Raw genomic sequence first — 72,089 nt, 5'->3', positions numbered from 1 at the left:
TAATATTCATTTTCATGTTTGGTTCATTAAAAAATGAGAAAAATATATATAAATAGAATTATCATTCATCATTATGAGAAAATAATCATTCTGAGAAAATAATCATTCTATGGAAATGACAATATCATATTCAATTTCATTTAAGGAAACCAAACATTACACTATTGTATTAGTAGCTTAAAAATGAAGTAATGAATTTTTTAATAGCACTGGATGGTTGTTTCCTAAATTCATGAATTATTTATGGAATATTGTTGATATCAATTACAATTTCTTCTTGAAAAATTAATTTTTTAAATAAAAATTGTTCAAATTTTACATTAAATCAGCTATGTTAGATTTTTTATGTGGATAAATTAATAATATTACCAATTGAAAACGTCTAAAATCTATCTCATAATTTTAATTTTTGTCTATCTCAATAACTATCATTGATGTCAATTATAAAAAGGGAATATTATTTATGTAAGAATTTTAGGACACAAAAAAATTGGCTTCTAGTTTCAAGTCCTTAGAATTTGAAATTTTATAAAAATAAAGACAAAGTTTAACATAAATGGTCAAGAATACCCTTGTAACCCTAAAATTCTAATCTTCTCTCTGGCCTAATTTATTTGTTTTTTCTTTTTTTAACATTGTCTCTCTCTCTCTCTCCCCCTCTCTCTCATTTTTGGTTTTGTTCTTCTTTATCATGGCAGTTGCAACTCGTAATGCTGCCCAAATTGTATCAACCATCACCGCTACCATTTCTACTCTCGTCATCATATTCACCTGTGTCATCCCACCGCCGTTCACTACGTCCTTTTTCACCATCAATCGCCATTCACTTCTGTTTGCACATCTTCGATCTAGATCTCGTTGATTTCATTGTTTACCTTTTTCTCTCTCTCCAACACCATTTATCTACCATTTTTCGGACATTTTTTGTTTAGATCCGGTTGATCTTGTTGTTCTCTCCAACACTGTCATTCTTGTTGCGCCAATTTATATGTTGATTTTGAAAATAGATCTAGTTGACTTGTATGTTGTTAATTGATATTTTGTTATATTATTTGATTTGTATTTGTATTTTTTTTTTTTTAAGGTTCACTGGTTTCAAAATTTTCACTTGAATTAGTCACTGAAATTTCACTGACATGTGCATTCAAGTCACTGAAATTTCACTAACATGTGCAATTGCACTAGCTCTCCTAAGTAAATTTCAATGATTTTGATTATGACTTTCACTGAGTGAGAGAAATTTCATTGTACTTTTAGTTATTAATTAAGAAACTTATGTTTTGAAAAATATATAAATTTCACTTCACCATAAAGTCTTAAAAAAATTATCACAAAGAAATTTTAATGTGTTAAGTCAGTGAAATTTCACTTCGTTGAAGAGTCGCTGAAAATTTATCACTAGATAAATGGATCGTTGGTGGTCATCGGTGATCGGAGGTGACGACCGAATGCCCGAGGTGGTAGTGGCAATTGGAGTAATGAAACTATAGTAAGGGTAATTTTGTCCCCAAAAAAGTTAATGTCATTAAACCAACACATATATTTTAGTTGTTCTTAAATGAATAAAAAATATTTTGTAGGAAGATGAATAAAAAAATCTCTTATAAGAACATATGAAATTGTTCAGAAAATTTAATATTTAATTATTGTGAAAAAGAAATTATAATCGTGCTACTCACTAATACAGTATTGTCAAACTAGATTTATCACTTAATATTGTAAGTAATTTTCCTGCATAGTACATGCAAAAAAAAAAAAAAATTAAACAAATTATATATTATATTTTTAAACGTGTTTGAAGGTCTTATTTTTTTTAAATTTTCCATGAGCTCCCTAAAAGTCAAGCCAATTCTAGACACTAGGTAAATAATATTGTTGGACTATTATAATATCTTTTATTTATTTATTTTTATTTTTTGTGATTTTTTTGTCTTGTTCATGAATCTTATTTTGTTTTGTTTGTGAATCTCATTTTGTTTGGTGAATGCAGATTCATTGTTTTTTGGTGACCTTTTGTCTTGTTTATGAATGGAGATTAATTGGAAGTTCATGAACATGGTGGTGAGTTAATAGTTAGAGACTCTCCATTTTCTCTAGTTTAATGGTCATTGTTATTTTTTGATATAATTTGTAAGGTCCTAGTGGCCTATGTATTGTTCCTCTCATCTATTCTTTTCTACACCGACTATTTTTTATATTTGAGAGATTATTAACCAAAGAATGGTGTTTTTTCTTGATGGAGCTTTGGGTTCACCATCTTGTGCAGAGTTGGTCTAAACCATACGATAAGTGGTCAGGTCGTTGTATCCTAGAGGGGACAAGTCATAATTTTGTGACTGTTGCATCGGTATTTGGGTTCTTCCTACCATAGTGGGTTTGATCTCCTTAAAATTGTTAGTGAAAATACCAGAAAAATTATATTTTATTGATAAATAATACAAAAAAAATGAGATACAAATAGATCAGGTTGAGGTGGAAAGAAAAAGTTCTTTTTTACCTTAGCCTTTTGAAAGTTGCATATGTTCTTACCGAAAAGAACCCAAATAAAATCCTAACCGAGGAAATGAATGATGAAGACTACGAGGCACATGAAGCAAAAGTGGCTTCCTACAACACAAATGAGTATAAATGTTGCTTTTATCTCTTAAATTTATTTGTTGATTAATTTTATGATTATTAATATGACACCACACACATTTTTGTCTTCTATTAATTTTTGGCATACTCTCTTTTGTCATATTAACAGTAAATATATGAGAATTATGGGTAGTTTAAGATTAATTCCTAAAGTGACAAAAAAAAAATTGAGAAATGTGAAATTTGCAGTAAAGCAAAAATTACCAAGAGGCCTCATAAAAGTGTTGAGAAAAGTATCGAATTGCTAGAATTATTTCATACTGATTTGTGTGAGTTTGAAGAAATTTTAAGTCGTGGTGGTAACCGATATTTTATCACTTTTATTGATAATTTTTCAAAATACACAAACGTATATTAATTAAAAAATAAAAGTGATGTTTTTGAGAAATTTAAAGAATTCCTTCTTGAAGTGGAAAATCAATTTTGTAAAAAGATTAAGAGAATTAAAAGTGATAGACGCTGAGAGTATGAATCTCTTGAATTCAACTCTTTTGTTTAGTCATTGAGAATTATTCATGAGACTACTCCACCATATTCACATTTATCTAATGTCGTAGCTGAAAGAAAAAATAAAACGTTAATTGACTTGATGAATGCTATGCTTATTGATTCAGGTGCTCCCTCAAATCTTTGGGGCGAGGCTATTTTAACAGCTTGCCATGTGATAAATAAAGTGCCATACAAAAAGATTAAAATTGTATCTTATGAGTTGTGGCGGAGGTATAAACCAAATCTAGGTTTTTTGAGAGTTCGGAGTTGTTTAGCTTTTGTGAGACTTGCAGATCCTAAACAACCTAAATTGGGTGAACGAGCTACCACTTGTGCTTTTCTTGGGTATGCGTTGCACAATATAGCTATAGATTTTTTGATATGGAAAATAATATTATTTTTGAATTAAGTGATGCTATTTTTCATGAAAATAAATTTCTTTTTAGATCTAGAAATAGTGGGGGTCAAATAATTTCTGAAAATATTTTATCCATCCCTAGTTCTTCTACTCCATCTCAAGTTTTTCAAGAACAAGAAAATTCTCAAATCCAACTAAGAACGAGTAAACGAGCTAGAGTTGAAAAAGATTTTGGCTGTGATTATTATCTTTACAATGTGGAAGAAATTCCTCTTACGGAGCAAGAAGCTTTATCATCACCTGATGCTATTTTCTGGAGAAGTTGTAAACGATGAGATAGATTCATTACTTTCAAATAAAACATAGAAGCTAGTGGATTTACCTCCAAATTGTAAAATTATTAAGTGTAAATAGGTCCTTCATAAAAAATTTAAACCGGATGGAACTATAGATAAATATAAAGTGAGGCTTGTCGCTATAGGTTTTAAGCAACAAGTTGATCTTGATTTCTTTGATACTTTTTCTCCAATTACTAGAGTTACATCCATCAGACTGTTGATAGCAGTGGCTGTAATTCATGATTTAAAAATTCATCAAATGGATGTGAAAATAGCATTTTTAAATAGAGATCTAGATGAAGAAATTTACATAGACCAACACGAGAGCCTTGTGGAGTCTGGCCAAGAAAGCAAGGTGTGTAAACTAACTAAATCCCTTTATGGTTTAACACAAGCTCTTAAACAGTAGCATAAAAAATTTGATTAATGCATGCTTGAGAATGACTATAAGACTAATGAATGTGATAAGTGCATATATTATAAAACTTGTGAGAATGCGCATGTGATCATTAACCTATATGTGGATGATCTACTTATCTTTGACTCTAATTTGCATATTATAAATGAGACCAAAACAAATGCTTAATAGCCACTTTGATATGAAAAATCTTGGTGATTTTATTTTGGAAATTAAAATTACCAAGACCAATGATAGCATTTTTCTTGATCAATCACATTATGCTAAGAAAATTTTAAAGAAATATAATTTTCTAAATTGTAAACATGTTGCTATTTCTTTTGATGCAAGCATACATTATCCGTTGTAACAAATGAAAAAGGAAATGATTAATCAAAATGAATATGCTAGCATGATTGGTAATTTGAGATATGTTGCTGACTACATTAGACCTGACATTGTATATGCTGTTGGAGTACTTAGCAGATTTACTAGCAAACCAAGTTAAGATCATTGGCTAGCTATGGGAAGAATTATGAAATATTTATCTGGTACCAAAAATTATAATTTTTTTTATAACAAGTATCCTGCGGTACTTGAGGGATATACTGATGTCGATTGGAACACTTTGTCAGGTGATTCTCTCTCTACCTCAGGTTTTATTTTTATCTTGGGTGGTGGTGCTATATGTTGGAAGTTTAAAAAAAAAAAACTACAATTGCTAATTCTACAATGGATTATAGCGTTAGCTTCAACATGTGAGGAAGCAAATTAGTTGAGAGACTTGTTACATGAAATTCCTTTTTCGAAAAAACCAATTCCTCTTGTGTTAATTCATTGTGATAGCACTGCTACTATTGGTGAGTGAACAATCCTTTTTATAATGGTAAATCCAGACCTATTCGAAGGAAACACAGTAATATTAGATCCTATTTGAGTAATGACATCATAATTGTGAATTATGTAAAATCTTGTGATAATTTTGCAAATCCATTAACCAAGGCCTTAGCAAGAGACAGGGTTTGGAATATATCAAGGGGGATGGGTTTAAAGTCTATAAAATCATAAACCATGTATGAGGACACCTAACCTAGGGACTAGAGATCCTGTAACTAGGTTAAATGGGAAGAACGAATCATATGGTGATTGTAAAAAAATGTACTCCTTAATATTTTGTTATTTATCCCTATGATGTAAGTGCATTTGTCCTGTAATGTTAGAGGATTGAGTTTTTATACTCTTAATGAAATTCTGTAACTCTTGTTGAGTGGGATGTGTAAATTACAGGAACATCATTGATAGATTTCACCTATGTGAGCATGAAAGTAGGACCGCTTTTTATGAGAACAAGGCTTATTCTCAAATATGCTCATGAAAATTGGGATTAGCACAAGGCCGTAATGTGCTAGCTATTAAAAGCTTATGTCAACAACTTGTAACGCCCCAACCTTTCACATGTCATCGATATTGTTTGCTTTGGGTCATGCCCGCACGGATTTGTTCTTTCCAATGGGTCACCTATCTCGAAACTACTCGAGCCTTAGCACGCTTAACTAGGGAATTCTGCTAGGGATTTCACCACCCAAGAAAAGGCCTCGATACTATATAAGGGTCCAGGTTTTTACTTTTATAGCCTAGGAACTCTCCCTTCATTTCCGATGTGGGACACCGGGACCTTACAATCCACCTCCCTTAAGTTTGCACGTCCTCGTGCAGTAGCCTACTAGCTCACAAGTCCACCCACATGCCCCGAGAGACGCCAGAGGCCTACACTCGGTACTTCAGAGAGTCGGCTCTAATACCATTTGTAATGCCCCAACATTTCACATGTCATCGATATTGTCCACTTTAGGCCACACCCACACGGATTTATTCTTCCCAGTGGGTTACCCATCCCAGAACTATTCCAGCCTAAGCACGCTTAACTGAAGAGTTTTGCTAGGGATTTCGCCACCTAGGAAAAGGCCTCGATACTATATAAGGGTCCAGGCTTTTACTTTTATAGCCTAGGAACTCACCCTTCATTCCCGATATGGGACACCAGGACCTTACACACTTGGATTATTATGTGTGAGCAGTAATACTTTATTTCCCCTAAGTAATCATAGTTTAAGTTTGAGACCACTACTGACTCTGGAGTAGAGGTCGATATTTCACTAATGGAGGTTTAATGCAGAGCATACCTTCATCATGCATACTAGTCTATCTTTGTTTGATAATCTCTCTTATCTTGTTGATATTAAAATGAGTGAGGGATTGTTGGACCATTTTAATATCTTTTTATTTATTTTCTTATTTTTATTTTTTGTAACTTTTTGGTCTTGTTTATGAATCTTGTTTTGTCTGGAAGTGGGGACGCTATTGTGCAGCCTACGTAGTAGTTGCGGTTTTGAGGCAAAATGAGCTTGTTTTGGGCTTATTTTGATAATCCGAACCGTTCACATTGTAGAATAAATTAAGTAGAACATGTCTGCAAAAAATTAAGTTAATCAGATATCGTTTACTCATTTATCCACACATATTTGTATCTACAAAAATAAATAATAATTGTAATTTAAGGTATTAAAATGAATACAAATGTGAGTGGATGAATGAGTAAACGATATCCGATTAACTTGATTTTTTACAGGCATGTTCTACTTGATGTATTTTAAAATGGGAACGGTTCAAATTATCAAATTGGACCCCGAAATGGGCCCATTTCACCGCACAGTAGCCGCTACTGCGTGGGCTGCGTAGTAGCTTCCCCAATTCCCTTTTGTCTTGTTCATGAATCTCATTGTGGGCTGCGTAGTAGCCTCCCCAATTCCCTTTTGTCTTGTTCATGAATCTCATTTTGCTTGGTGAATGGTGATTCATTGTTTTTTGGTGACCTTTTTGTCTTGTTTATGAATGGAGATTAATTGGAAGTTCATGAACTTGGTGGTGAGTTAATATTTGGAGACTCCCTTTTCTCTAGTTTAATGATCATTATTATTTTTTGGTGTAATTTGTAAGGTCCTAGTAGCCTATATATTGTTCATCTCTTCTACTCTTTTTTACACCAACTATTTTTTATACTTGAGAGATTACTAGCCAAAGAAATGTGTTTTTTTCTTCGTGGAGCTTTGGGTTCACCATCTTGTGCAGAATTGGTCTAAACCATACGACAAGTGGTCGAACTGTTGTATCCTATAGGGGACAAGTCATAGTTTTGTGACTGCTGCATCGGTATTTGGGTTCTTCATACCGTAGTGGGCTTGATCTCCTTAAAGAAAATGATATATTCGTATCTCAGTCTGATTTATTTATATCTCATTTTTTTTGTAGTATTTATCAATAAAATATAATTTTTTTAATATTTTCACTAACAAATATCATATACTATTTCAAAACTATTAAATAATTATCCATAGACTCCACACAGTGGCGGAGGGAGCATGTGACCAGGGGGTCACGTGCCCCCCTGGATTTTGGGTTTTTTTTTTTTTTTTTTGCCAACATAAAAAAAAATTAAAAATTAAAAAAATATTATTAGAGTGAAATGTCAATGACATTTTAAAAATTATTAAAACAATAACGGTTGTTTTGATTGAAAATGAAGAGACTATTATAAATAAACCATATTAGCTATGAAATTTTTTTAATGTAACGACAATGTCATTATTAGTGATATGCGAGTATAAGTAATCTCACTATAAAGATATGAAATTTATTAGATTGTTAGTTACATTTGACATGTGAGGTTCACTCTTTATGTGTTTATTTACCATTAGTGGGTGATGTTATATACCAATGATGACGTGGTATTACCATTATATAAAATTTTTAATCAAATTTTGTATCAAAAAATAATTTATCATTATATAATTTATTTTAAGGCTTATATCCATATTTTTTTTTGTATTATCCATGATACACTAGTTACAAATAATTTTTTTTTTTTTTTATATTTCCTGAAATCAATCGTAAAAAATTTACGTGAAATATTTTTGTAAAAGTTATTATAATTAGTAAGTGTTCCTTCTAAATTAATTTTCTGGCTCCGTCACTGACTCCACAAATGTATGACAGAGAATAGTACACCACTATGACGTTACAGTTGCACAAAATACACTTCTATACTACTGCAACATAAATTTTTTCATTAATTAGTGATATGTTATATTTAATATTTACTCACTTTTTTTTTTCTTTTTTCACTTGCTTGCACAAACTATGAGGGCAAATCATGCAAGAGGAAAAATGAAAACGGGCTATATGTTTTCAATTTTTTTTTGGATCTTTTTATGTCTTAATTATATTTTTATTGTATGATAAATCTCTCTAAATTTAATATAAAATGGTTGAATTTAGACAACGAGATGACAAATTTATTAAAATTAAAAAATAAAATAAATAAAAGAGGATGGGAACATAGGATTCGAAGTGAGAAAGAAGCACAGGCATACACATATTTTGTGCTCCATGATATCAAGGGAAAAATTATGAGAAAATCACTATTTAGTGTAGGTTTTAAAAACAAATTTAGATTAGTGGTAAATTTTAGAAATTTTAATAATTAAAGTATTAAATTTTATTTTTGCATGAATCTGTAATTATTTTAGGAAGGTATCAAGTCTATTATTTTTCTTTTTTATGTCCCAACACGAATTTGTGAGTCTTCTTCCAATCACAACAGTCCTAGACATCACTTAGCCATGTCCCACAAGCACCAAATTACTTCTCCCATCAAGGTATTAAAACTAATGTTATATATATCAGTCTAATCAACCTTAAATGGTTGGTTTTTGCTGGGCCTTTGATGTTGGTTTAGTTAGGTCCTATAATCATCAAGTGGTCCCCTCTAAGATCTTCCTCAACCACTAATGAACCCAGGTAATGAATTGTTGGCTTAAGAAAGACATTTGGGTACACCATATGTGCCCTAGTCTCCATGATTTTGGGAATAAATATTGTATGGAATGTGACTCCATCTTATATAGTCTTATTTATATGACAATTTTGTCACTAACTTAACTAATGAAAGGATTCTTGTCTGACTTTACTTAAAGTTATTCATTAAGTGACAATATTATGTGATATCGTTATAATTGAGTATCGAAATCATCTTGAAATATGAAGAAGATACAATCAATTTCATCAGTATAACTAAATCATGACACGAACACATGTACTGACGAGTCCAATTTGCCCTTGATTGACTTGCAATGAATTCATATACGACCACCCTAGTCTCACTTTCTCTCAATCACCCCAACACCTTGCCCACTACCTACAGCCGCTCTACTCCCACCTTTCCTCAATCACCCTAACACCTACCCCATTGTTTGTGACCACCCTAGCGCCTTCTCCGCCACGACTAACTGACAATGGTTAGGGTTAGAGAGAGATGAGGAACGGCTTGCAACAGAGAGGGTTTCGCAATAGTAGAAATTTTTGAGACAATAGGTGGTTTGCATTGGTGGAAATGGCAACAATGACGATGGTGTGTATGGTACTGAGATTTTTGCAATTTTATGATATTGTCCAAATACACAAAGTATGTTAATTGTATATTTATTAGAACTTTTACTGCATACTTTTTCCTACTCATGAAAAGTCACTATACTTTAGAGGTAATGTATCCAAGGGAAGGGACCACTAGAGATTACTTAAGGATGTATGTATGTATGCATGGAGAACCGACAGATGGAAGATAGGAAGCAGAAGGAAAAGACCATTCACAACCATTTAATTTGTATCCCTTTTCTCACAACACAACACCACACCAAACACAACCCAACACACAACATGGATGAGTTTGTACCTCTAAATTGGGGGTTTCTATTTGCCTATGTATATCTGTCAATTATTTCTATGAAAACCATACCTCCATTGTGAGAAGTTATTAAGTGGTCCAAGATCAGAGCCAGCTGGCACTCTAACAGCTCATTGATTGATTAATGATCTGACGAATAAATAAAAATATCTTGACACAATTCCATCAACAATAGCCTAATTAATAAAAATAGGATAAAAACACCATGCAATGCTGCCTCTAGACCAAATTATAATTTCTCCTTCATTGTCAGGTGCACCACATGGCTCTCTAGCTCCAATAAGTTTTGCCAAACTTGAGAACTTTGTTGTACAACACAAGTTGTAGATAAAAAAGTGTCCTTGTAAAACAAACTTGGACAGCACTTTCAAGGATATAATTATTCTCTCTAGAACAGTTTCACAGCATCCATTCCTTCACCTTTTTCTTTAGAATAGAATGCTGATGAACACTTTCAAGTATTGACTCATTTTTTTCGAATTTTTTTTTTTTAACTTTGACTATGTTTATTTCACCGTAAAAATTTACATATAAATAATTGTCCAAATTTTTTTTTTTTTTTGGTTTGGTTAATACTTAAATATTTTTTACCATAAAAATCTTAATAAAGAACCGATTATAGAGTCAACTTACGAAAAAAATAAAAATAAATCATATTCATACATTTTTTATTTAACATTGAACACATAAATGATGTGCCAATGACACTATTACAAACTATAATAATGAGAATTTTGAATTTCAATTAGTGAATATGAATGTGACACATCATTACATACAAATTTTTTTGTATGCAAGTTATATTTGTATATCATTGCTCAAGAATAAAATAAGACAACAATTGAATGCAACAAAATTAACAATTTCAAAACCCAATTCTAATCATTTGCCCAAGCCAACCACAATGTATGTACATGCTTGCATATATATATAGAGAGAGAGAGAACGACGACGTTCAATGTGTATGAAAATAATAATGATTGATGTGTATGTCAAGTAATATCAATTGCAATGAAATAAAAAAAGAAATAAAAAAAAAAAGAGTAACTTACGATTATTTTTGTATTATTTTATTATTTTTTTGAGAACAACTTTCAAAAATTTTAAACATTAATCATTTTACGCTTTATGATAATGAATATTTTATTTAAAAATTATTTTACTTACTTTTTAACTAGCCAAACAGCGGGAAAAACTCAACTCTGAAATAAACGTAACCTTCCAGTTAATTTTTTTTTACTTATCTGTCAAGACTAGAACATTCAAATAAAATAAATAAAAATTACATATTGAGTCAATTTTAAAACTATTTTACTAAAGACAAATAAATCAAATTATATCTATATACTTGCAAAATTAGTTATTTTTGTCTTTTATGAACTTCTAACAAAAAAAATAAAATAAAAAAATTAATTTTTAAGATCGAGACAAATTTAAAAAGTAGTTATTTGAGTTAATTTTAAAGATGTTCACTAAAGGCGAAAATGAACCGAGCTAAAATAGTTGAAAACACCAACTCTCAGGAGAAGCCAAAATCATCTTGCCCTCTCCACACTCCACTTTAGCAAGAGCCACATGCATTGAGTTTTTTTATTTTTATTTTATTTACATCGACGATGAAGACATTATACATCAACATAAGCCAATAAGTGCAATAAAAAGGGGAATTTATTCCAAGGTTCCAAAGCAAGCAAGAAAAAAAGGGAGGGAAAAAAGAAGAGAATAATTTAGAAAATAATGATACAGAGCAGAGCATCCTCCCCAAAAATCAGCAAAAGCTTTCCAAAGAAACAGAGCATAAAAGAGACATCTATCCATGAAGGTCTCAATCTGCACATTTCACATATAACTGTTGGCCACCAAGCACAATTAAAATACCCAAACACAATTTGTAAACAATCTGCATAAGATTCCACAGCATCAACAACTGAACCATCAATGGGCTATCAGCATTCCTAAAAGAAAGGGACCATACTATTGCACGAGGAACAAATCACGATCAACAGCAACTTATCTTGGTATGGAACGGAATTATAGAGAGCAATCCCACATAAAATCCATGGTTGAGGCTTCATTTTCTTCTAGATGGTGATCAGCCACCATAAAGCAAAAATTCTAGATGGGTTCGTTCTTCATTAAAGAAAATTCTCCACAAAGTACAGATAACTTCTTCCACACAGCATTCACCACAGCAGTTAGATCATCACTTGAAGAGTTGCAATTTTGGGCATAAAAGGTATAAACCTCTCTTTATACCTCAATTGGATACTTCTCTCGGAAAAGTATGCAATGACAAATATTATGAACACATCTAAAATATCCATACATGAGTCATTTGGGTCACACAGATAATTGAACTGTTGTTGCTTTAAAAGTAGTGGAACTCAAAGTTGGTATGTCCACTGTCCAGCAATAGGTGACACAAGTACATACCACACCTATAAATGAGACATTTTTGTTTCACGTAACACAACAGTTTTTATCGTTGTTGTTGCTTTATTTCTGAACTCCAATCTTTATCTGCCACATGGAGTATAGCTTATATTGGATGTAATTTAAATAACTAAACCAGAAAATAGACATTATATCCACTAACTTTAGTAGGTTGAATGACGCAATGCAGACCAAAAAAAAAATGAAGCAAAAAAAAAAAAATTAAAAATGAAGCAATGGAAATCGATATAAATCTACCCAAAGCTATTTACAAAATGCTTGATATATACAATACAACCTATGTTACATGTACTTTTCTAAATGTGTGAAGTAGCCATATTGGACATTTGACACTTACCCGGTATGGGATATCTCTGACGTGTAATTGGACATTCATTCAACAAGCCTGTCCAACCATTCGAGTTTTCCATATAACTTAAAACTCTCACATTATGCAAGAAATGTTTTATGTGACCTTGTAAACACCATTTTATCCTATAAAATAAAAGAAGAATATTAAGAAGCATAAATATGTCATATCCCCGTCTCCTTAGACATGGGAATTGGATAAATCTGCCACTCGGACAATTACTTGCATTTTTTGCCCATAACTGAGTCCATGTAATGTAGGATACAACAGATTACCTCATTACTGGCCCCTGGACTGATCAGGTCCAGCTCGTGGAATAGCCAAGATGGCTATAAGCCCACTAGTAAAGGCTGCAACTGCTGCCACAGCCAAAGATGGTGAGTTACCACCACCAAATAGCTGATCCCATGGTCCACTTCCACGAGACACCACAATCTGTTCTCAAACACCAAACTATCATCACCTAAATAGCTAAAAACAGGAACACTTGAGTTACATGCTATTCAATGTTTTTCCTCCAAGAAATCTTCATTTGCACTTAAACCAATTAGTAGAATCGTTTAACAGGAAGCACCAACAATAAACAAAAGCTGAACATATTAGAAGTATAAAGAAAACCTACTAAGACAAATTAAAAAAGAATGCACTTTACTGTAGCTAGAGTCGATTGAATTGCACATTTATTGTGAATCCACTATTTTAAGAGATAACAAAAACATCCCATTCTACAATTGCCCAAGCATAATGTTAAGGTTGCCTCAATGTACTTTTGGCGGGTTGCTAGAGAAGGCAAAAATTACTATAATTATTGTTGTTGTTGTTGTTATTATTATTATTATTATTATTGTAGTTGTTGTTGTTGTTGTTGTTGATAAAATTAACACATGTTCCACAAACTTTCTTCACAAATATATGGTCCTAGAGAACTACACAGCAATAGCTCTCCGAGAGTGCATTAGTTAGTAACGGAGGTGATCAATGATATGCATTCAAATAATTTTCTTACGGATACAGTTAAAAGTAAAATAATAATAATCTTTTAAAGGCATGGGTTTGCACTTTAAAATTATAATAAATAAATAAATAAGTAATTGAACATTATTCAATTCCACTCAAATTCCAAAAATAAATCAGTGGATGTCCGGAAGTTTAGCTGATTGGTTGTCATGATATTTTTGCCACTGCTTTAAAGAACACCTTATTTCTGGTATAGGTAAACACCCTCTCAAATGAAAGAATAAAAAATTAAGTTCTTCATTATAAAACAAAAAGAAGATTTGCAAGAGAAAGACAGAGAAAAAGTGATCCTTTATTGGATGCATAACACAGAACAAGGCTTCGAAGGACAATACTTGTATTGCATGAGAAGGAGTCTTCCATTTCATACACAGAAAAAAAGGAGGCAGAGATCAGCTGCCCATAATGATGGTTAGATATCTTGAGATATTTGAAAAACTTCATTTTACGTGTAAATTTCATGAGAGCCACAAAAATACCTGCTTAAAGCGTGACAATTTCCACATCTCTACTGGAATTAAGAATAAGTAACTCATGCCTAATGTCACACAAGACGCTTTCACATGCATGCACAATTATTTAAATTTGCAGCACCTCTAGAATTTGTATGATTACTAGATATTTATAACTTGCTGATAAAAAACACAGTAAAGAGGCTCGCAAAACCAACAAAATTTTTAAATAAAATTGTAGTAGAGATGTTCCATTGAAGAAAATCACCATTCTTTTTCTTTTATCTTACTCCACACTATAACATCCAGAATATGAGGATCACACCCTTTCTCATTGTTCAAATACATTCAAGTTAACTGCCCTCAACTGAAAGTAATGGAATTAATTAATCAATGCCTGGCAAAATTAACTACTAAAACCAAAGCAATTAGTATAACTATAAGATTTCAATCAGGATCAGTATGTCAATTCAAAAATCTCCATACCTGTTCCAGACTTCAAGTGCAACGCACTGCCATCAAGTGGGTATTGAAGAGTAAATTACTATATTAAGGGTCACCAATGAGTAACTACATATTATTCTTGGAGTCTCTGACTAATGATCAAATAGTTGAGGGTAATCAAGTAGGCTTCTAAACAACTACCGCTTCCACGCCACTTTAACTTAGTCGTGCATAAAAAGGAAAGAAACAAATCAACATTACTATGAACACAATAAGAAGGTCTAAGTAGTTACTACCCGTGGGATTACAATTGCCACATTCAGAACACCCATTGATAATCCTGCAACATCAAACCATCAGCATAAGCACTCTACTACTAGATATGAGAAGACAAAAGCAAAACATCCAGGAATAGCCCACCTTGGCCGAGTCCTAGAGACTCAACATGTGAAGATATCAAGGCATAAGGAACACTGTAAGTGATCTGTGAAGCATCGTATCAAATAACACAAATCAATATTGTTAAAACAGAATTCTATCATAAAGCCACTGAGAATATTTGGATGAGGATGTCCGCACTGCCAACACCATTCTGATCTCTCTCTTTGGTTCAGACAAAGAAACATTTGGAGAAGGTTCATTTGTCTGAAGCGAATATATCAACATCAAGCTCAAAAACTGTCATTAAAAAATATTTTAAAGCTATAAAAATGCTTTTGCTTGTCTTCTTTAAGTCAAAATCGGAGTCACGTGACCATGTTACTGTTGAAGGTTGGGCCTATTTCCAAACAACTTAAGCATTTGGGACAATCAGTGACTTAACATGGTATCAGAGCATAGGTTAGGGGGGCTATTAGGTTCAAGTTCTCCGTTTGCATTCTTTCTTTTGTTTATGTATGGATGTTTGCATCTCCACATGCAAGACGAGATTGCACGTGAGAGAGGGTGTTAAATAACTTGATATACATTGTTGTGCCCATTTTCTAACAACTTGAGTTCTGGGGACAATTGGTGACCTAACAGTTACTATTGCCTGAATACAGGCACGCCAGACCCCATATCATGGGCTAACCTGACATGGTGTAATCTACCAAGCCAAAATCAAACTGTATGGTTTTCCTCTGTACTACATTAGACTTTTTCTCCTTGAATCTTGCATTTTTCTGACTTGAGAGAGATTTTGAGGATGACCACTAGACATCATTTTTTATATGTAACACTAGGACATATAATGTTATAATCTAAGATAAAATGGGTGAAATCAATGCAAAGTGACCTTGCATGCATGAACTGGTCAGGTGTTAGCAATGCATATTTTCACAAGGGGAGACAGCTCTATTAAAACATCTTGTCCTCTAATTCATTTGAGCAATGACTAGAAGATGACAAAAAACTTCTTAAGGAGAACAGAGCAACTTACTGCCAAAGGAATGCCAAGAATTGCAAAAACTACTAGTACAGCAGCTACAATACCATCTGGAGGTAGATCATCGTGTGCTTTATGCAAATTGTTTGCTATGTGAGAAAGTATAAGCATTGATACAAAGCACAGAGACATAAGGATGTTTGAAATGCCCCATACAACACCAGCCCCCTACTTCCGGCACATCTTCTCCATGAACTCAGAAGTTATTCCCAGAACCACTGAATTCAACATCAGATCAAATGCACCAATTCTGACTCCCCTATTATAATTATGTCCTTCATTTGGCTTGCACCATAAATTTCCCGACCCATCCAATCAGTATCAAAGAGAAGAAATGGAAACTAGCCAAACCAAGTCAAAGCAGTAACAAGAAGGATAACCCAAACAGGACCTGAGAGATATCTAAAAGTTCCAAACATGACTTGAGCATGACTTGATTTGACTGCCAGAAGAAAGCCTCTTGAGCATGACTTGACTGTTCGGGCATTTCTTCACGTAAGTGAGAGGGTCCATGGTTCAGTGGCAGCTCATTGGCAGCTGATATGCTTATATATGTAGTAATTACAATGAAAGCAATGTCAAGAAAGAAAGCAGACTTGAGATTGGCAGTCAGCATTGCAGGCAGAGGTGACAGTGAATGGAAAAATCTTGAACCAGCCACCGTATGATCCAGTGGCAAAGCCAAGCACGTTACCAACAGCCATAGACAGTGAGAAATATGCATTTGACACTCGATTCCGGCGGTGATCCTTACCTAAAATGGGAGAAATTTGCAAAAATACAAACATTTTTTTGTTGCTGCTGCTAGTTTTTTTTATACCAATATTTCTATATGGAACATGTTCGTGTGCTGGTGTGAAGGTGCAGAACTGCTTTTTTCTCAACAGAAGACTACAAAAGCTCCAAAAAACTGGCATTTTGTCCAACAAAGAAATCCATCTTTCTCATCTTTTGGGGAAATATATATTAGTGGAGAACAAAATAAATAGAGCTTACCCATTCTATATGAATTCCTTCCTGGGATTTCCTTTGAAGAGAATAATAAAATGCGGCCTGATAGTATTAGTTGTCTTTTAAATGTTATTGAGTCATTCTTTAGTTTAAATCAACAGGTGACAGTGGTCTGTAGGTTAAGCAGTTAAAGTAGTTTACAATCCCTGAAGAAGAAGCAAATGACAAGCTTTCATTAAAACACTCGTAGAATCAGGACTTCCTGCCTAATTGATAGCCAGATTCAATATGTAGCCTATGTAATCCAGAGCACAACAGTCATTTGGAAGTTCAGCAGGATGTTTGAATCAATTGCAACAGAACATTAATAAGGAAATGAAGTAGAAAAATAAGAACATCCTACAAGGTTGTTTGTGAACTGGGAGATCTCCCAGACAGAAGAAGCCAATTGAAAGATAAAAAGCCTGTAGCTTAGCACTGCATCTCACCATAGTTATTTATAGACAAGACATAGGCTAAAAATTTGTTTATCTCTGAATTCAAAATTTACTAAGGTGGTGTTTGGGAAGTTGGGTTTGGGATTTTTTTTTAATTTTTTCCACTAAAGGACAAACGTTTTGCAAAACAAAAAAAAAAAACACATCCAAACAAAATATCACATCCAACCCCATAATCATTTCACTTTTTCTCTCATAAACATCACATCTAACCACAAAAAAACCCAACTATCTTCCCAAATACTAAAAAAATTTTATCCAATAATATCCTACAACTAAAAAAACCTACATAAAAACCCACTTCCCAAACACCCACTAAATTTTCTTTGTTAAAGACAGGCTTCTTGTGATCATTATCTTGATCTCAAGATGTGAAAGTTATGAAACACCGACACTTCAAAACAAGTGTTGTATCCGTGTCGGACACACGGACACTACGGGGACATGCAGACACTTCAGGGACATATATGGGACACACCATATTGGCACATAAATTTCAACTAAACCTATGTTTAAATTTCAAATACAGTCTATGACACACATAGAGCCTATGATAAGATTGTTGTAAGCAGTCACTTCCCAAAATGATCAACTTGCTCCGTTGAAGTACATAAATAAAACAATGTCGTATCTTAATGACGTTATTCAAGATGCTCAAATGACACGTGGAGCCTACGAAAGATGACATCTGTAGAGCCTACAACAAGGATACCACACAGGATGAAATCCCAAAGATCAATCCGGTTAATCAGATATACGATTAATTATATAGCGCTATTATTCAAAATTCAAATGGCGCTATCGTTCAGTTTGAAATTCAAATTGAGGATGAGGCATTCTTATCATCTGGATGGCCCTCTATAAATACGAGGACCATCACACAAGATCAAGGATCAGAAAATTAGAAGTGAAAAGATCAGAGAGAGAGAGAAAGAAATCAAGAGCTAAAGAGGTCGTTACAAGAAAGAAGAAAAGAAGCCTAGAGAACTCAAGAACCTACGTTATAAACGCAGAATGGCGATGAATAGGTAAAGAGTTCCAAACCCAAGAATTGTACTTTGTATTCAAGAGTTCTAAACCCATAACAATTTCAATAAAATATTTATTTTTTCTTAAATTATCTTTTGTCATTTATTTTGTTCTTCATTAATCGCAGGTTTCATTTATATAAAAAATGTGTAATTAACGATCTGGAATACAGATCGGAAATAGGAACCTGCTATTCAAATAATCAACACTGTTTAGTCCAAAAAACTAAACAGTGGACATTTGTAACATAAAGTTTTGAAATGTGTTGAAACACTTCATGTTTTAAAATTTGTGTCTACAAATTCTGACACGCCCAGTGGGACTTATTTCTCCTCTCATCTTTTGAAGAACAAAATATATATATAGTTGAAACTTACTGACGTATTCTTTTGTTATAGGAATGCTGAAGCAACTGTTAAGAGACAAACCTACACTCCAGTGGTTCTGACATCACCAAGGGTGGAGATAGAACCCATCACCCAAGGGGCTTCGGAGCGAATGCTCTTGGCTGTCCCAAAGGAAGAACCAGTGAAATCCTGGAAAGATGCACTTCTTTCCCCTATCGCCCAAGGGGCTCCGGAGCGAAAGCTCTTGGCTGTCCCGAAGGTAACTAGTGTGACGAAGAAAGTCACACTTCTCCAGAGAGCTAAAAGTTTGAGAAAGATTACTGAAGATTATGTGAAAGCGTCGAAGCAGTATGCAACTGTGAGGGCTACAGCCCGAACGAAGAGCTTTCTAATTCGGGCAAAAGAGGCTAATCAGGTTGCAACCATAGCCTTTGTTGCAACTTTAGCGGGTGCCACAAAATTGTTGTGGCCCAGCTACTCACAAGGGTAGAAGACTTCATTAAAGTGGCGGAGTTTGCCCAGAAGAAAGCCTCTGTTGAAAACATGGCCATCATTAGGGCCATTGGGAGGAGGGTAATGACCCAAACTCCTGTGGATGGAAAAAAGGCCCCTGTTGTTGAAAAAACAGTTGCGGCCTACGAACCGACAGTTCTGTTCAGAGCACAAAATCGGTCAAACCAAATCTCAGTCAACTCTCAGGAGCCAAAGGAACACCCGTTGGCCTGACAGGGTTCGTATAAGGAACACCTGCTGGCCCAACGGAATTTGAATCAACATCAATTGGTCCACTCTAAAAATGTAAGGACTGTTTTGAAAATTCATGAGGAATTTGCAAAAACACAAACGGTTCCTTCTATGCCCCTAGGGGCTCGACTTGATATGTCATCAGGTCCAGTTTCGAAAAGACAAAGGCGAAGAAGGAATAAGGCCTAAAAGAAATTGGAACTAAGAATAGTGGCGACAAATGTTATAGGAGCTATTGAAAAGGCTCTCTCGAAAGATGAACGACAAAAACAAATTGAAAGTCCTGTCTTTGTTGAAAAGTCAAAGGTGGAGGAGGGTAAGTAACCCTTGGGAAATATTTCTACCTTGATCGAATTATCTATGGAGGGAATAAGAAAAGGGCCCATAACAAGGTCTATAACTCGTGAGGCTCAAAACAAAGCATCACAGTCAAATGCTTCAAATATGAGTAATGTTGTGGGGGTTGATAATCCTTTGTGTGAACAAGATGATTTTATCTCGTCTGTTTCAACGAATATTGGTAACAATGAATTGAGAGATGCCAACAAAGTCGCAGTTATGGTGACTGAGGTTGAGAAATAAGGTGAAAATTCGCAGGTCCAACAAGACCGAGGTCTCAAGGAAAAAGTGGTGGCCCTACAAGAACTCGAGAGAAGAGAACGGGAAATGTCTGTTATGTTGGAGCAAATGCAACAGTTGCAGGCCCAAATGACAGGACCAGGAAGTACACCCAAACAAATGGCACAACCTGTTGTGGGGACATCCGTAGGCATACAAAGCACACTAGCCCCAGGGGGCAATGGTCCTTGTTACTCTGATCTAACCAGTGGTGGTATGAATCCAATGCTCATGGCCATAATTGATGATATGGTGAGGAGACAAGTAAAGAAAGTCAACGAAAAAGATGATGAGAACTTTCGAATAATTACAAAACCTTACCCAACATGGGTAGATACTGTTCCATTCCCTTCTGGCCAATAGCCCAGAATGAGGCCCTGTGCCTGCAGCTATTTGTCCAATCACTTGAAAGTTCTGCATTTACTTGGTATGCTAATCTTCCTGAGGGATCAATCCCAAATTGGGATTCCATGGTGAAGCAGTTCCTTAAACAGTTCTGCAACACACAAAGGCGAGTTGGAGTACCAGAACTGATTGAGACCAAGCCACGTGACAATGAGTCTGTTACAGATTTCATTGCAAGATGGCGAGCTTTGACATTTGCCTGTTCTCAAAAGTTTACGCAATTAGAGTTAATTCAGATGTGCCTTAACAACTTCCGACATGAGCTCTCTACGGCTCTTATGGCTCAAACTTTTGAAGGATTCAACGATCTATGCACTAAAGCTCATGATATGGAGCTGCATCTAGCTAAACGAAGTAGGCCTAGGGCCGTTGAAAGGGTTGAGTCCTCGACTACAGCTATAATTGAAACCAGAAAGAAGGGTCCCGTTGTAGTAGGGGCTAAAAAGCCCAAGGAATTTAAAAAGGTGACTATGAAAGAGAGGTTAGAGAAGAAATATTCTTTCACAAATGATCTGGTCGAAGACCTATTTGAAGATCTGTTGGAGCAAAAGTTGATTGCTCTCCCTGAGGTGAAAAGACCACATGAAGTAGGAAAGACCAACGATCCAAAGTATTGCCCCTACCATCATTTGATTAGCCATCCGATAAAAGAGTGCTTTGTTCTGAAAGATAAAATTCAGGAACTTTTGAACTCTAAGATTATCGAGCTCCCTCCTCAAGAGAAAGCATCTGCTAACCCAATCACTATCGACAATGATAACGAAGGTGAATGGGTTGTTTATCAGTCAAAAAGCATGAAGAAAAAACAAAATGCCATAGTGAGCTAGAAATGTGGTTGCTTCAACAACACAAGGGCTAAAAGTTTCCAAAAAGCAAAAACCAAAAGTTTCCAGGAAACAGAAAAAAGCCAAAGTAAGTAAGAGAAAAGGAAAGAACCCAAAGAAGGAAAAAAGGGAAAAATTGGTCCCTGATGAGCAATTAGAGCAATGTCTCCTTGTCCCAATCACATTGGAGGAATTTCTGCCTTCAAAATTTCAATCTGTGGAGTTGCAGACATACTTTGATAAAAGGAGGGAGGAAAAGTTTACTTTGGCCTCTTGCTTAACCATCATTGTTTTGAGTGATGACGAGGAAGATGAGGGTGAAGTTGGTTCAAAAGTTAGGGAAGGAGATTGCATTACATCTCTTATCTGCATACATGACTCACCAGAGTATACACCAGCTTTTCCAGAATACACACCAGCCTCACCAGAGTATACACCAGCTTCTCCGGAGTACACACCAGAAGCCTTTTCTCCAGAATATTCGCCAGTACCACCAATGTACTATCAAAGCACTCCAGAATATGTAAGGGAAACAACAGAAGAAGGAGACACTGGGTGTAGGTCTGACTCTGAGCTTGTAAAAAAGGCGAAAAAACGACTACACTTCAAGGATAATGAGGTGAATGGTAGGTGTAAGTCAGATGATGAAGTATGGAAGCATTCAAATAAACAAGCAAAGTCATCTCAAATTGAGAATCCTAATGAAGACTAGGAACTTGACTTTTCTCCTGATAGTTCACCATACACATCTCCAACCAGGACATACGATGGAGAAAGTGTATCAAGTGACCACTTTGACTTTCCTTGTAATGTCATCACTGTGGATGTAAATTTTGAAGAGCGAGAAATACATATTCACAATCCAGGTGATGATGAGAAAGCAAAAATTGAAGCTAGAAGGGAAGCGGAACATTAGGCAAAACTAACAGTCTCTTTAAAAAATGAGGGTTTTGAAGCCTATCAAAATTTGATGATTGAAAGAATCAAATTTCTGGACACCCTTTCCCTAATTGGGTCGAATGGGTTCAGTTCCCAAGAGGATATACAGTACCTCATTTTCCCTTATATAATGGGACAAGTTATCCAAGGCGCCATTTGGCTCGTTTCCTTGCACAATGTGGAAACACAGTAAAAAGCCAGGCGTTGCTTCTACGGCAGTTCGTTCTTTCTTTGGAGGGGTGGGCAGCATATTGGTACTTTAGTCAGCCACCTAATGCAATCCCAGATTGGGACACCATGGCTGATCGATTCTATAGGACATTTTATAAACCATGGCCAATAGAAATCGAGATGTCAGAACAATTGGAGGACGAGGATACATCGTCTCAAACATATGATTTCATAGAAGGCACAATTGAGGAGAAGATTGAAACTACCCTTGATCTTCGAGAGATGGGCACTTATCGCCTAAGGGATTTGTTCCCTCTGTGGGTAGAGCAAACACCATTTTCCGAAGGAACGAACTTCCAAATTTTGTCCTATATGAGGGGTATGGAGATCCTCAAAAACATATTAGGCGCTTTTTGAAACAGTGTGGGGAAACGGCTCAGAATTAAGAACTTTGCCTGAAATAATTCCCCCTTTCCTTGGAGGGGATTGCCTTTGACTGGTATTGCTCCCTCGAAGGAGTCGTGGTGCCTAGTTGGGAGGCCATGAAGAATGGTTTTGAAGAATCCCAATACTTTTATAGGCGTGACTCTCGGTACCTAAGAAATGGAAGAAGAATGCAGCTCCAGGAAGATGGAGAAGTGACTGATGATGATGATTACCCTACAGCTGGACCAGTTAACATGGTCCAAATAGGTGAGGGAACAAAAGAAGTTGAGGTCAACGAAAAAGCGGTTGCTGAAGTATCGGAGGAAATTACGAAATACTTAGGACCCTCAAACGTCAGAAGTTCCACAGGTTTTGTTGGAGGAAGAGCAAGTGAAATATAATGTACTAGCTCATCTAAAGAAAATTCCAGCATTGTTGAGCGTATATGAAGCACTGAAAATGTCTCCAGAGCTTCAAAAGTCTTTAATATATGCCCTGTCCAAGCCAGAGGATTTCCACAAAGAAATTGAGGGTAGCAATCAAGAGAAGACAACTACATGCATGGCTATGGTAACCTTTGATGACAATGATGTGTGCTGAAATGGCAGACCATAATCGGCCTTTGTTTATCACTGGACTTATCCATGATATGAAAATTTCTCAAATTTTGGTTGATGGAGGATCTGCGGTAAACCTCTTGCCTCGAAGGGCCTTAAACCTATTAGGGATTCGAATTTCACAATTGCGCCCAAGTCGTTTGGTCATTCAAGGATTTAATCAGAATGAACAACGCCCAATGGGAAAGATTGAATTGCGAACCAAGTTTGGGAATATTGAAGAAAGCACTGAGTTTTTGGTCATTGATGTAAACACCTCCTACAATGCTTTGCTCGGGAGACCATGGATGCATAATCATCATGCAATACCATCAACTTATCACTAATGTATCAAGTACCCGTTGCCTTCATCCAAAAAAGAGGGGACAATTGTGGCTGACAATGATCCATTTGGAGAAGTAGATGCCTACTATGCTGATGCTCGCTTCTATAAAAAGACTTCACAAAGAAAGGGAAAATATGTGAAAAAGTCTGAAGATACTCCGAATGTCAAAAACGCTCTAGAGTCTACTCCAGTTTCAACAAAAAGAACTTTTCAATATGTGTCAAAGTCCGAAAGGAAACCGGAGGCAAAGGCTCTAGCCCCAATAAATCCAATTTTGGATCTCAAGGGTGAATTCACGTTGCCATTAAGGAGGACAGAATGCACCTATGTGGAGAAATATAATAAGATTGTGGTCCCTCCTAAAGGAAAAGGGTCGAAACCCATCATATTCCACTAACTTGGAGATGTTGAACAGAAAGTGAAAGTTGAACAAGTGCCAGAAGAAAACATCTCGAGTTTTGAGAAGCCTACCTTCAGTGCAAAAATTACACAGATGTTGGTAAAAGTTGGTTTAGATCCTGAAAAAAATACCAGGAACAATGACACCCTTTGACTTTACATTAACACCTTCGCAGAGGCAGGCTATCCAGCAAGGTGGTATTATCACCGCTAGGACAGAAAGGTTAGGCTATCGGGGGGTTGAGGAAAAATTTCTAGTAAACATGACTATCACTCAAGATGTGTTAAAAGATGTTGACCAAGATGAAGCTCAACCTGCACTAACAGAATTTGAAGCAGGAGGCCAAGCCACCGTAGATGACCTTCGTGAGGTAAATATGGGTGATGAAGGAGAAAACAAACCAACCTTCATTAGTGCAAATTTAAAGGAAGAAGAAGCTCAGCAATATATTTCCTTCTTAAGGGAGTATCGCGACATATTCGCATGGAACTATAGTGAGATGCCTGGTCTTAATCTAGAGATTGCAGTCCATAAGCTTGCAATTCACCCTGAGAAACGGCCAGTTAAACAGCCTTAGAGGCGAACTCAACCAGAGCTTACAGCCCAAATTAAAGCCGAAGTCGACAAGCTTATCAATGCAGGATTCATCAAGGAAGTCAAATATCCAACCTGGCTAGCAAACATAGTGCCGGTCAAGAAAATGAATGGTCAAATCAGGGTTTGCATTGATTTTCGTGATCTCAATGAGGCTTGTCCTAAAGATGACTTTCCTTTGCCCATCACTGAACTTCTTGTAGATGCAACTACTGGATATGAAACCTTGTCTTTTATGGATGGATACTCAGGATACAATCAAATCCGAATGGCACCTGAAGATGAAGAAATGACTGCATTCAGGACTCCGAGAGGAGTTTTTTGCTATAAGGTAATGCCTTTTGGCCTGAAAAATGCTGGGGCCACGTATCAAAGGGCGATGACTATAATTTTCGGTGATATGCTCCATGACACCATCGAATGCTATGTTGATGATCTTGTCGTCAAGGAAAAGGAAAAGAAAAAGGAAAAGGAAAAGGAAAATCATGTGGAAAATTTGAGAAGAATTTTCAAATGTTTAAGGAGATACAAACTCAAGATGAACCCACTAAAATGTGCATTTGGAGTTTCCTCAGGAAAATTTCTAGGGTTTGTGGTTCGAAACAAAGGGATTGAAATTGACCCTACAAGATTAAAGCCATTGCTGAAATGCCTCCTCTACGAAATTTAAGGGAATTGAAGGTGCTACAAGGGAGATTGGCCTATATCAGAAAATTTATTTATAACTTAGCTGGTTGATGTTTGCCATTCTCAAGATTGATGAAGAAGGGTGTTCCATTTGAATGGGATCAGCAGTGCCAAAATGCTTTTATTAGTATTAAGGAGTATCTTTTGAAGCCTCCAATACTTATGAGCCCAATAAAAAGGAAACCACTCTTATTGTACATAACAGCCCTGGATGGTTCGTTAGGGGCACTGTTGGCACAACACAATGAGCATGGGAAAGAAAATGCCTTGTATTACTTGAGTCGTACTCTGGTTGGAGCAGAAGTCAATTATTCTCTTATCGAAAAGACATGTCTTGCCTTGGTGTTCGCCTTGCAAAAACTAAAGCACTATGTCTTGGAACACGAAGTCAAGTTGATGTCAAGAGTAGACGCCTTGAAGTATATACTTTCACGGCCCATACTTTCAGGGAAAATTGCAAAGTGGGCTGTAATTCTCTAACAATTCGCAATTGAATATGTTCCCCAAAGAACTGTAAAGAGGCAGGCTCTAGCAGATTTTTTGGCAGCACATCCTATACTTGATAACTCACCTCTAGTAACTGATTTACCAGATGAAGAGGTTATGCAAGTAGAAATCCAGAAAGGATGGGAGATGTATTTTGATGGAGCTTCAAGGAATCCAGATGGCAAGAAGCAAGAAAATCCTAAAAACAATAAAGCTAGAATTGGAATTGTGTTTGTGACTCCAAACAATGCTATAATCAGCCATTCTTTTGCCTGAAGTGAAGGATGCTCAAATAATGAGGCAGAATATGAAGCTATAATTGCTAGATTAGAATTGGCATTACAAATTCCTATTGAAGAACTCTCGATTTAGAGAGATTCAGAACTGGTGGTAAAGCAACTCCGTGGAGAGTACATTGTTAAGAAAACAAGTCTCATCCCTTATCATGAAAAGGCTAATGAATTGATTTCACAATTCAGGAAAACACATATTTTCCACGTGAAGAGAAGAACAAATAGTCGAGCGGATTCACTAGCAAGTTTGGCTGCATCACTCACCCTACCAGATAGCAAAACAATTACTATCACAGTAGGCGAAAGAAGGGTGTTACAACCTTTAAAAGAGGTTTTTGACTTGGTTCCAATCTTGGTCATTACCACGAAAGGAGAAAGCGAGGAGGATTGGCGGGAACCATTCATAGCTTACCTTCAACATGGTAGGCTACCTGGCGATAAAGTAAAAAGAATTGAAGTGAGACGTAGGGCTACCAAATTCGTCCTGTGGAAAGATGAGTTATACAAAAGGTCTTTGGATGGAATGTACATGCGGTGTATAGCCAAGGAGCATATTCAAGAGGTAATGGGCAGAAATACACGCAGGTGTATGTAGGGCACACCAAAGTGGTCCTAAATTACATATGCAGCTAAAACGGTTGAGATACTATTGGCTGACTATGATTGCAGATTGCATAGATTATGCTCGAAGATGCCAAGTCTGCCAATTCCATGGGAACTTTCTCCACCAACCCCCAGAGCCTTTACATTTAACAACTTGTTCTTGGCCATTTGCAGCATGGGGTATGGACATTATTGGTCCTTTTGTACCTCCATCTTTAGCAGGATATCAATACATCCTAGCTGCTACTGACTATTTCTCAAAATGGGCAGAGGCCGTGGCTTTGAAGGATATAAAAAGCACAGTTGTCTCTGAGTTCATCCGAACCCATATCATTTACAGGTTTGGAATTCCAGAAAGTATCATCATGGATAATGGGCAGCCGTTCAGGAGTGATGCTTTGAACAAGTTATTTGCCAAGTACAAAATCAAAAACAACCATTCATCAAGATATCATGCACCTGCCAATTGTTTGGCAAAAGCTTTCAACGAGACATTGTGCAAAATTCTCAAGAAGATGGTAGATAAGAACAAAGGAGCTTGGCACGAAAAGTTACAAGAAGCTTTGTGGACTTATCGGACTTCGCACAGAACTCCTACTCAAGCAACCCCTTATTCGTTGGTTTTTGGAGGAGAATCAGTGTTACCACTTGAGGTTCAAATACCATCATTGCGAGTGGCAATACAAGAGTCCTTAACAGAAGATGAAAGTGCAAGAGTGAGGTTGGCTGAGCTCGAGACCCTAGATGAAAGAAGGTTGTATGCTCAACAGAATTTGAAGATCTACCAACAAAGGATGGCAAATGCGTTCAATAAAAGGGTGAGGCTCCGCTCCTTTAAAAAAGGAGACTTGGTACTAATGGTTAGAACACCTATAGTAGTCTCACGAAGAACCAAAGGAAATCTTGAGCCCAAATGGGAAGGACCTTATGTGATTGAGAAGGTTTATTCTAATGGACCCTATTTGTTGATAACGATGGTTGGTGATAGAATCATTCCCCCAACCAATTCAAGGTTTTTGAAGAGATACTATCCTTAAGAATGCCCGCTAGGTTGAAAACCCGAAAGGACGGCCTAGACAAAAGTTAGGGTGAAAAAAAAAAAAAAAAAAAAAAAGCTCTACCAACGGTATTGTATGTGATTAAACTGCTAAAATACCCTACCAAAATCTAAGGTGGTAAAACATGGGATACTCCTGGCCCGCAAGAGTATAAACTGTGTACGGCCAACAGTCGAAGACCACCAACGGTATTGTATGTGGTTAAACTGCTAAAATACCCCACCGAAATCTAAGGTGATAAAACATTGGATACTCCTGGCCCGCAAGAGAATAAACTGTGTACGGCCAAAAGTCGTAGACCACTAACGATATTGTATGCGGTTAAACTGCTAAAATACCCCACTGAAATCTAAGATGATAAAACATTGGATACTCTTGGCCCGCAAGAGTATAAACTGTGAACGGCTAAAATAAGACAAATCAATGTATTGTATTGAGAAATTTCATAAAACAAATAAATCTATTACTGAGCGAAATTTCATAAATACATTATGAATAACAAAATAAAAGTGCATTCATTCATTAAGAGAAGCCTTAGCCCTTTCAAAAGCACATTCCACAACACTGTGTTGTCCATTCTTCTTCTTGTGTTGGCTCAAAACATTCAGAGCAGTTTGCACGTCTTCTTCTGATTTAGAAACACTCGCGGAAGCTTGTGCAAAATCATACATAAAGGATGCATGTTCCGCTTAGGTGGATGACAATTCCTCTTCAAGTTGTTTGAGTAACTATTTGGTTTGAATAATCCTTGGATTAAGACCCGCAATGTGCTCATCCAACTTGATAATTGAAGCAGACAATTGTTCATGTTCGCTAGAAACTTTGTCGAAATGAAGCTTCTTCTCATAGTATTGGGCCCCAAATTATGAGGTAGAAAAGTTTGAAGAATCTGCAAGTTGGGTTTTCAAAGCAAAGCACCCAAGGAATATCTTCACCTTTTCGTAAAAAGAGGTGAAGTCTACACCCAAACTCTTAAAAATCATGAAAACGTTGTTTGCTACAGCAATCATGTCATTAACATCCGTCATTGATTGGAGAGAAATAGTAAGACCTTTCTAAATATGGGTGGCTGCTTCGTTAGAGGAAGTTCCCAAAACAAGGCTAGATGGAGCAAGGGGTGCTTCAAGTTGGTCAAATAATTTGTTAACCCTATTTGCTTCAAGTAAGTCTGCAAAAATTTAGGCCTCTTCCGAGGTATCAGAAGTAATTTCGTCTGCCTTTTCCAATGTGTCGGAAGTAATTTCTGTGAAAATAGAAAGAGACTCAATGAAAACATAGAAGGTAAAAAAAATATATATAGAGAGAGATGAATGAAGTATACCTTGGTGTACGGCTTGAAGAGACTTAGGTGTGGGAGGAGACAAGTTGTGATTCCCACAAGTGGAGCACAGATTCTGCAATGTGGCATGATCTAAAGAGAAAAGAGTTCCTTGAGTATGTATACATGATGAAATAAAATGAGGTACAAGGAATGAATAAGAATACCCTTAAAGGTAGCCAATGGCATATGCGAGGCAGCTGGGGAAGTCTGAGGCGCAGTGCCTAAGAAAATGAAAGGTATTTAAAAATAAATAAAAAAAAAAAGGGAAATTATACCTTTCTCTAACAGCTTGGATGGCTTGTTCGAAGAAGAAGAAGAAAAACCTACATTTGCTAGGGGTAATTTACTGATCTTAGTCGGTGTGCCATCTAAAAGAGAGGTGTAGTAATAAAACTCATATTCACTCTCGCTACTCTCATTGAGAGAACGATCAAAAGATTTGGTAGGAGAAGGAATTTCAACACTCTTAATGCGAATACGACCCAAGGCAATTAATTCAAACCCATCTCCCTCAAAGAGTTCTTGAATCATATTCTCATCTTTATCTTCAAGAAAAGAGTACAGGTATGTGTGAAATTGGTCCATTGGGGTTTTGGTCGATACTATTGGTTGGGAAGTTCCTATACAATCACTGGTAGACATAGTCTCTGGAAAAGCTTTGCTAGACTAGAAAATTGAGGGCCAGAATCTACTTGCTCAAAGCTAAATCTCATTTTAAATTTATAATTACACATATCCTCAAAAAGATGAAGGAGATCTGAAACCGAGTAACTAGATCGGGAAGGAGCAATAGGTGACCGACTATTATCCATTCTCTGAGGTGACGATGCTTCTAGAGCAATAGGTGAAGATGATGACCTAGCTCTAGAGTAAGACGGCTTCTTCGTCTTTCAGTCTTTAATTGACATATCAAGTTCTCTTGCGTCAAGATTTCGGTTGGGTATGAGTAACATATTGGAGCACGGTAAAGGAAGTTCCCAACCACCAATTGGCATAAGGCATGGTTACATGAGAAGTAGATCGGGAGCCTGGTAACTCCAATGAGACTTTTGTACTGCAGCATAGCATATGGCGCCAGTTGTAATAAAATTTAGACCACTCAGAGGGCTGCCGACAAGATACATTAAGCGGTGTAGGGCACGCTTAAGCAAACCCAAATTGACAACCGTATCAGTTAGGGGAGTACGGTTCAGAAATGAAATTAAATCCCATTTTAAAAGTAAAAATCCCTTGCCTCAAAGCTATAAGATAGCCAAGGTAGAAAGGTGATATCCTTTCAGAGTCAACCAGAATGCCTGAAGGTTTACCTTCATGGGTAAGAGCTCTAAACTGACACTCCGTACGATAGGCTAGGAGAGAGTCCACAAATGGAAATTTATCAGTAAAAAACTGGGTAGCCGATTGGTTTCCAATAAACCTAAGATATGGTATGAAATGAATATCAGGATCCCCATGAAGTCTAAACAAAATATAGTGAAATCTATCCAAAAAGGTAATGCAAAGGACCCTGAATATTTTCCTTCCCAGGTGAAGGTGATGATGCCATTTTACTAAGAGAATGATAGAGGTATGCAAGGACGGGGGTGGCCAGGTTAAATAAAGTTCCACAGGCCATTTTGGTGGCTGTATGAAAGGTAGTCGGACGAATTTCCCCAAAAGAGTGAGGGAAGACAAATCCGCTAAGCCAACTCGCCAAAAATCCAGAAAGATACACATCATCAGGGATTTCGTCTTTTCGTCGAAAACCACTAATCGAAGTTGGGGATTCGTCAATAAATTTGAAAGTCCCGTGGTTAAACTTCTTGGATTGAAAAGAGCTGGCGTAAATATTGAAAAGCCCATGGCACGCCTTGGATGTCTGGGACGAATATAAAACGTCATTGAAGGAGGTGAACTCTTCATAAAACTCGCCATGGATGGGGAGCCCGCTAATGCGATGAAGGTCCCATAAAGAGTTCCCAAGTTTGCCGTAAATGGTATGGAAAGTGTTGGTGTCGGGTGACCACCGCTCTAAGAATTCTTTGAGTAGGGCGACATTTCTAGCATAAGCAAATTGGGATACATAGATTGCGACATAAATCCCACACTTCTTCAAAATAGGGGCAAATGTGGAAAGAACGTCATTCAACCAAAAAATCCATATAGGTGATTGCAAATGGGCAGAGATGCCACGGACATTAAAAGAATTATCCCACTTCAATTTTTCATGTTTCATTCTCAAAAGAAGAGTATTAAATTCAGAGCAGTCAAGGTCTTCAGAAAATGAACGGAGGATTGAGACAGGGAATGAACCGATTGATTTGGAGTGCCTTTCTCGAGAATCTCACACCAGTTTCGAATTCCTATATAGACCAAGTCTTCGGAAGCCGTATGTAAAGGGATGTAGGGGTCCAACTCGGTGGGTGACAATAAAGTAGTGATAGGTTTGTGCCGAATTATTTTCAGACTAGATTTATCCAATACATCCCTCTCGTCACGTTGAAGATATTCAAGTGTTCTTTCCATGTTGACTAAAAAAAAAAGTGAAGGCAAAATGTCACAATATAAAGCAATTGACGAAAGCCCTTTGCTAAGGAATCAAGCCGTTGGGGTGACGGACACAATCACTGCCAAGGAATCAAGCCATTGGGGTGATGGACACAATCACTGCCAAGGAATCAAGCCATTGGGGTGAAAGACACAATCACTGCCAAGGAATCAAGCCATTGGGGTGATGGACACAATCACTGCCAAGGAATCAAGCCATTGGGGTGAAAGACACAATCACTGCCAAAGAATCAAGCCATTGGGGTGACGAACAGAATCACTGCCAAGGAATCAAGCCATTGGGGTGAGAGACACAATCACTGCCAAGGAATCAAGCCATTGGGGTGAAGGACACATTCACTACCAAGGAATCAAGCCATTGGGGTGAAAGAACACAATCATTACCAAGGAATCAAGCCATTGGGGTGAAGGACACAATCACTGCCAAGGAATCAAGCCCTTGGGGTGACGGACACAATCACTGTCAAGGAATCAAGCCCTTGGGGTGAAGGACACAATTACTGCCAAGGAATCAAGCCATTGAGGTGAGACACAATCACTGCCAAGGAATCAAGCCATTGGAGTGAAGGACACAATCAAGGAATCAAGCCATTGGGTTGACGAACACAATCACTGCCAAGGAATCAAGCCATTAGGGTGAAGGACACAATCACTGCCAAGGAATCAAGCCATTAGGGTGAAGGACACAATCACTGCCAAGGAATCAAGCCATTGGGGTGAAGGACATAATCACTGCCAAGGATTCAAGCCATTGGGGTGAAAGGACATAATCACTGCCAAGGATTCAAGCCGTTGGGGTGAAAGGACATAATTACTGCCAAGGGTTCAAGCTACTCATTGCCATTAGGCTGGAGGTGGCAATGATACTTGCAAAACTCTGATGCCTTGCGTGTTGCCAGCAAAAGCGGTAAAAAGACATGAAATAATTGCAAAAAGAAAAAAAAGAAAAAAAAAAACAAAATTGTGGTCGTGATTCGTACAGCTAAAATTCACTTGCACAAATCACGAGGGGCAGGCCTTGATTAGATTAGATTTGAAAAAAAAAAAACACAAAAAAATGTTGTCAGACATAAGCCTTAAAACTCATTCAATTGTACAGACTACAAAAAGGATACAACTACCAAAAGATTCAGGGAACGAAGCATTCATTATCCAACACTAACAGCCAACACAACCATGACTATAGTTGCAATCTCTAAGCAGGATTTTCTGTAATTTACCCCTTTTTTTTTCGCTAGTGAGTGAGAAAAAGTAGACGCTTTGAACTAGTGTTGAGCAATTGATGTGCGTTGTAAGCTATGTACAAAATTTGTGAGCAGCAATTGAACAGAATGTTCCAAGTCCATCCAGCAAGAATAAAACCAAAGAATTTGCCTCTTCTATAGGTTTGGATGCTTTAACAAATTTCGGGGATAAACAAACTGGGTTCAAGAAAAGATGGAGCAATGTAATTTGTAACGAGGTCTCTGTAATTTCATAAAATCGTCCTCTAATGAAATCGTCCTCTACCTTTTACCAAAAGCACCACTGAGAAACATAAGTAGCAAGTTGCCAGGTTTAATCCCAAATTGGGATTCCATGGTGAAGTAGAGGCCTAAATCTTATGTAGATTTATGATTTAGCAAAAAAAAAAAGAAAAGCATGGTATCCATGAAGCTAGTGTGGGAATAAAAAAAAAAGTAACTTGTACTGGTTTGTTCTTCAAAAAAAAATATATATATATAATCAAATTTGGGATTTTTGAAAATGTTTGATTTGAAAAAAGGAAAAAAAAAAAGTCTTATGCGATCAAATTTGTATCGTTTCACCAGAAACCTTGTCTTTTGTGTTCTTCAAAAAAAAAAAAAAAATATAATCAAATTTGGGATTTTTGAAAATGTTTGATTTGAAAAAAGGAAAAAAAAAAAGTCTTATGCGATCAAATTTGTATCGTTTCACCAGAAACCTTGTCTTTTGTGAACCCATGGACAACAAGGAATCAAGTAAGAAAGCTTTACAGCTATTACGAAGACTGTTTTAGGGGGCGAATCCTTCTTTACCACACACATATCCATTCTCTGGACAAATCCTTTCAACTGTTCATAGAGGATATGAGATCTTTGGTTCATAATTTTTTTTTTTCTTCTTCTTCTTCTTCAAAACAAAAAAAAAAAAAGAAGAAGAAGACTCTCTGACAAGGACTTTGTTTGGCCTATTTAGATTCATAGTCTACAAAAAAAAGGGTTAAAAAATAAAAAATAAAAAATAAAAAAACTGCTAAACAGTTTGGTGCTGTAAAAAAATAAAAAAATAAAAAAAAAAGTCTTATGCGATCAAATTTGGTTATATGCGATCAAAAAGTCTTTGTTGACACGCTAAAGTCGTGTCTTCCACACAGACAATTTTTTGGTCTTCATGTCTTAAAACCAAAAAAAAAAAAAAAAAATGTGCGTTCATATTTGGGTTTAAAAAAAAAAAAATGCTAAATAAACAAATACATGCTGTTAAAAAAAAAGGAGAAGCAACAAATAGGGAAGTATACCTAATTAAAAGGAATTTGAAGGAATTCTTTTGTACCTTCTTTAAAGTGTAAGAAGAACAGCTTCTGCTGGGAAGAGGAGAAAGACAATGGCCAGACAACTTCTGATGGAAATAAACTTGAAGGATGAAGATCTAATATGCACTACAAAATTTGCAGAGAAAAAAAAAAGAGAGGTTGCTGGAAACAAAAAAAAAATATCTGCTGGAAGGAAGAAAGCTGTTGGGAAAATATATATGGGTTGTATGCATGAATAGGTGTTATATAAAGTAAAAAGTTTTGCTTAAGAAAATAGGTAGCAGTCTCTTAAAACACTCCAAAGAAGCAAGAGTTCATATAGGATTTAAAATCCTATCAATGCCAATCCATCATATTTCATTTAGACAAACTCCTAAAATATATATATATCTGCAGTAAAAAAAAATTTGATCCTAAAAATAAAAAAAAAATAAAAATAAAGTGGCAAGTTGGAGGCCCACAAAAGAAAAGGCCCAATTAAAAAATGGTGGCCTAGAAAAAGAAAGGTCCATGATTGGCCTAGAAGAAAATCTGCTGTAAAAAAAAATGGCGGCAAGTTGGAGGCCCACAAAAGAAAAAGACCAATTAAAAAAATGGTGGCCTAGAAAAGGAAAGGTCCATGGTGGTCTAGAAAAACCCATGATGGCCTAGAAAAGAATCTGCTGCCAAAAAAAAAAATGGTGGCAAGTTGGAGGCCCACAAAAGGAAAGGTCCAATTAAATCTTTGGATCTTACCCATGACCCTTACGGAAAAAAAAAAAAAAAAGTCCATGAAAAGCGGCCCATGCCAAAAAAAAAGGGCCATGCAAAAAAAAAAGAGACCATGAAAAGACCGAAGTCCATAAAAAGGGGCCCATGCAACAAAAAATAATAAAAGGCCCATGAACTATAAGGAGCAATCAACCCATTAAAAAAAAAATACAAAGCCTGAAAAGTGGTAGAAAGGGATCAAGGCCAAGAAATAATCCCATCCAAGACCTAAAAAGAATCTAGAAAAAAGTACCAATTTATCGTGACTCGCACAGTAAAGAAAATTTGCTTGTGCAAGTCAAGAGGGGACATCTGTTGGCACATAAATTTCAACTAAATCTATGTTTAAATTTCAAATACAGTCTATGACACACATAGAGCCTATGATAAGATTGTTGTAGGCAATCACTTCCCAAAATGATCAACTTGCACCGTTCAATGACATTATTCAAGATGCTCAAATGACACGTGAAGCCTACGAAAGATGACATCTGTAGAGCCTACAACAAGGACACCACACAGGATAAAACCCCAAAGATCAATCCGGTTAATCAGATATACGATTAATCATGTAGCGCTATTATTCAAAATTCAAATGGCGCTATCGTTCAGTTTGAAATTCAAATTGAGGATGATGCATTCTTATCACCTAGATGGCCCTCTATAAATACGAGGACCATCACACAAGATCAAGGATCAGAAAATCAAAAGTGAAAAGATCAGAGAGAGAGAAAGAAATCAAGAGCTAAAGAGGTCGTTACAAGAAAGAAGAAAAGAAGCCTAGAGAACTCAAGAACTTACGTTACAAACGCAGAATGGCGATGAATAGGTAAAGGTTCCAAACCTAAGAATTGTGCTTTGTATTCAAGGGTTCAAAACCCATAACAATTTCAATAAAATATTTATTTTTTCTTAAATTGTCTTCTGTCATTTATTTTGTTCTTCATTAATCGAAGGTTTCATTTATATAAAAAATGTGTAATTAACGATCTGGAATACAGATCGGAAATAGGAACCTGCTATTCAAATAATCAACACTGTTTAGTCCAAAAAACTAAACAGTGGACATTTGTAACATAAAGTTTTGAAATGTGTTGAAACACTTCATGTTTTAAAATTTGTGTCTACACACCATATGGCATCTCCCCTTAGGGGACATGTCGGAGACACTTCAAGGACACACTAGGGACATGCCTAGTTGGCTTTTTCCCCATTTTATTTAGTGCTTCTAATGAATGTTGAATGTTGAATGTTTGTTATTTTTTTTATTAGATTTAAATATTTAATAGATCATCTATAGAAAAATATATAAACTATAAGTGTTAGTTTAGAAGTGTTTTCTTAAAAAAAAAAGAAAAGAATTGGAGTTATTTTTTGTTAATATTGATTGTTTCTGGATATAATATTAATCTACATAACAAATAAAAAAGTATGAAAATATATTTTATTGCCTTGTCCCCGCCATGCCTGTATCCCCATTTTTTTGAAATCGCCGTGTCCGCATCCGTATCTGTGTCCATGCTTCTTAGTGTGAAAGTGCATGGAATGAAGAGAGAGGTACCACAATATTTTTGTACAACCAAAGTGGGAGTAAAGCTGCAATGCAAGAGTTAATTCAACAGCAAGCCCTGGAATGAATGAAATTCTCTACTGAGAATTGTCATTTTTGGCTCACCCCTTTCTACGTATTAGTAAAGTGCTAACATGCCCTTGCAATCAAACTAACATGCTAAATCCCTATCTATAGTAAGGGTCCTTTTCAATAAGGCTTGCACTACATTTTATTTGTTAAAGAAAGGCTTCTTGTGATCATTACCTTGATCTCAAGATGCGTGAGAGAGAGAGAGAGAGAGAGGCCCACAATCTTTTTGAACAACCATAGTGACCTTTCCTAGATCATGTTGTAAGCAGGTTCCTTTTTGGTTCCTTTTGGATTGGGTGCAGATGTTTTTATGTCACATCTTTCCGCAAACAGAGGACTAGAGGGTGAAGCAACCTAGCGTGGGAAGGCCTACAGAAGTAAAATTGCCCAGCAAAGAGCTCAGTTGTGAAACTTTTCATATTCCATTATTGTTATGTACTTGAGGGTATTAGTGTCATTATACTTATTCTCTTATGATTATAAATACAAGTGCTTAGTGAGATAAGAAACCTAATTAGGTTTTATGACTCCTCTTCCAGCAAATCTCTCTCTCTCTCTCTCTCTCAACTATTATGCTACAGTATTAACTTGGTATCAGAGCAGGTTTTTATTCTTTGTTTTTCTATTTATTTATTTTTTATTTTTTTATTCCTTTTGTTCCTGCCGCATAATGTAAAAAAAAAAAGAAAAAAAAAATTCCCTACCATGATTGTCTAGGGTAGGGGGGGTTCTCAAAAAAAAATTTCAAAAATTTTTGTTCTTGGTTGCCTAGTTTTTCCAATTTTTCTTTATGTTTAGGAAAAATAGGCCTATTTTTTCAATTTCTGTCTTTTGACTGTTTTTGCTTCAATCCAACACTTGGGCTGCCTTCTCTAGCAGCCAACTGGGGCTTTTCCAGGCTTCTTTACCATTGGTTGCTGCATCTGGATGGTGTTTGATTGATTTTCAGCCCCCCAATGCTTCGGTTGATTGCTTTTGGGTCTCCACAAGCTTGTTTTTGGTCTCCTGCTTTAGTGTGATTTTTTTTTTGCCCTATCTTTGCTGCTGTTGGGTTGTGGCTGGATTATTCTTTGGGTGTGCTCACATTGTTTAGGCCATGGCTGATGATGGTAAGACCCTTGTAAGTAGTGAAGTGAAAGAGTTCAGTCCCCATGTCTCTCTTAGTGAACATTCCTCTCTTCAGCTTACGTCCGTTAAGTTGGATGGCACTAATTACTTGGTTTGGTCGTGTTCTTTTCAATTGGCCATTACTGCTCATGGCATACCACAGCTCCCAAGGAGGATGGATTAGCCCGAGACAAATGGCTTATGGAGAATGCTCTTGTCATGACTTGACACACTAATTCTATTCATCCTAGTATAAGTCGCTCTTTTGTTTTGATGGATATTGCTCATGAGATATGGATTGTTGCTGCTCAGATGTATTCCCAGCGTGGTAACCTATGAAGCAAGGACACTGACACAGGATACGGCAATTTCTAAAAAATGGGGGCAAAGACAAGGAGGGGGACACGGCGAATGTTTTTTTTATTATTTTATATATATATATATATATTTTTATGTGTTATGTGGATTCATATTACATTCATCCTAAATCAAAATTAACAAACACTAACATAGTAACATTAATTCAATAAATATAACCACTACATTTAAACGATTAATAAATCATCCATTCACAAAAAAGTCATAACGAACGATAACAAGAACTAAGACGAGAAGGGGAAAACATTCAGCATTTAACAATATTTTTCACAAAAGCACTAAATAAGAGAGGCAAAAGAAGAAGAAAAAAAAAAGTGAGCCATGTCGTGTCCCGATATGGACACGCGTGTCCCCGCTGTGTCCTCTACAAAAAAATCATTAAATTAAAGGGACACGCCATCTGGCGTGTCCCGTACTATCCCCAGCATGTCCCTGTGTCCTCGGCGTGTCCGTATGTCGGACACCACCACGACACCGATATTGGAGTGTCCATGCTTCATAGGTGATAACGATGCTCAGGCCTATGAGTTGCGGAAGAAAATACGGGGGTTTGATCAGAAGGATAGGTCCCTTGCCAAGTACTATGCCGAGTTAAGTAGCTTGTGGCAAGAACTCGATTATTATCAGAATTTCTAAGCCGTTTGTTCCCAAGATGCTACTACCTTTCAGCAGATGGTATCCAAGAAGCGGGTCTATGATTTCCTTGGGGGCCTTAACATTAAGTATGATCAGATTCTGGTTTAGATTCTCGGTCGTGATCCTTTCCCCACTGTACGTGAGGCATATGCTTATGTTCAACAAGAAGAGAGCAAGCATAGTGCTATGGTTCATCAACCTCTCCAAGATCGCTTTGCCTTGGCTATTTCTTCTGCTCCCAAGGATGGCTCCTTCTCCAAATCTGGGGTAAAGGTGGTAGTATTGATCATAGTCAGATTATATGTGATTATTGTGACAAAGACTGACATGATCAGGAACATTGTTGGAAGTTGCATGGTCATCCTCCTCTAGGGCGGGGTAGTGCCTGTGGTAGTACTAGTGGCCGTGGTGGCTCTGTTTGTTCTCAGGCCAATCTCACTGAGTCCTCGACTAGCACCTCGGGAGATTCTGCCACCCTTTCCCATGATGAGTTGCACACTCTCAGGCGTTTGATGGCCTGGCTTGATTCCTCTGCTCCTACTTTTGATTCTCCCTTGACTTTTAACTTTGCGTCCACAGGTATTCCTACAAGTGCCTTGAGTGCGTCTTCGTCCCCTTCATGTCCTTGGGTCATTGATTTAGGTGCTACCGACCACATGACAAGTTTGTCTCATCTTTTTCATTCTTACTCCCCTTGTTCTGGCAACGATAAAGTAATATGTCTGGGACAGGCTCTGTTCATTGCTCTCCCTCGATTTCTATTTCTTCTGTTCTTCATGTTCCCCAGTTCTTTATTAATTTACTCTTTGTTTGTCGTCTTACAAATTCGCTAAATTGTTCCATAATTTTTTATCCCTCTCATTGTGTTTTCCGGGAACTAGCTACGAGGAGAACGATTGGCAATGTTAAAGCATATGGGGGCTTGTATTTTTTTGATGCTGACCTTTCTACCCTTGGCTCTTGTCAACAGGCTTTTCAAGCGATTGACACTTCTGCCCCCCTTCTATTACGCCAGTGGCATAGGCGTTTAGGACATCCTTCTATTTCTATTTTAGAGAAATGTTTTCCTACATTAGTCAAAGATTGTCATAAGAATAATTTCCATTGTGATGCTTATGAGTTTGCTAAACATAAACGTTCTTGTTATCCTCCTATTAATAAAAGAAGCTTTTTTCTTTTTATGGTTATTCATTCTGATGTTTAGGGTCCATCTCATATTTTGTCTCTTTCTGGTTATCGGTGGTTTGTCACTTTCATTGATTGTTATTCTCGTGTGACTTGGGTTTACTTACTCCAGGCCAAAAATGAATTTTCTCATCTTTTCAAACATTTTATAAGATGGTGCTTACTCAATTTGCTACCCCCATTAAAGTCCTCCAGAGTGACAATGGTATTGAATATATTGACGGTGCATTTTGGGCTTATTTTAAAGCCTATGGCATTCTTTATTAAACCAGTCATGTTAGTACCCCAGAACAGAATGGTGTTGCCAAACACAAGAACCGTCGTCTTATTGAGGTTGCTCGTGCTCTTATGTTCACGATGCACGTTCTTAAACCATATTGAGGTGATGCGGTCTTTATTGCTACATATCTTATTAATTGCATGCCTTCAGGTGTCCTCCAGCTTCAACGTCCCCTTGACCTTATTCCTCACACGTCTGTTCAGCCTGTTTCCCTTCCGCCTAAGGTCTTTAGTTGTGTCTGCTTTGTCCATTCCCCACGGTCCATTCGCAGTAAACTTGATCCCAAGGCCCTAAAGTGTATCTTCCTCAGTTATTCCTCTATCCCAAAAGGCTATCGGTGCTATGACCCTCACACTCGCAAGGTTTATGTTTCTATAGATGTTACCTTCTGTGAGCCTCAGCCATTCTTCCCGGGCTCCTCTCTTCAAGGGAAGATTTCTATTCCAAGAGAGATTGGTCTTCCAAATTCTATGTTTTCTCCTTCCAGTGGTTGTGAAGGGAAGGGTGAGCCATGTAGTGAGGGGGGAGGTGATTCCTTGTGTTCAGGGGGAGTCTTGTGATCAGAGGAAGACTAGTTGGTTGGATAGAACATATCTCTAGATCTACCCTTGATGACAGAAGGAACATGTGCTAGATGTGCTGCCAGGCCAATCATCTCCATCTCCAGTTTCATCATCTTCGTCTCCTGTTTCAGGTAATGAGTCATTGGTTACTAATTCTCCTGTCCTTTCTAGTGATGCTCATAAAGTTTATTCAGATCTTTCCATTGCTCTTAGGAAAGGAGTTAGAATCTGTACTCAACATCCCATATCGCATTTTGTGTTATATGATTCATTATCTAAGTCGTATCGTCCCTTTGTTTCATCTTTGTCCTCTATATCTATTCTACAGGGTTCGAAGGAAGCTCTTAGTGATCAAAAGTGGAAAGAGGCTATGGTAGAGGAGATGAGAGCACTGGGTAAAAATGGCACTTGGGAGTTAGTTTCTCTACCAATCCGGAAAAGGCCTGTGTGGTGCAAATGGGTGTTCATAGTTAAGCAGAAAGCCAATAGGACCATAGAGAGATATAAGGCGAGGCTAGTTGCTAAAGGGTTTACTCAGACCTATTGCATTCACTATCAAGAGACTTTTGCTCCAGTGGCCAAAATGAATTCCATTCATGTCCTTCTTTCCTGTGTAGCAAATCTAGGGTGGCCATTACAGCAATTGGATGTGAAGAATGAAGAATGCATTTTTTCATGGGGATCTAGAGGAAGAAGTATATATGGATGTCCTTCTAGGTTTTTCTTCTTTAGCCACTAAAGGGAAGGCTTGCTGGTTAAAGAAGGCCTTGTATGGGTTGAAACAATCTCCTAGGGCTTGGTTCGACAGGTTCCTTAAGGCGATGCTCAGATTTGGGTATAACTAAAGCCATGCAAATCATCCTTTGTTCATCAAACAGTGTGGAGCTAAGATCACTATCCTTATCGTGTATGTGGATGACATTGTGGTGACAGGCAATGATGAAGAGGAAATGTCTATGTCAAAACTCAACTTTCCATGGAATTTGAAATCAAAGATCTTGGTCCCTTACAGTACTTTCTTGGGATTAAGATTACTAGATCAGAGAGGGGCATCTTCATTTCTAAAAGGAAGTATATCTTGTACCTGAGGAAGTACCATGCTGGGGTGTAGACTAGCTGATTCTCCTATAGAGGCTAATCATAGGCTCAGTAGTGACAGAGATCATGTGGACAGAGGGAGGTATCAAAGGCTCGTTGGAAGACTGGTGTCAACTTGAGAAAAATGAGAAACGCATATACTTCTAAGAAAGTGGTGTCCACGATTTTTGTCATCCTCAATAAAATGAGAGATTTCTTATTCTTCTCAATTATAATCGTGGAAGACCACCACCTCTGACTTCTCTTCCCCACATCACACATCCCCATAATTCACCCTATACCCACTCCCTCTATTCAATCTTGTATAACCCCAAAAGTCATGCAAACCAATTATACAACCATCCGTGTGAGAGAGGTATGAATCTCGCACGAGAGGAGCTCTCTTTTCTCTCTAGTGTCGCTTGCACTATCATCTATTTGTCGCCTAGTCATGTAGTTTTTCTTAAAAACTGTAACACCATTAATGATTTGAGGCAAAGTGAACTAATTTTAGTAGTTTAAAGTGTCAATTGTTAAAATTGACAATTCAATAAAAGGCCTTGCAAGTTGAAAGTAGGTAATCAAAATATGGTAGTTAAAAACATTACTTTCCAGTTTCTAATAATCAATTTTTTTCATCTTATTTTAACCTTTTTTTTTTTTTTTTTTGGTCTCGTACCAAACATTCTTACACAAATTATAAAAATAACCACACAGACACAAAAAAAAAAAATGAAGCCATAATCAACCCCATTAAACTCCACCAATCAAGGCCCAACGTAATACAAGTGTGATAGTTTGAGAGACAAAATAAATATTTGTGTCAAAAAATTATAATGTCATTAACAATTTGGAACAACAAACTAAGATCTGTGAACAAGCAGAGTCGAGCCGAATATTGGAGTGTTTGAGCTCGGCTCACTAAAAATTAGCTGAGCTAGAGTTCAAGCCAAGCTCGATCTCAGTTTGTCAATAGACTCAACTCAACTCGATTAATAAACAAGCCATGCTCAAGCATAAAAAGACAAAACTTATAACAAGTGCATTAAGAGAAAGAATACATATTTACGAGCAAAATATAAAAACATCCAAATAGTACACATCAATGTGTGTGTGGGAGACTTTAACACATAACTTCAAGGTAATTAGGTCAAAATTTTACCATTAAGAAAAAACAAATCTCGCGTTATTAATAAATCTTATCAATCAAATAAGTAAAATTGCATAAACACCAAACATAAACACATAAACACATAAATAAAACAAATTAATGAAAATTTATTTGAGATAATATTAAAAACAAATATTGATTTACTATATCATTATACATGAGCCTATTCAAGCCGAGCTCAAGTTTGGATCTACTCAAGCTCAAATCAGCAAAGGAGCCTAAAATTTGCCGAGTCGAGCTCGAAAGAGCTTTAAATAAGCTAAAACTCAATCTATTCATATTGGTTTGCAGCCCTAGTCATAATAAAATAAAATAATTTCAACAACAATTTAACAAAACCCCAAAAAATATGAAGCAATACTAATATCATATAGAAAAGGAGAGCTTACCAGTGAGATCAGCAAGCAGAGCCCTACAAGGTCCTGAGTCATATTATTAGCAACATCCAGCAACCAAAACCCTACCACAAAAGCTGCGATAGCTCTCACCATCGATTCACCTCTGTCACCAAACAACCACCCAATATCAGCCGAGAATCCGATAATGAGAACGGCCAGTACTATCGAAGCTGCTCCGGCGGCGATGAACGGTCTGCGGCGGCCGAACCGGCTGGTGGACCGGTCGCTCAAGTGGCCGACCAGAGGTTGGACGAAGAAACCGGAAAGCGGTCCGCAGAGCCAAATTACGCTGGCATACTTGTGGGGGATTCCGAGCTCCTATACGTATGGTGTTAAGAGAGAGCTGTAGAGCCCATCCGAAAAGTATGCCACATGCGATTGAAGCCACTGTCAATCATTTTTTTAGAGGGACTCGAGGTCGGACCGGGTCTAGGACCGCCGGTCTAGGCCGGGCTCGGCGGCGATGGCCTTCCGGCACCGTCATTACACTCGGTTTTTGTCCTTTTCTCTCTCTGTGTATATACATACATATATGTAATGTATGTATAGAATGTGGGAACGAGACGTGAGGTGGCGGTTCGGTACGCCACGGTGTCTGGTGTTCGGATTCTATGCGTTCGGTTAGGGGCCAGAAAATTGTCTTTTACCTGTATGCGTGGGATTTTTCAGGTGAGATTGCTCTTCTCTTGCATTTAAATTTTAATAATTTAAGGAGATGTTTGATTGACATAATGGGAGTATGTGATTGAGATTATTAATTTGTGAATTTAATAATTTTATATTTGTTTTAAAATTTTATTTTAGAATTATTAATTTAATAGATAATTAATTCAATAAATTTGTAAGATTATTAGTAATGAAATAGGGGTGAGATTATATATCGTAAGTTGAAAAATAAAATAAAAAAAACTCTTTTACCTTCATATATTTTCTTATCCAATTTAAATCAAACAATGGATAAAGAGATAATTTATCTTACTAATCCAATTGAATAGTGAATACAATACTAATTTGATGAGATTATTAATACATTCACTATTAATCTTGTTAATCAAACATGATCTACGAAAATTTGAGGATTTAATAGGTTCATTTAGGGTTGTTTGGAATGATTATATTTTTTAAAAAATATGTGAAGAAAAATATAAAGATAATATAACCTAGAAAAGATTAAAAAAAAGTGTGCTAAGGGATGTCATCCCCAACAAGTTCTATAATAAAACCTTTGGTATTAAAAATAAATAAATAAATAAAATTTAATCTCATAATTGTAATATATTTTTATTTTATTGTATTTGTCTTTAATAAAATGGATAATTTATTTTTAAAATCATGTATGTGGTCCTTTTTTCTAGACAAATGAAAATATTATGATTATCAAATTAATTTAATTGTTTTCGTAAATGATATACATTGAGAGTTTATAATAAATGGTTCGAATTATGGAAACTTAAGAAAGGCTCAACCTTTTCGGTTATTAGAATATTGAAAATGTGCAAACAAAATGTTTTCAACATGTATAAAAAAGGGAAAGGCTTCTCCTCATTTGAGAAAATCAACTAGAGGTATTGTTGGGCCTCCGTCAGCCCACATGATGATCCGAATCATTGAATATGTAAGGTTCGTCGAGTACTTCATCTCTACAAAAAATCACATTGATCGGATATCGATGATCACTTGATTATTTCACATTTGTGTCAACAATATATTTTTAAATCATACTTACCGTTAACACAAATGTGATTTGATCAAATGGCTATCGATATCTGACCTTTTTTTATTTTTTGCAAGGACGAAGTAATCAACGAGACCTACACATTGAACGACTTAGATCTTTGATGTAAACTCCGTGGTAGGTCAACAAAGGCCCAACAACACCTTCTAGTCCAATTTCGGACTGTAGAAAATCCTTTCCTATAAAAAAATAAATAAATAGATAGCATTTTCAAATTCATAAAATATATTTGAATTTAGTGAAAAATAGCTTGAAATCAATTCATTTTTTTTTTATTTTTTTCTTGTGTCCTAGACAATATCAAATGCTAGGAGTGGCACAGGGGCATTGCTCATGCATCCATTTCTAAAATCTTGATTACTATATAATGTAAATGTGGGTGATTTTATCAATATTGATGAAGTTACCACACAACATGAACCAATTGGCTCTCTTACCCCTGTTGTTGCATCATCATCATTATCTAAGGGGTTTAGTGTTTGGAAGTATTTTGATAGAATGACTACAACTCTTCATGTTGGTAAAATTGAATTGAAAGCAAAATGTAAAAATTTTGCAAAGAGTCTTAGTTTTTCATCAGCAGGTGGTACTAATCATCTAAAATGGCATTACAATAAGCATATACAAAGTCAATGACTGCATTTTCATATGATCTTATACGTGCACAAGATATGCTGGTTAATTATATTATTAAACGTGAACAACCTTTTTATTATGAGTTAATATAGTGATTTTTCTTAATTATGTCAAGGAACTTATACATCTCAATATCAAAGTTTTTTATGAAATACTATTAGAAGCAGAGTATTAAAGAAATATCATAATGTTAAAACTAAATTATTTAACATTTTTGAAGATTGAGATAGAAAATGTTGTTTAATATCTTATAAAGCAAGGCTTAGAATATTAATGCATTACTGCACATTATATAGATAATTATTGGAAATTGAAAAGAATAATTTCTTAGTTGAACTTTTATATAATGGTCATTCACTTGGGATAGCAATAAGGAAAGAATTATCTAAGTGGGCTTTGCAAAATAAAATATTTACCATTAGTTTAGATAATGCAGTATGTGACGCCCCAATTTCTTCTCTAAGGGTTAAGGTAACATCACTAAAGAGTCTTTTGGTCAATAGCCAAATAAGATCCCCTTCTAAGTTCAACTACCTCAGATAACAAGCTATCTTTTGACAGATCTTAAGAGGTATTAACACAAGGTCTCATAAGTAGCGCAGAGATAGGTATAGGATTACAAAAGCAAATAATAATTACAGTGTTTCAAATCTTAAATTACAAAAGAGTTCCATTACTATTACAATTCAAAAATAAAAGCACGAATAGACTCATAAGCAAAATGGCTTCTAACTTTCTCTAAAACAAACACAAGTCTTCAAATGTCTCTGGCTCTTCATCGACCTTCTATGTTCCTTCGATACCTGGCATGAAATGCCATAAGCTTTGAATGCTTAGTAAACGCACACACACCCTGTCCCTTTTTCACAATCCAATACACAATATCAATTACAACAATAGAGAAAGAAACATGATATTTAGGAAAATAACAAGGGTTACAAGGTTAATTGTTAGTAGTCCAGAAATCCCCCAAAGAGATTTCATCCTCCCAATCACAAGAATCGGATGCGGATTATTCAGTATGCCCCCTCTTTGCTTCTTTGTTGCAGGCCTTACCTCAGATGCCTACCAATGGTTATATGCCATGTAGCGCCAACCGCAGAGCCTAAAAAGGGGCGGTAAAATATGGCCTTGCCCATTCCCTCCTTTCATCAAACCACCTAGGGCCCGAATACTACCGCTCTGTTCAAGGGTTCCGAAACAACCACTTGCACAAGACTTTAACTTTCAAAAGGGAACACGTCTTGCTAACCAATTCAATTTGAACATAACTTTATCTCACAACAATGCTCATGTGATCAAAACCCCATTAGCCACCCCATTAAGTTTTCCTTTTAGATTAATGTTTTAAGTTAGTTAGCACAAGCAAATAACAAAACAATAATTTGTGTTAGGTCCCTACTTGTTGTCAATTCCGCGAACAAGCTTTATTTAATTGAGTTGTAATTTTTCCTTTGTTTTTGGTCTTCCCACTTGAGCGGGAAAAGCTGCGCTCGAGCAGAGATATCACACTCTCAGAAGTTTGGCTTGTCTGCAAAACTACTGGGAGGTGTGTTTTTACGCTTGAGTGTAAGTTCCAATGCTCAAGCGTAGACTCTGTTTTGTCACGCGGGTTTTAGTGACACCGCTCAAGCGACAAGTCCTGCACTTGAGCGGGAATCGCGGATCTGTTTGCTATAAAAGCAGTGGTTCAGTCTATTTTTAGGGCAACTACTTCCAAATCTTCTTTGAGGGTTCTAGGGTTTTCTTCTGGGGCTATTTTACTAGTTTTCTTTGATGTTTGATTGAGTATTAAACTCATGGTTTGACAAGAATATATCAAAGAGTTGTTTCAGTGTTCTACTTTAAGAGTGTTCTTCTTCGGTGGAATCCGGAGATTCAAGCGTGGAGTATTTGAAGGAGTTCGAAGCCTTGTGCAGTCGTTGATTTGACATGGATGTTGTGGATTCAACGTCAATCTAATCAATTCCGAGATGAAGGTTACGGTGAAAGAGATACAGATTGTCGAAGACAAATTGACGAAGTTTAGGTAATTTTTTTGGTAAATTTGTATTCTTTCTTTCTTTCATAGTGGATTGATTAGTGGTGTTCCGCCTGCGATTTTTTTAATCACAATTAGAGGTGCTTCAATTGTGGTTTTTTCACGTTAAAATCGATTGTGTTGATTTATTGATTTTAAAACAACAATCTAAATCACTTTCGTATGTGCTAGATGGTTTAGATTATCTGTTTTAATTGTTTGGGTATTGTTGCAATTAATCTTAATCTGAATCATGAATCACTTAGGTTTTTCAATTGGTATCAGAGCTAAAACCATCAGCAAGGGTAAAATCCAGCTCAACAAGTGATTAAAAGTGTCTCAGACAGAATGAAAACCCGTAAACAAATTTGGGAAGAGGTATCTCATATGTACTATGTGTCGTTAATTAACCTAAAAATATAAAAGAGACCTTACTAGATGATACTTAGGTTAATGCTATGCATGAAGAATTACGTCAATTTGAACGTAACAAAGTTTGGACTCTTGTTTTAAGACCTAGAGACATGAATGTGATAGGTACGAAGTGGATCTTTAAAAATAAATCTTATGAGAATGGTACTGTAGTTAGAAATAAAGTGAGGTTGGTTGCTCAAGGGTATTCACAAGTAGAGGGTTTTGATTATGATGAGACGTTTGCCCTTGTTGCACGTCTCAAATCTATTCATATTTTACTTGGTGTTGTATGCTTTCTTGGGTTCAAATTGTTTCAAATGGATATGAAAAGTGCCTTCCTGAATGGGTACTTGAAAGAAGAGGCTTATGTCGAGCAACCAAAAGGGTTTGAGGACCTAAAATGTCCACACCATGTCTACAAGTTAGATAAGGAATTTATGGGTTGAAACGAGCCCCTCGGGCTTGGTATGATAAACTTACTACATTTCTTCCTGATAATGATTTTCAAAGGGGTAATGTGGACAAGACCTTATTTGTGAAACATACTAAGTCTCATATACTTGTTGCTCAGATTTATGTTGATGATATTGTATTTGGATTCGCTACTGATTTTCTTGTGAAATATTTCTCGGATTATACGACACATGAGTTTGAAATGAGCATGATAGGGGAGTTGTCTTACTTCTTGGGTCTTCAAATTAAACAGTCTCCTTCGGGTATGTTTGTCTCTCAGAACAAGTATGCCAAAAACCTTGTGTCTAAGTTCGGTCTAAAGTCGGCCAAACATACACGTACTCCTATGAGCACCAGTCTTCATCTTTCCAAAGATTCCTTTGGTACTGATGTTGATCCTACCCTTTATAGGAGTATGATAGGGGGTCTCTTGTACTTCACAGGCAGTCGACCTGACATTGCATTTAGTGTAGGTGTTTGTGCCTGTTACCATGCCTGTCCTAAAGAGTCTCATCTACTTGCACTCAAACGCATCATTAGGTATGTTAATGGGACATTGGGGTATGTGATTTGGTTCACAACCGACACTAACGCTGAAATCACTGGTTTTTCTGATGCCAACTGGGCAGGGTGTACTAATGATCGTAAGAGCACATCTGGAGGGTGTTTTTACCTTGGAAATAATTTGGTTGCCTAGCATAGAAAAAAGGAAAATGTCATCTCTCTTTCGACCGCTGAGGCTGAGACCATTGTTGCAGAGAGTTGTTATGCACAAATGTTGTGGATGAAGCAAATGCTTCATGATTATGGTATTGACCAGGACACTCTCACCCTCTTCTGTGATAATACAAGTGCTATTAACATTTCTAAAAATCCAGTCCAACACTCTTGCACCAAACATATTGACATTCGCCATCAGTTCATTCGAGAGTTAGTTGAAGAGGGTTTTGTTGTTCTTGAACATGTATCTACTGAGCATCAAAAAGCTGATATTTTTACAAATCCCTTGATCTTCTTAGGTTTGAGTTCCTTAGAAAGACCTTGGGTGCAGTACTTAGTAACTAGAGCGTGTCCTGTTGTATGAGTGGGTGTTACTGAATGGCTGTTTGTGTGCTTGGACGTTATAATTTCAATGTCATTGATTATTGTCATCTTTACATTTCAAACTTATATGAACATCTCTCATGCTGCTTGCAAGATTTCATTCTTCTATGTTCATAGCTCATTCTAAATACTTATGCTCATTGATTTCATGATCTCATTTTGTTCGCATCCTTGAGATAAACTGTTGCAGGGGTTTCCGCACAAGTGATCAAAGTTCTCTATGGACCTCTAATAGTGTCTCATATACATTTTTAGAGGAATTGACCTATACTAGCATATCATGGGTGATGTTGAGTCTCTTAACCATCTACCATCATTTTTCACTTTCACGGTTCCTCCCTCAGTTCATTAAAGTTCAGGCATTAAAAGAAGGCTACCTCAGAGGCACCAACCAGGCCATCCTTATTGATTCCATGCTTCTCTGGTTTGGTCTCCATACTCTTGAGCGTGAAAGCCACCAGTGAGTGCTCACAAGAATGAAAAGTCAAAAATCAAATTAAAAAAAAAAAAAAAAAAACTCATTGATTGAGGGGAGCCTCCGCTTTTACTCAACAAATACCCCCTTGATTTCTAGTGGTTTGATTTTTCTTAGTGATGTTTAGTAACTCTTGTCGGAGGACCAGCCATCCAATCACTACGAGGACTAACTCTAGCTCTGTGTCGTCTCAAGGATTACACTGTAGACACCCCATTTTTGACCGTCCTCAAGACTTGGATGTTCTCGCAGGTACATCCAGTGACGAGTCTGATTGCTCATCGAGCACTCGAACTCCGCAGCGAAGCGCCCCAAGTTTGATCTTTCCAAACCCTGCATTAGTTCTATCTCATTTTTGGACCATGTTTTCGTCCTTTTAGAATGTTGTTTTTAGAGCACTACCGGGCACTTTTGGGCATTGTTGGCCATGGACTTTGGCCTGCCGGCCATTGATGTGTCCTGCCGGCCATCAATGAGGCCCTGCTGGCCATCATTGATGGCCGGCCGGCCACCAATTTGTCAGTAGATATTTTGTGATATTTTTTTGACAGTTGTTTGCATAGATTGGACCATCTGCTTGCATGTGGATGGTTGGATCTTTGCAGAGGATTTTGTATCTTCTATATATAGAGGCCTTCCTCTTGCATGTAAAGGGTTACAAAATTTGTGAGCAAAATTTCTCTCTCTCTCTCTCTATATATATATATATATATATATTGTGCTTGAAAGTGGGAATTCTCTACACATTTTCACTAGCACCCTTAGCCAAACACCTTCATCGTGGAGCTGACGTTCTTGGAGGCCTTGTTTGAGCTCCTAAGGTTGGTTTTAGCTCAGAGTTGCGGCTGTTTTGTAGCTTTGTTTTAATTGATTGCTTGACCATCTCTTTACACTGCTTTGACTTAGTTTTTCAACCATAAAAAACTCTGTTTTTAAGGTTTTAAAATAATGGTTTGAGCCTTGTTGAGTTAGAGGGGTTGTCTCATCTTTTGCTCTTTAGCTTGTGAAGCCTTTTGTGCCTTTTTTTAAGCTTTCAAAACAACTTGCTTTTGGCCTTTTAACCACTGAATTCCAGGAGAATTTTAGTGGTAAAAAATGTGTTTTGAGGTCCAAAATAGGAGGGGGTGGCCTCCCCTCCTTGTGTCTTGTTTGCATGTGTAGATGGCCTAGCATGTGAGCATACCTATTTGTGACTTGATCTCAGCATGTTTTTGCCACTGATTTAGCATGCTTTAGCTCTATTTTGAGCCTTCGTGGTCATATGAGTCTTGTTATGCATGGTTGTAGTGTAAATGGCTTCACTAGCTTTGTGTTTCAAGACCTCTAACATGTTTTGTATGTGTTGATTGCATGTTGTAGCATAATTTAGCATGTGATTTCAGTGTTTATAGCTCTGTCACACTCTCACTTATTTCACTCTTTCATTGCTTTTGAGAGTGGTGCTTTGAGCCTTGTTTGTGGCCTAACATGTGAGCATGTTTTTCTTGCCTTTTGTGCTTCAATTTCAGCATGTTGTAGTCACTGTTTTGACATGTTTAAGCTCTGTCCAGAGCTGGTTTGGTCAGTTGAGCTTGGTATTGCATGCTCCTAGTGTAGTGTTCTTCACTAGTGTTGATGTTTTTGGCTCTTAACATGTTGTGCATGTGTTGCTTGCATGTTTTAGTATCATTTTTCATGCCATGTCAGCACTGAAATTCTGCAACCTTTCTCATTTCTTCATTTTTTCATTTGTTTTAAGGGTTGGTTAACCTTATGATTGTGTTTAAGCTTGATAAAGCTTGTGCTCAATGGCTTTAACCCTCTTATGAGGGTTCCTCCTAGCCAAAGGCATGGTCTCTCTCATGTCTTAAACCATCTCTTGGTTGACCCCTCTCTCATTAGAGGATACTCACCTTGGACAAATTAACTAAAGAATGGCTTGGTAATGCTAAAATGAGTAAATAAGAATTGGACAAGTAAAACATGACCAAGATAAGCATATTTTGTTTGCATTGCATGTGTTCAATTGGACGCTATATTGAACACAAGGTAGATTGGTCCATTTCATACTCAAAGTGATGAAATCAGCCAATCTCCTTTGTCTCCATCACCCTTGATCATGCATGATAGGGTGGTGGTCCTTTGAGACTTGTTTTTGTGCATTTATTGAAAGTGTACAATTTGGATCTTTGGCCATCATGCATTGAAAATGCTTGATTGGTGGTTTTGGATCCAAGAATACCACTCCTTTGATGTTTTGAGATGATAAGGAGGGGCATGGTACAAACATATCCTTGGAAAACTCTACATTTTCCTCTGTCTATGCTCTGTTGCAGTGTGGCAATTCAGCACACCAGTGGCTGGCACTGGTACATTGATGGCCGGCAGTGCCTCTCTTTGGCCGGCAGATGGCCGGCAGCAAATACTCATGGCCGGCAGGCCGCTGGTGTATTCCTCAGCATTGGTTTGGTAAGGTGGAGCAAAAAGTTCTTGGAGCAACCTTGCAAACAGGGCCTCTCAAGAGCAAACCGGAAAGGCTTTTCGGGGCGAAAGCCGAGTACATGCATCTTTTGTTTCCAAAGCAGAGCTGAAGCAGTGTAGTTAATGCTTTACATGTCTAGTTAGCATGGTTTTGTAATTTAATTAATTAGTTTGCTAATTAGTTAAGTGTTGTAATAATTAAGTAGCTTAGCTTAGCTATTTCTTTATTTTGATTTGTAATAATTAGTCTAATTAGTTTAATTAGATTAATTTGATTAGCTTAGCTTAGAGTAGCTTAGCTAATTATTCATTCGGACCCTCCTTTGTGAGGGCGTAATGTTATAATGAGTGTGCTTGCGTGTGTGCATGTCTTCCAGCCCCACGTCTTTCTCCCTTTTACTTAACCGCTTTCGATGGTTAGTTTAGGGTCATTTTTCAATTAGCATACCTTACGCTTGCATGTTTGCATCATTCATTTGTCTTGCATGCACCGAGGCTCGGCGCATCATTCAAACTGCATTGTATTTCAATACTTATTTGAATACGTGTATCAAATCGTTGCATTCATATGCCATCTTAGATAGCCGAGCCTATTTAGTTGCATTATTGCATGTGTTACATTAGGCATCTTAACATAGTTAGGATCATGCATGGTTTCAAACTAGTTTTTTTTTTTGTTTTGGCTCGGAGAACTCGGCGAGTCTTTACGCTTTAGCATACTTGCATAAGTGTGAGTGTTGCCATGATAGCTTGCTTGCCAATTGGCTATGTGCTTAAGTGATTGACTGCATGAGTGCCTACGGATGAAGGTTTGATTACTTGAATTGGAACAATTTGATGATTGTGAGTTTTAAGCCCACTTTGTGAAGTGGTAAAATCATGTTTTAAGCCCACCCGAGGGTGGCAAATCCACGTTTTAGCCCACTTGAGAGTGGCACTTTTAAACCATTTGCAAAAACAAACATGAGTCGATATGTTCAAAGTCTTGCGATTTAGTCTATACTTGTATGTGTGCTTCACATAGTAAAGTTAGCTAAATAACTGGAATAAGAACACATGTGTTTATAAAACAACATATCATGTTTAGTAGAGGCCGATCCTTTGATCGGGCGAGTGGGGGTGCTCATTTCATGACCTTTCCCTCTCGTACCCAAGTTCCCGAGCCGAGGCAACTTTGGTGATGACGGACACGTGGCCTTTGGCACGAGTCAGGGTTTCCTAAATTTCCCAAAAACAAAATATTTAGGTGGCGATTTTGTAATCTGGCAAGCAGTCCATTTTTGGCACATTTTTGATTCAAAATCAGTTTTCCAAAATGATTTGCCGGATTGGACTCTTTGGTGTTTATCAGTCTCACATTACACTTTGTGAGATTAGATTCAAAACCGTGACCGGAGTCCGAACTGTAGGACCAATTTGCGCCTCTCTGAAAGGGGGGTGCGCGAAGAAGATCGAGTCTACAGTTTCTGGTGACTCCACTAGGGATTTAGAGAACTTGACTCGAACACATGATATGTTGTTTTATCTACATTTATGTGTTTCTTTGCATTGTATTTGCATAGGTGCGCCTAAGTCACAATGTTTGCCATCTGCTATTCCTCAACAGTTTGCCGAAGGCTTCTTGGAAAAGCGTGTCATAAGGCTGACCGATTACGGGCTCTGTCACGATGGGAACACAAACTTTGGATTTGGACTATTGTTCTACCGTTTGATCCTCCTTTCACTTCTCGGTGTTAGGAGCGAGAGGTATATTAGGTGGTCTTGCTGAGGCACCCTTTTTGACCAATTGACCTAGTTGCATATCGGAAGCTGTAAAGACTGTTCCAAACTAGGACAGGTTGCTCACCCGAATGCAGGATTGCATGAAACCACATGTGTGCATAGTGAATCTCTAGTTCCTGACGAAACTAGGACAGGGAAATCCTACCCTACTAGGGATGACAATTTGAAACCGACCTGACGGGGATCCCCGACCCCGACCCCGACCCCGACCCCGACCCCGATTTGAGCGATTTTTTCCCGAAAAATACCCCCGACGGGGAGAAGACGGTATTTGAAAATCAATCCCCTATCTATTTCGGGCCGGGTACGGAGATCAGTGTTCAAGCCTCGGCCCGTCCCCGTCCCCGTTCCTGGCCCCGGCCCCCAAATTTCCCCGAAGTAAAATTACTTTTATACCCCTTATATATACATATAAAATAAACCAAACCCTAGTCACACACAATACAATACAACCCACGGTGGTCTCACTGGTCTCTCACTCTCACTCTCTCATTCTTCTCTTTCAATCTCTCTCAACTCTCGTTCTTCTCTCTCTCTTAACTCTCTCACTCTCACTCTCACAGTCGCCTTGGTGATCACTCTCACTCTCACTCTCACAGTCGCCTCTCTCTCACCACCACCGAATCCACTGCCACAGCCACCATCGATCTCGCCACAGCTACTGTCGACCTCACCAAAGCCACCGTCGACCTCGCCACAGCCACCGTCGATCGGATTTGTTAGATCTGTACTCAAATCTGTTATCTCTCTCTCTCACTTTGTGATCTGATCTTGTTGGTGATGATGAGATTTTCAGATTATTTTTTTTCAGATTATTTTTTTTAATTTAAATCTGTTGATGATGATGAAAACATATATATATATATATATATTTCAGATTATTTTTTTAAATTTAATTCTATTTTTCTTTCTCGCTTCACTAATCTGTTTTTTTTTTTGGAACAAAATTTGTTGGATTGTTGTTAAACTGCAGATCTGTTGTTGTTGTTATTAAATTTGGTATGTTATTGTTGTTGAATATGAATCTGTGGTTGAAATTTTTTTGGGACTGAAATTTTTGGAACTGAAATTTGAATCAAATTTGGGACTGAATTTTTTTTGTTTTTGTTTTTTGGTCGAGGAATTTTTGGGGTCGGGAAAACCCGATCCCCGTTAGGGGGCAGGAGCGGGGCCGGTGGTAGGTTCCCCGTCGGGGATCGGGGTCGGGGCTGAGGAAATTTCTACCGTCGGGGATCGGGGACGGGGAGGGCGATCCCCGGTCTCGCCCCGCCCCGTTGCCATTTCTATACCCCACCATAGGGGTGTTTTGACTCTCACTTGCTTGATATGTCCTGTTAGGGTGTGTCTTTACAGAAATGTATGTATCAGTTGCAAGTTTGGGTATCAGTCTGAGGACATTAGTGTTTGAGGGTATCAGTATTGAGGTAGAAAATTTGGGGGGCAGAAATCAGTGTTTGAGTACAGATTGTCCAGCTTATGATTTCAACTGTGTGTTGTCTTTATCTAAGCCGAGGTGCTGTGTGTTTGCTGATTGTTGTTTCCTTTTTGCTTTATTTTTCTTTTTGCAAGGTAGCATTTCATCATTGCTTCCGACGAGGCAGTTACCCCCCAAGCACTCTGGACCAGAGTAAGGAGGCTTTATCGATCTGGGGATCTTGTGAGAGGACAACTAGTGTTTGCTTCGCTACCCCCGATTACGAGACGGAGGAGAGTTCGGTATAATTCATTGGTTCATCAGTCACCTGTGCTCAGTGAAGTCCAGTTTTCCGGTTCTACCTCAGAAACAGAGCATATACTGGGTTAGACAGATCAGTACCCCTCAGTCAGTATGGAGGATATGATGCGTCAACTCCAACAAACCATCGAGGCCATGCAGCGAGACGTTGCTCGCTAAGCGGAGGTTACCGCTCGCTAAACAGAGGTTGTAGCTCAGCAGGCTGAGCTGATTTCCAGGCTTCAACAACAACAATACCCACAATAAGCAGCAGCATCTGCTTCATACCCACCCCCACCTAGGGTTTCAATACCCAGGGATGCAGCTAATCTAGGAGAATATGGACATTCCAGCAGGGCCAGTCCCACCTCAGACTTCCAAAGCACCGACTTACCCAATGGATACATCGTTCGAGTTTGAGGTCGATCCTACTGCTTTGAAAGTAAGCAAGCTCGAGAAGCTGTTCAAGTGAGCTCAGGGAGTCAACTCGATCCCAAATATAGAGGACGACTACACAGATTTGGCGGTGACATTGTCAGATAGATTTAAAATGCCTTACATAGACCGCTTTGATGACTCAGGCGATCGTATGGTCCACTTGAGGCTGTTTTCAGATATTCTGCGGCCGATAGGCCTGACTAGACTACAAAAGCTATCCCTTTTTGGTCGAACCTTGTCGGGTATTGCGTCCATCTGGTATGCTAAATTGGAGGATTCAGTGAAGAGAGTTAGGAAGAGATGGCCGAGGCCTTTGTCACCCAATATTCTTACAATACTCAAATCGAGGTCACAACTCGTGATCTCGAGGCCACTAGGCAAGAGCCGAAGGAGGGCTTCTCTAACTTCGTCACTCGGTGGAGGGCTAAGGTCTCCATGATGACCACCAGGCCAACTGAGAAAGACCAGATAATGATGGTCGTACGGAATCTGCAATCGAAACTGCTGCAGAATATGATTGTCTTACCCCTACCCACCTTTGCCGACCTTCATGAGATTGGGGTACAGATAGAAGACGCAATGAAACAAGGTTTGATTGACCAGGAGAAAGAGCAGCCTAAGAGGGCCTTTACAGTTCGAATGCAGATACGAGTAGCAATGCAGTTGCGAGGACCTCTGACGTTGGTATGGTCACCACCACACCAAAAACAGCCAGACCCTTTACCGGCACATCTGGAGCCACCTCACAACCTGCAAAGTACCCACCCCAGGGCCAGAGGGTTTTCACCCCACTTTACATGTCTCTGTCTGCGGCCTTGAAAGTCTTGATTAGAAAAGGGCATCTGAAGCCCCCGGAACCACGCCCATTGCCAAATCCCTTCCCTCCTACACACAACCCAGCCAAGTATTGTGCCTTCCATTAGCAGCATAGGCATGATACTGACTTATGCTTTAGGCTTCGTTATGAGATTCAAGATCTCATCGACAACAAAGTGATAGCGCCTCCTGAGAAGCCAAATGTCACTACAAATCCCCTCCCACCACATAACCAACCCCCTCCTCCACCCAGGCAAGTAAACCTGATCCAAACAATGGCCGTCCCATACGACCCCAGCATATACATCACTCCCTTCCACCTACCTAACCCGGCGCTGTTCATCCTAGAAAGCACAGACTTGTGCATGATGAGCACGTCAATATCCCAGCCCGAACCAGTGGTGGTGGCTATGGTAGAAGAGGGTAGGCCTGAGGGCTCTATGAGCTTAACTGAAGAAGAGTACAACCCTTGCCGCTTTATTTCACCAACTGATCAAGCCAGACCGAGGGTGGAATTGCCAAAGGGAACTGAGGTTAATGTGGTCTGGAAGGACGGGCCAAGCCAAGGGATGGATGATTTAGCAGAGCTTGAGAAGGACATCTCTAATCTGTAATTTTTCAATGAGCAAGATCCGGGGGATGTGTGCATCAACTGGTTTGACCTGAATGGATCAACAGATAATGCAGGATGGCTTAGTGATGAGCCAGATATTGATGAGGGGTCTCAGTCGAAATAGGGACTGTTAGAAACAGGAACGTTTGCAATGGCCGGAACAATCGACGATAAAGGGAAGTTGCCGGAGAGCACCGGTACGAAGAATTTTGCTTAGGAATTGAGTAGCATTTGTACAGCAGATACAGAACAAGAGGCCGCGCTGAAGCGGTTCGAACAAGAAAGGATCGAGAGTGATCAAAGGGCTAGAAAAGCTAAAGCCCCCGCAGGGACAAAATGTGTTGTGAACACGGAAACAACTATAGTGGAACCGGACAGTTGTTTATCGGTTGCCGAGGGAATGTGGTGGAAAGACGATGATTTGCGTCTGGCTTATACGGATGAGGACTGGGGACAAAATCTCCTGGATGATAAGTGGTATATCGAAGAAGTCAACCACATGACTCGGAGTGGGCGGTACTTTAAGCCCCCACATCTGGACCAGCCAAAGGCATCAGGGAAAAAGAAGGAAACAGATAAGCAGAAGGACAAACTATTGGAGGAAGAAGTTGTATTGAAGCAGCTGAAAAAGATTCAAGCAGACATCTCTATCTGGGGATTGTTCATGGCCTCGCGGGTGCATAGACAAGCCGTCCTATCAGCAATGGATAAGGCTAAGCTCTCTATTGACACAACCCCCAAGCAGTTAGTGAGACTGGTTTTCCCAGGTGGCGCTTCACCAACTTTGACTTTCACAGATAAAGAATTACCGCCTGAGTGCTCCGAGCACAACAAGTCGTTATACATATCTATGGAGTGTAAAGAGAAGTGGTTACCAGTTGTCTTGGTTGATACGGGATCTGTAATTAATGTGTGTTCGTCGCGTACGGCCTATGCTATCGGGTTGAAGCCCGCAGATTTCGTACCAACAGCCCAGGTGATTCGGGCTTATAACAATACCAGTCGAAAAGTGATGGGGACAGTACGGATCAGAACTCAGGTTGGCCCGGTCCAACAGGACATCGAGTTTCATGTTCTGGATGTTCCAACCACTTTCAACTTACTCCTTGGACAACCGTGGCTGCACCAAGTGAAAGTTGTCTCTTCCACTTTGCACCAGATGTTGAAGTACCCCCATGAGAAGGGGGTAGCAATTGTTTTTGGGAACTCTTCCATACATCCGCCGCCGGAGGTTACTATGCTGATCTTGGAAATTGCACATGGCGAGGAGGATGTCTTCTTGTCTGGGTTTACCTTGGTCGAGGCCTAGGTAGTGCAGGATATTCTAGCTGTTAATGAGGGACTATATGTCGGTACGCAATCTGTTTACCTCATGAATAAGCTTCAATATGTACCCGGGATGGGATTGGGAAGGAGCAGCCGAAAGGGCGTCGCTGCATTGGCCGAAGTGCCACATAACCCTTATACCTTTGATTTAGGTTATACGCCTACCAAAGAGGATTGAGAGAGAAAAGGAAAGGAGATGGCATGAAGAGCCAAGGCTAAACAAGCTGGGAAGCACTATGAGTTGGTGCATAGACCTATTCAAGGAACCTTGAACGGCCGCTTTGTCCGGGAGGGGGAAGATTTCCCATTTTGTGGCTTTCCTAAGCCATGGCTGAGTTTAGAGAAGCGGCGTTTGCCCGGCTTCGAGATCTTTTTCGACCTACAGTTGCTAGGGGATGAAGTTGCAGAAGAGCAGACTGACCTAATAGCTGAGGCTAAACAGTGCAAAGAGGATGAGTCCGATGGCACAGATTTTGAGATGGGAGCAGCGCTGGCTTGTCTCCTCTCGGATCCTCGATCATACCAGAGTGCTCGGGGGATGACTTCTCTGTTTCCATGATTGGAGATCAATCGGTTGTGGGCCCTTCTTCCGGCATTCTGGATGCATCTATCGCACCCTCCCTCGTTTGGCAGCACGAGGAAGGCTTTTTGTCTAGCAGTTCTGAGTCAAGTAGTGAACCAGATTCTGATTCCACAGAGTCTGTGGAGTCGGAATCAGATTCTAGTTCTTTTGAGTCAGAGTCCAGCATTCCTGGGGTTGATAACCCGGATGTCGTTGTTTTGTCCAGGTCGTCTTTTCCTTTTCTTTTGAGTCAGTTATAACCGAGGAATCAGACGGACTGGAAGTTATGAATAAGAATGGTACCGCTGCTGCTTTGAGTACTTTTCTGTGCCTTTAGTATATTGCATAATTAGGACTTTTAAAACTTTGATAAAAACGACGAGGAAGGAATTCCTCCGGTTTTGAAACATTTGATTGATCGAGAGCAGGAGAGGTTTGTAAAACCTTTGGTTGATGAAATCACTTCAATTAATGTTGGTACTAAAAAGGACCAGCGTCTGGTCCAGATCGGGTCTATGTTGTCTTCGGAGGAATGCGAGCGCTTAGTCGCCTTATTAAAAGATTTCAAAGATGTTTTCGCGTGGTCCTACGAAGACATGCCTGGAATCAATCTTGAGATTGTACAGCACTGGATCCCTCTTGACCTTGAGGCCCGACCTGTCAAGCAGAAGCTTCAGAGAATACGCCCGGACTGGGCTCTGAAAATCAAGGAAGAGGTCACCAAGCAGATAGATGCATGGTTCCTATTAGTATTTGAATATCCTACTTGTTTGGCCAACATTGTTCGGGTACTGAAGAAAGATAGCAGAATTCGGGGGTGTGGATTTCAGAGATCTTAACAAAGCCAGTCCGAAGGACGACTTTCCTCTACCGCACATCAACGAATTGGTGGACTTTACTGCGGGGTATGCGCTGCTCTCCGTTATGGATGGGTTTTCCGGGTACAACCAGATCTTGATGGCACCTAAGGATAGGGAGAAGACTGCCTTCACCACATCGTGGGGAACCTACTGCTATAGGGTGATGCCGTTCGGTTTGAAAAATGTTGGGGCTACCTATCAACGGACTGCGACCACAATTCTACACGATATGATCCACAAAGAGGTTGAAGTGTATGTGGACGACATGATTGTCAAGTCCAAGGAAAGAGAGGGCCACTACACCACTTTGAAATTTTTTTTCCAACGGATCAGAGAATATCGGTTATGACTGAATCCTCAGAAATGTACTTTAGGTGTCACAGCAGGGAAAATGCTGGGGTTTTTGATTACACAAAGGGGCATTGAGGTCGATCCTTCCAAGATTAAGGCCATCTTAGAAATGCCACCACCAAGGACTGAAAAAGAGGTGCGAGGCTTTCTAGGTAAAGTGCAATTCATAAGACAGTTTATAGCAAAATTAACATTGACTTGTGAACAACTATTTGGTCTCCTGAAGAAAGGAAAGAAATTCCAATGGGATGACCGATACCAGGTTGCTTTTGAGCAGATCAAGCAGTATCTACAGAACCCACCCATGTTGTCACCGCCAGAGCCGGGGAAGCCGTTGATTTTGTATCTGTCAGTAACCGACATGACAATGGGTTACATGCTTGCACAGAGATCTGAGGATAAAGTAGAAAAGGCTATCTATTGCCTGAGCAAGAAGATGCTGGAATATGAGACCCGTTATACTCCGCTGGAAAAGGCTTGCCTGGCCTTGGTATGGGCTACCAAGAAGTTGAGGCACTACCTGTTAGCTCACTTTGTAATTCTGGTTTCGAGATTAGATCCCATCAAATATCTCTTCGAGAAACCAGCGCTTATGGGTAGGCTAGCCCATTGGTTGCTTCTTCTCTTCGAATTTGATTTGAAGTATATGACTCGTAAGTCTGTGAAAGGGAGAATGGTAGCGGAGTTCCTAGCCGATCACCCAGTGGAGGGAGACGAAGCAGTAGAGTGTCTGTTTCCAGATGAGGCCATTCTGCAGGTCGAAGAAAAGATTTGGACTATGTACTTTGACGGAGCGTCTAACCAATACGGGTATGGGATAGGGGTGTTGCTGATAGCACCCGACAATTCCCACATACCTTTAGCTTTCAAACTCCGGTTCAAGGTATCAAATAATGAAGCAGAATACGAGGCATGTATCGCTCGCTTGGAAGCCGCCCTAGAATTAGGGGCAAAACGGTTGGACATTATTGGGGACTCGAACCTGGTTGTATCTCAAGTGAAAGGAGAGTGGAAGGTTAAGGAAGAAATGATGAAAATCTATCACGAAACCCTAGACGTTTTGATTCCCAGGTTCGAGAAGCTAACCTTCACGCACCCGTTAAGAGAGAGCAACAGGTTCGCTGACGCCTTATCAACTCTATCTTCCATGATAGACATCCCTTTGGTAGTCCAGATGCGTCTAATCATTATTGAACAGAGGTATGTGCCGGCCTACGAGCTGATTGCCTTCATAGATGAAGTACAAGATCAGAACCCCTAGTATCATGACATTTGGAACTTCTTGGAAAATGAGGCTTGTCTACCAGGGGCAAATGCCAAAGATAAAAGGGCAATACGGCGAATGGCTGCTTAGTTTATCATCTGCGGAGGTAAATTATACAAACGAGGCCATCTAGGAATGCATAAACTGTGTGTTGATATTGAAGAGTCGAAGTGCTTAATGGAAGCCATCCACGGAGGAGAGTGCAGATCACACATGAGTGGAGTGATGCTAGCTCAGAAGATTCTCAGACAAGGTTACTACTGGTCAACCATGGAGGAGGATTGTGTTGGTTTTGTTCAGCGATACCACAAATGCCAGATCCATGCAAATCACATGAACATCCCGCCGTCGAAGCTGTACAGCATGACTTCACCATGGCCGTTTTCTGTCTAGGGAATTGATGTTATTGGGGCAGTTATTCCGAAGGGGTTAAATAGGCATGAGTATATCCTATTGGCGATAGACTACTTTACCAAGTGGGTCGAGGCCCAATCCTACACAGTGCTGAAAGCGTTGCATGTTGCCAAGTTCATCAGAAACAACATTATCTGTCGTTATGGGGTCCCGAATGAGATCATCTCAGACAATGGTTCTCACTTCAAGAAGGAAGTGATCGACTTGTTGGAGAAGTAAAATGTGGCTTTTCATAAGTCATCTACATATCGGTCGCAAACCAACGGAGCTGTTGAGGCCGCCAATAAAAACATCAAACATATTTTACAGAAGATGGTGAAAACCTATAGGGACTGGTCAGATAAGCTTCCATTTGCTCTTTGGGCCTACAGAACATCAATTCAAACATCTGCTGGGGCAACTCCGTATTCTCTAGTTTATGGGATGGAGGCAGTTTTGCCGATTGAAGTTGAGGTTCCGTCGTTGCGGGTTTTGGCTGAGTGCCAGATAGTAGAAGCGAATTGGCAGCAGAGCAGGTTCAAGGAACTTATGCTATTCGACGAGAGGAGGTTGAAAGCACTGTACCATGTCCAAGGATATCAACGCAAAATTGCTAGGGCTTTCAACAAGAAAGTTAAGTCTAGGAATCTGAAAGAAGGGGATTTGGTGCTCAAAGACAACCGAGCTCCCATCCATGACCCTAGGGGCAAGTTCAGACCAAATTGGACTGGTCCTTACATCATCAAATCAATTTGGTCGGGTGGAGCTATCATTCTTATGGATCTAGATGGCCTTGAGTTCTCCCAACCAATCAACATGGACAAGTTAAAGAAATACTACCCCTGAGTGGCTCGCTAGGGCGAAAACCTGAAAAGGTGACTTAGGCAAAAATTAGAGCACAAAAAATTTGAAATCAGAAAAACTGAGCTCGCAAGGTTGAAAACCCAGAAAGGGCGGCCTTGACAAACGTTAAAGCGCAAAAGGAGAGTGTTAAAACCCGAATAAACCCAAATCGAATTAGGTAAGGCTTGATTCCCATCTTTGGGATACGTAGGTTACTTTATTCTGAAGTCCAGCCATAAACATTTCCAAATCAACTATGTCCATGTGATTGTTTTGGTCATCTTTGTCTTTCTTGCATCCAAGAGTTCGGTTGTGCAGATCGCCCCGAGAACTCCCAGCTCCGCGTGCAAGGGCGCGAATTCGTTTTGTTCTTAAGCTACTACAGTTCGGACTCGTGTCACGGTTCTGAATCTAGTCTCGCAAAGTGCAATGCAAGACCGATAAATCACCAAAGAGTCTAAATTCGGCAAATCGTTTTGGAAAACTGATTTTAATAAAGAAATGCCAAACATGGGCTGCTTTGCCAGATACAGAGTTGCCACCTAAATGTTTTATTTTGGGAAAATTTAGGAAACCCTGACTCGTGCCTAAGGCCATGTGTCCGTCATCACCAAAGTTGCCTCGGCTCGGGAACTTGGGTACGAGAGGGGAAGGTCATGCAATGAGCACCCCCGCTCGCCCGATCAAAGATCGGCCTTTACTACCATGATATTTTGTTTTTGAAAACACATGTGTTCTTATTTCGGTTATTAACCTAGAATTATTATGTGATGCGCACAACATACAAGTATAGACTAGATCGCCTAAGTTAGAACAAAACATTTCATGTCCGTTTGTTTGGAAAATGGTTTAGAGGTACTACTCGCAAGTAGGCTAAGACGTAAATTTTGATGAATTGTTCCAATTCAAGTAATCCAACCTTCACCCACAGGCATTCGAGCAGTTAATCACTTAAGCAGTTAGCCTCATGGCAAGCATGCTAACATGGCAAACATACACATCTCATGCGGGGATGCTAAAGCATAAACACTCACAGTGTACTCCGAGCCAAAACAAAGAACTAGTTAGAAATCATGCATGATCTTAGTTCATGTCAAGATGGCTAATGCAACACATACAAAAATGCAACTCAAATAGGCCTGGCTATTCTAAGATGTCATGTGAATGCAACTTGATAACATGCTTTTGAACACGTATTCAAGTAAATGTATTGAAATACAATGCAGTTAGTATGATGCGTCGAGCCCGGTGCATGCAATATAGATGAATGATGCATGCATGCGAAGCATAAGGATGCTAATTGAAATATGCCCTAAAACTAACCATCGTAAGCGGTTAAGTAAAAGGGAAAAAGAAAAGGGGGTTGGAAGACATGCATCACACACACACACGCTTATTACAACAGTTGGCCCTCTCGACGGAGGGTCCGAATAAATAGCTAACTAGCTAATCTAAGCTAATTAAACTAATTATTACAAAACAAAGAAGCTAATTAACTAACCCTAGTTAACTAACTAGTTATTACAACACAAATAAGCAGCTAAACGCATTAACTACTTCAGGTACAGAACCAAAGCATAACTAGCTAAGTAAAGAAGCTAGGAAAAGCAGTAAAGCAATGTCCTCGGAGGGAGAAGAGTATACATGCCCGGTTGCCTCGTTCGGAAATCCGTCACAATGCCCCAACTTGCATCTGTTTGCAACTATTCTCAGAACCTTGCACCAAGCTCCAGATAGCTTCTAACTCACCTTGGGGACCTCTAGGAACATGGCCGACCACTTTTTGGAGTTGCCAACCACCTGTCGACCACTTTTCTTTGTTGCATACCAGAAAAAGTGGTCGGCCAGCTAGTTCTTCTGGTCGGCCGACCACTTGTTGCTGCACTTCTCCAGTTTGCTGCAACAGAGAGCAAGAAAGGGCATGGCAATGTATTTGCAAGATATGTATGCACAACCACCCTCCCTATCATTTCATGATCTCAAGGGAGTGTAGTTCTTGACCCTCGGGCCACCAATCACGCATCTCGATGCATGATGGTCGAGAACCCAAATTGCACAATTCAATATGAAATGAATGCACACATAAACACATAAAGCCTTGACCTCTATCATGTATGATCAAGAGGGTCGGCGACCGAGAATTGAGGCACGTTTCATCACTTCAAGTATAAAACGTTCCTCGTTTCTCGTGCTTGGATTAACACTTAATCCAAACACAATGCAAGCAACAACATGCAAATATGATGCAAACAACAACATGGCAAACTCAATGCAATGTAAGATGGCATGCACAATGTGAAGAACGTGGCATACACAATGCGATAAACAACATTGCATACACAATGCAATGAGACATGAGCATGAGTAATGCAAAGAACATGGCATGCACAATGCAATGAACAACATAGAATACACAATGCAATGAGACATGATCAACTTAACAAAGCTAATGACATGCAAACAATGCTAAACATGCATACACAATGCAAGGCAACATAAGTATGCAACAACATGATACAATGTAATAACATTCACATAACATGTTCGATGGACTTAAACCAAAATGGACAGACCCCAGTCATGTCCAAATCAGTGGCCATAATACTAAGAAATAAAGACACAAAAGCATATACAAGCATGCACATGCATTGGCCTATCAATTAGGCATAAGAACACAACTCTCAAGAGTGCTCAAGGAGTGCAAAATGTGGAAGTGTAATAACACTATAAGCACTAAAATAAGGTATGAAATGATGCCAAATCATTCAAACAATATAAGCATGGCATGCTAGGGTCCTTAAAGCATAAAGCTAGCAAGGAGGACTACAAAGGGGGCATGCAATACATGGCACAAATGCATGAACCAACCACAAATAGAGCTCATGTAGGTCTAAACAAAGACCAAAACATGCTGAGATGAGAGCTCAAATGCCTAAGCATGCAAGCATACACGTTGGTCCACAAACAAGGCAACAATGCATAACCCTCAAAGACACTTAAAGAGTGAATGAAGTAGGAACATAGCAATCCTATATGCTCTGAGATAACATGTGAAATGATGCCAAATCATATATATGATGCAAATGAAGCATGCTATGGTGCTCAAAACTCAAAGCTGGCATAGACATTTGTACTACAACTATGCAAAACATGAAGCATATGGCCAAGGCAACCCAAAATAGTCCTAGAACATACCAAAATGAATCTAAAACATGCATGGAAGGAAGCCAAAACAAGCTAGCATGAAGGGCATAAAGCATGGAATATGCAAGGTTAAAAGGGAGGATTACACTACACTTACCAAGACCAAGCATGAGATGGCTTCACCAACAAAAATCAGAGTTATATCATGGCAAAATAACCCCAAAAACACACTGAAATGATAGCTCGCAAGCTTAAGCATGAAGGCATACGCAATGATTCATGTTTAAGGCATAAAGGGCAAACCCTCCAACGCATTGAATAAGTGAAAGATGCAAGTGTATGACCATGAAACATGCACTGAAATCTCATAACAAATGATGCCAAATCACGGAAATAGTCCAAGCAATGCATGCTAATGGACTCAATACACAAAGCTAACAAGCTAGAATGCACTATAGCTATACAAAGCATGGCATGCATGACCAAAACAACACAAATTAGAGCTTAAGCATGCTAAAACATGGACAAAAGCTTGTTAGAGTTAAGCCAAAATCATGTTAGAATGATGGTCTAAAGCATGATACACATTAGGCTTGTAAATGGAATTGCACTACAAGTGCATGGAGCATGCATGGGGGCATCAAACCAACCCAAAAAGATTTGAGGCATGGAAAAACAACACCAAGAACATGCTGAGATGGACTCAAAACAAGCTAGAAAGACATGCTACTTCACGAAGCATACAAGACTAGTTTGCAAAATTTACACTACAAGTGCATTGAACATGCATGGGGTGACAAAACCAAACCAAAATAGTGGTATGCCATGTCAAAATAACCCCAAATACATGCTAAGATGGAGTCAACATAAGCTTAACAAATATGCTCACACATGAGGCATACAAAGCAAGCATTCAAGACACAAGGAGAGGGGATGACCCTCTCCTATTTGGGACCTCAAAACACCATTTCCACCACTGAAATTCCTCTGAGTTTCAGTGGTGAGAAGGCCAAAACAAGGTGGTCCCAATAGCTTAAAAGAATGGCACAAAACAAGGCCCAAACAAGGCCTAAGAGGGGGTAGACCACCCCCAACACAAAAGTGACCTTAAACAAACATTTTAAGGACTGAAAAATAGAACTTTTTGTAGTAGGAAGTTAAGTCTAAAACACCATGCAAATAGGTCCAAAAGCTTAAGCAAAAATAAGGGTTTAAGAGGTTAGTTTCTCACCCTTGAAGAACACCTTCAAAGCTGCAACTCCAGCAACTTCTTTGAGCTCAAATCAGTCCAAAAACTCCAAAACAAACCTCAAGAAGCCTCAGCAACAAAAGAATGGTGTTTGAGTGTGTGTTTGTGTGCAATAATATGATGAATATACACTTTTGAACACAAAACAAGAACAAATAAGGAAATATAGAGACAAGTGTGTATCTATATCTCAAGCCACAAAATTCTGAACCTGAAGGAGGAGGGGGGAGGTTCTCTAAGCTTGTTGGACAAGCTTTTGGCCTAAACCGTCCCTCTATACACGTGAATGGAGGATGGCTTCTGTGCCTTCCAACAGTAACAGCTGGCCTAAAAATATCTCCAAAAAGGTGATGAAAAGCAGCCGACCACTTGAAGTGTTGAAGTGGTCGGCCGACCACCACAAGTGGTCTCCCAAGACAAAAAGTGATCGGCCATGGGGGGAGAAGGTCTACAGCATGAAAGCAAGGCAGTGGTGTGGTGGCCGACCAGAAAAGATGGCCCAAAGACCAAGGAGACCAGTTGGCCGACCAGAAAACTGGCTGGCGGGAAGAAAAGTGGTCTCCAAGGGGAAGAACTGGTCTCTCACCCTTAGACCACCTTCCAAACAAGGAAAACAAGGTTTGTACCAAAAACAAACCAAAAAGGATGCAAGACGAAAGTTCGGGAGGCAAAGCGCGCAGCCGGAAGCCTCGAAAACTAGTCTACCGGCACCAAAAGTGGTCTCCCGGACCACAGTGTCCCTCTAGGCAGAGGCAACAAGGCATGGTCCGAAAACCAAGCCAAACGGAGAACGTTAAGTGGTCCCGAGTCAAGGCGCGCGGCCGAAGGCTCCAAAAACTGAAAAGTAGTCTCCAAGAGGGAAAAGTGGTCTACGACCACAAAAAGGTGGTCTACAACCACTCCCTCTCTCCAGGGAAGGGAAGGGAAAACAAGGTTCTGTCCACAAACCGAGCCAAAACACAAAAAAGTTTGGAGGCCCGGAGGCAAGGCATTCAGCTGAAAACTCCGAAAACTCGAAACGAGCACTACATGCACAATCACCGAGTGCTCAATCGATGACGTCTGAGTCTTAAGGTCGGTCAAAAATGGGGTGTCTACAGGTTGTGATCTTTGCTATCAGAGCTGGTTATAGTGTAGTGCAGTGCTATTCAGACAAGGGGTAACTTTCCAATTATTGGATTTGGGGTTGTACATCTCAGCAATAGATCCCGGGTGTGTCCAGTTGTGATCCTTATCGAAAATGGTTTTGAAAAGTTTTAATAAAAGTTGATTTTGTTCAAATTAATCTTTTTACAACGTAGACCATTTTTGGACTAAAGGGAAAATTTTCAGTACCTACAACCTACAACCTTCAATTTCATTGATTTCAATACAGAGTTCTCTGACTCTTTAATTTCATTGATCAACCTCTATCCTCTCTTCTGGGCAAGTTTGGTCGTGGCCGAATTGACGCCAGAATCAAAATAGAAAGTAGAAGACACAGTGTGTTAAGCGAATCAACTGAATGCTAGGTTGGTGAGATATGCTATAGCTCATTTTAGGCAGATCAAACCAGGGGCAATGCCAAGTAATGTCAACAGCAGACCTGTTGCACATCCATTGGCACCACCATCCCTCGTTTGGGAAATCAACTAGCCGTTGGCGAAAGAAATAGCCACGCACTGAATATGCGGGGCGAGCGTCCACTACTTTCAACTTCTCCATGAGCCAAATCTGGGAGGGATGAAAAATAAGAGAGATTAAAGAATAGAGAGGTGTACGTAGAGAGAAAAAGTGAGAAAGGGTTTTGAGAGAAAATCAGAGCCTGAGGGCCGAGTGATGTGAGAAATACATGCGAGAAGGGTGGGAAACATTACCTGCAAGAGTAGTGGACTTCTTGCGAACATAGTCGTCTCCTGGCGATGGAAAGCATCCAAGCCCATCAAAGTCTCGGCTAGTGTTAAGCCAATGCAGCTTTTGCCCTCCTTCAAGTCTTGGGAAACTTCTATCAAGCGAATGCTAGACCCTCCGAAGCCAGGGGCAAGCAGGAAATGGGCCAACATACACAAGCAGAGGGCATGCTGTCGAAAACTCTGCCAAAGACGGTCGCTGCGGTTACCGGTATCAGAAAACTGATGAATCAAGCTTGGAATGTCCAACTCCCCGTTGTGAACTAAAGACCGAGCATCATGTAAAGTGAGCCCACACATCCTTCTTAAAGTTTGGATGTGGCCAAAATGGAACTGGGGCAAAATCTCCTCATCAGGCCGGGATTCCATCAAAGCTTGGAATTCTTCGATTGTGGGGCATATCTCTTGTCTGCCAAAGCTGAAAACATGTGTAACCGGATTCCAACACCTAGCCGCGGCATGGAGGAATGGCAAACACAGCGGAGTACGGCTCAATGGGAATAGTGCATTTATCTCAAAACCCCAAAAATTTAGTTTTTCCGTACCATCTAAAGTTGCAATCCAATCGGAGAGCTTTTTGGTGAAGAATGGCTCCATTTAGGGCAAAAACAGAGCTGGAATGAAGAAATCACGAAGCTGGAGATTTTGTAGAAGATAAGGCAGTGAGTGGAGGCCAGGTGTCAACGTTTCGGAGGTTTTGCTCATCGATGGCCGGCAGGGACTCATCAATCGCCGGCATGGGCACATTGATGGCCGGCAGAGGGAAATAATGGCCGACAGCCTCTCTTTTAGGCTCACTGACCTCCTTTGTGAAGATTCAGTTGTTTTTAGCAGTTGTATTCTGTTATTCGTATCTTTTGAGGTCTTATTTTGGTCCTTTTGGACTTGAGTGTGTTTTATTTAAGTCGTAATAGTCTTCGTTTTGTTTATCGAGTCATAATCGTCTTTGTTTTGTTTATCGAGTTGTTGCAATTTACTTATCGAGTTGTATTTACTTTGATTAGCCTGTCGAGGCCTTGTGTTGTTTATTGAGTTATTTTGTTCTTTCAGTTGTTAGTTGGTTCACTACCTAATTAAGACAATGCAATTTGAATGCAAAATTTTCAAAAGAATCAATCTCATTTTCAGGCTATGCGATGTTATGCGATGCTCAGAATAAAAATGCAACACTTTTTAAGCAAAAACTGAGTTTTCATTCCAATCATGGTCACTTTTTACAAAAGAGTACAAGTTTTAAGAAAGTAAAACTGCCTAAGGCTGTACAATGTGCTAACACCACCAGCAAAAAGAAAACAAAGCAAAAAGCATCTAAATCAGTGTCGACTATCTCAAGCTCGAGAGGCCCTCTTGGTCCTCTTCCTCAGCAAAGCAGACTCTGGAGCACTATCACCATCGGCACCTCTGTCTGAAGCTGAATCAGAGCTTGAACTAGAACCCTCCTCAGCCTCTCCAGCCTCGCTATTGACAGAATCTGAGCCGGCGTCGCCGTCTCCACCCTCAGATGACTCGGACTGTGGACTCGCTGCCTCATCCTCCTCCTCCTCACGCGTCTCGTTATCATCATCGCCCAAAATGGGCTCTGACGGGCCACTCTCGTTGCGGATGCCCCTAGCTCTACCTCGGCTGCGTGTCTGAGCCTGTTTCCCTCTCCTCTCTACTGCTGGAGGAGGTACTGAAGGTCCTGCTGTGGCTCTTGCTGGGACATCCGGTGGAGCTGGGGTCTGGAAAGGGATCTGAAAAGGTCAGTTTGTCAGAATATATTAGTTGCAGTGTATCAGCTAT

General features: G+C 38.8%; 1 protein-coding gene and 1 long non-coding RNA gene across 2 annotated transcripts; both read right to left on the bottom strand.

Annotated features, from left to right (window-relative positions):
* Positions 1 to 11,669: 11,669 nt before the first annotated feature.
* On the bottom strand, positions 11,670 to 21,678 carry LOC114320999 (sucrose transport protein SUC4). Its single transcript, XM_082874116.1, is given in 9 exon segments — positions 11,670 to 12,947; positions 13,098 to 13,285; positions 15,032 to 15,075; positions 15,156 to 15,219; positions 16,156 to 16,451; positions 16,454 to 16,601; positions 16,604 to 16,766; positions 16,768 to 16,915; positions 17,158 to 21,678. Coding segments are annotated over 8 exon segments (948 nt in total). The 5' UTR covers positions 17,162 to 21,678; the 3' UTR covers positions 11,670 to 12,947; positions 13,098 to 13,204.
* A 6,906-nt stretch (positions 21,679 to 28,584) lies between these two features.
* Positions 28,585 to 44,399, bottom strand: LOC145792752 (uncharacterized). The gene is made up of 3 exons (XR_014332554.1): positions 43,758 to 44,399; positions 29,497 to 29,586; positions 28,585 to 29,418 (listed from the first exon to the last, which is right to left on the bottom strand). It is a non-coding gene; the product is annotated as an uncharacterized LOC145792752 (long non-coding RNA).
* Between the last annotated feature and the right edge of the window lie 27,690 nt (positions 44,400 to 72,089).

Source organism: Camellia sinensis, chromosome 6, assembly GCF_055761805.1.
Source record: "Camellia sinensis isolate YWXY chromosome 6, ASM5576180v1, whole genome shotgun sequence".
NCBI classification, from domain to species: domain Eukaryota; kingdom Viridiplantae; phylum Streptophyta; class Magnoliopsida; order Ericales; family Theaceae; genus Camellia; species Camellia sinensis.
This window is presented reverse-complemented; position numbering and strand designations above follow the sequence as displayed.